Here is a 72,089-nt window from a genome sequence, read left to right as displayed (position 1 = left end):
TTTTCTGCTATGAAATATTTACACTCAATTGCTATCTAAATATGTTTTATGTTGCACCTTATACACATTTCCAATAAACTGTCTGTTTGATTGTGTAGACTACACCCATCAGCATGGGGTGTGAATGTTTAATGAGTTTCTAATGTCCACAAATCAACTGATCAAAGGAAAGAGCTAGAGAAGACACTATTTTAGCTCAAAATATAGTGATTATATTAGATAAAATAGAAAGAGATAAAATACAGAGCAGTACACTCAGTGCTTCAGCACAACAATATATAAGGGGACGTAGAAAAATGACAACTCAAGTACAAATGAATATTTCATGGATTGCCTGGAAGTTGTCTCTTGAAGCCTAATGCTCCAGAGGGTGCAAATGTCCTTTAGTGAAACCATTTTGCCTCAGTCTGTGTACATCCATATCTTGTTGGTTCTGATGTGTCAGACTCCACGGTTAGCAAAAAGAAGTCAGTGATGACTAGCTTTGCACATAACTCCTGGCACCAGGAACAGAAAAGTTTAAGTACAGGCATCAGGGATTGAATGATGTGCCATAATGAGCTAGCTGGCATGTTTAGCAACACTATGGAAGGAATATTTTTACAGCATCTGAGGCTCTGGAGTCTAGGGCCTGAAACCGCAGGAAGGCCATTACAGAAAAAAATGTAGCTATAATATCATTTAATGACTGGGTTGCTCAGGAAGGAGATAATAAAATAATTTACAAACTAGCTCATCAATGTGTTCCTTCAAAAAATAATCTTTTTTGGTTCTCAGAAGTACAGACAGACCTGTAAGGTCTGACAGACATCATTAGCTCTTCAAAATCAGTCAGGCAAGGTGGTCAGATGGGTAAGCAGTAAAGGCTGTTTGAAGAACTGATAAATGCCAGAAGGCAGGTACCAGTAGACAGCTAAAAGAGAGCTGCAAGGCATTGATGAGAAATTCTCTTTGCTCTTTTATCAGTGGCAAAGTTAGCACTGACATCTGATTACAGCGTGTGCACTCAGAAGGAATAATTGCTCCATAAACTCACCTTAAAGAAATCCAGTCAGGAACAGTACTAATGTGTAGTGAGTTTGTCTTTATGAGGTTATAAATACAGATATAATGGTTTTGAATATTGACACTGACTCTTTCACAACAAAACAAATACCTTATTAGATATGGGGATCTGAAAACATAGCTGGGAGGCAAGGTTCAATATAAGAAATAGCTTGTGGTTAATTAATGTCATTTTATACCTATTTGTTTCCTTCTCTTCAATCACAGGATTTGAACCTAAATAATTTATGTTGATGCATGCCTTTCACTTGGCAGAAGTCATTCTCATTCCCTTCTTTCAACTTAGGAAGCAAATATTCCTGAATAACTGTATTTTTGACTTTGACAAAATTAAATACCTTTTATTTGTGCCCCTAGGAGTGTTCTAAGACTGTAAAATTATTTGAGAACTGAAAGAGTATATTTTAACCTGCAATATATGTATTACTAAACTCGTGAGTCTAAAAAACCTTCTTGAAATAGGACTGTGAATTCAGATTTTAAACTTTGCCAAGAGACCTTTGGATTAAACCAGGCAAAATTAAAACCCCACATCAGATTGCAAAACTCCACTTCTTGTTGTTTCTGAAGACTCCATCTAAATGTCATGGTTTGAGGCCATGTCTTCTTTTCCTTTCATGGTTTAATACAGAGTAAATCTGATAACTCTAAATCATAACCCTTGGAGTTCAACTTCAGATGGACAATCCCTGTTTAAAACTTGCTGAAAATCAAACTGCTGTAGTGACCACACCAGTGACACTAAATCACAGAAAATATGCCCCGCAGGTCATAAACAGAAATTTGATTGAAAAGACTGTGTTACATTGATAAAAATAAAACATAAAAGCTAAAGATATCCGTGTCCTCAACTGTGTACCTCATGTAAAGTTATTTCAAAAAGCAATAATCCCACTCACATCTGATGCTCAAACCACTCAGCAGTGCCCTTAAAATACTTAATTGCTCTTTTTTGTTTGTTTATTTAAATACAATATTTTTATTGCATATTTATTTCGCTCAGGCATTCCTTTCTAAGTTTTAAGTTGATTTCTACAATATTTAGTTTACCAAAATTTGCATGTTTTTTGTGAAATGAGACTCCTTTTTTCAACAGGCCAAATTTTATGCCGAATTTAATAATATAATACCAAAAGCATTTTAAGATTTTCCCTGGCTTCAAATCAAAACGATATTAATCTTTGGAGGCAGAGGTCCAGACTCCTATTATGCTGAGCACGCAGCTGCAGTTTAACAAACACATAATAAATGGCTTTTTTTTCCCACCCAGCATAAACAAGGTCACTTCAAAATGAAATGTCTGAGGTAGATTTAACCACTACATAAAGTCATTCTAAAAAATATTTGCCTTTCTGTGACAGAAGGATAGCACTGCATTAAAGAAATTAAACTATAAAACATATACTCAATAGAATTAAGAGCGCAAGATAATTCAGGCTGCCCTTGAAGACTGTACACTAAATACAACAGAAGGTTTTGGCCTAATTGGGGCTGCAGTCAATCATTGTGAAGCTCAGAAATGGATAGTGTGTCTCATCCTAGTCCCTTAGGGATAAATTTACATCTGTCAATGGCATGCAGCTAATCAGAGTAAAAAAAAATCCTTGTTCTGACTAAAATTACTTCTGGAAAATCCGGTCTCTGACCATTGAAAATGGATGTGAAATGGCCATTGCCAGCAATCTAACAAGAACACTGGCCTAAGGAGGTAAACACAGGTGAGCCAAGTGCAGAGGATAAAGAACACAGAAGGATGGATTTAGGCTGCTAATTACAACTGGGAATTACAGCCCCAGTGCCCTTAGTGTACTCCTGAGGACTATCCCAGGGAAATCATCCCAGTCTAATAACTTCAAGCCCACAGCCCAGACCACTCTGATATCCTGTACACATGCCCTTCCCCCTGACAGCCTTCCACTTCTGCACTGGTGTCACTGCACTGTACGCAAAGTCAAGCTCATTAGCAAACTCCGCAGGGTGAGCAGGAACACCACCTTCTACGGAGGCCTCAGGGGGGAAAAGCTCCACTGCTGATGACAGGACCATGATGATCACTGCAGGAAAACCAGCTCTGAGCAGGGGGCTCAGAGGTGTATCAATATGCCTGCAGCTATAAGAGAACACAAGTGCATTGTTGGAGCTAAACGTTTGGTTTTGCCTTCTCAAACTCATTCTGAACGTACATCAGCAGCATCAGAAACTGCACTGCCCTCCAGAGGTTCAGGCCATGACTCTAGGTGTGAATGCTCTGTGCTTTTACGGGTTGAGGTGGTAGAATTAATAAAAATAAACATCAGAAAGTGTCCAAAGGGTGTTTTCTTCTGAATACAGTTTTTGATAAATAATAACATCTTTTCATAATACAGTAATGCTTTCAAAATGCAATGCTTTCCAAGGAGCAGTATCTCTTTGGACAAAAAGTTCATCAGTGGTTCTATATACTTTAGCATCTAGAATTTTAAATTACGTGTGCTATTCTTCAATCAACTCTGTTGAATTTCCATAAGTATTAGGAAAATGTGGTAAATTCTGAGACATAGTTTTTGGTAATTGTTTGACTGTTGTTTGCTAGGAGTTCAAAGCAATAATACAGTTTTTAGTAGAGAATGGTATTAATAATGGAAACACCAGTGTTCATTACCCTTCTCTAGAAAACAGACCTTGGCAAACCAATTTGTTTTGTTTTTTTTCCCTGACTATACTGGTTTAATAACAGTTTCCAAAATGAGTAGTTATTCTTTAAGGTATCCCAAAATTTTCTAGGAGGCTTCTTTTAACCTGAAAAGCAGATTAAGAACGTAAGACTGATAGAAGTGTTCATTGCTGAAGTAATTTCTGAGTTCTTCTGTGGACATGGGTTATTAAAAAGTGATGCTCAATCAACAGCAAATGGGCATTATAGATATAAACTAGATTAAAACTTGACTGACAGATTGGTTTCCAGATGCAAGTATAAAGGGAAATCTTAGAGAGTGAACATCCTGCTGGGTTCTGCAAGGCTGAGTTCTTGGCTGCATTCTGTGCAGTATTTTTTTGGTCAAATTTTGGGAGAAAACAGAAAATTCTAATTAATATTGTTTGCAGACGCCACAAAGACTGTAAAAAATGGAAAAATCTTGAACAGTATTAGAGGTGCATAACGAACATTAGTTCCTATTTCAAAAGAAACAATGCATTCTTCTACTGCATAAATATTATAAATTAGATCAGAAAGTTCATATTCCCTTTGCTCTTGGTAGCAAGATAAGATGAATTGCCTAGTAATGCACTTTTTTTTGGTGTCCTGAGTCACAAAACCATATTGATAAATTAAAGGATTCAGAGAAGATGTATGGAATAACTTGGATTTTGTGAAATAAATATAATAATAATTCTCTCCAAATTTATTATTATTCAAAGATGTTTAGCTTGATTAAAAAAGAGGACCAAGGGTTATATCAGTAGCTGCATGAAAAACAGGAAATGTATAAGGGCTATTTAGTCAGATTGACAAATGCCTAAAATCCAACCACTACCAAAAATGGAAAAAAAATCAGTCTAAAAATATAATTTGGAAGAATAGGATACATATTTCTAACAGAGAGACTTATCAGATCAAGCATCACTCAACCAAAGACTTTTGAATTTCTCTTGAACAGAAATGGACAATTCTCTTGAGTCTGAAATGGACAGTTAAAGAAAAAATGTCTGGGTTCTTTCTCAAACAAAGTAACTCATGGGCAACCTGTAACACGTGAGTTAGAGAGTACTGATTGATGCCAGGGTTTCTCAGGTAGCTTAGCAGAAATCTGCAGAGTACAGGTACTATGCAGGATAACTTACTGTGCCCTCAATAGTTATGCACCACTTTTAAATATTGATGCAAACACACGGCAAACGAGGACCTTCAGCAGTTACTTTCCAGGAAAGAAAATGTGATCCGAATTAGCATCTCTAGGAAATTCACTTTTGAGGACTTATTCTTTGTTCAGTAGGGTGAAGAGAAAATTTTTGCACTACTTCATTTGCCATTCAGGCAAGCCAAGTGCTGTTTAGCTGTTACAACACACAAAGCCATCTTTTCTAATACTTGGTGAAGAAAATTCCCTGGACCTAGAATGGAAAAAAGTCACGAAATGTTTTTGACACCTTTTGCACATCTGATGGTTTTTACATCTTTCCATTGCCTACTGAAGCACTCAAATTATTTTTGATCTTGGTGGAATCAAATGTAGAATTTGAGGGGGAAAGACTCTGCTGGAAATGAGCTCTGCAGTGGTTTTATTTTCCTCTCTACAGGGTCCACTGTCTCACTTGTTGGGCTCACAGCCTGTATTAACTGCCATCACATTCTTAGACCCCAGTTACTCATAATTCATAAAGTTTACTGGAGAAATAAAAGATTTGTGACTTTTTCTGTACTTTTCTCTAACCTGTCAAAACAAAAGGAAGTTTTAGATTGTTTTATCAGCTCTTCTTGAAATCAGCTTGAAACTATTCAGTCTTTGACTTAAAGGACTGATATAATCCCTTCAAGAACCACTGTCATAAGAGCAGCACCTCTGTAAGATTGCTACTTGTAATTTTTGATTAATTTAAAATGAAAATCAGGATTTTTAAAATTTTAAACAGAATAGGTATTGCAAGGAAGAATTTTTCTGCTCATGAACTGCCTCAATAAATGAATATGCAGAGCACTATTGGAAATTTAGCTTTGATCACAATTGAAATATATTTAATGATTAGTATTTAACAATAAAAAACCAAGTGTTTGGAGGGTATATTTACTCAGAAATTTATACAGCAGTATCTCAGCCTCTGCATGGAAAAACACTGAAGAATGATGAAGTCAAATTATGAGATTGGTTAGGAGAAAGTCAAGCTTGAAAAGGTTATCATTAACATAAATTCAAACAGCTTAAATTTCTGATAGGGATTGTATGAGTTTGTTTCTGTCAAAAAAAAAAAAAAATAGCTGGGTGACCCTGAACCCTTCCTCTCTTTCTTGTGGTATCTGGTGATTGTAGGGAAATTTTACTGTTCAATAAAGTAATCTCTTTCACTTCTCAGTTGCCAAGGAAAGACTTACTAGAGCTAACAGAGGAAAAAAGTCATTAAGTAGCTCAGTCTTTTCCTCATTCTTTGCTGATATGTTTCCTTCTGCATCTATTAAGGGAAGAGGAATCTCCTTAGCTGTCCTTTTGTTATTATTTCTTTTATGGAAAGGTTTTTCATTCTCTTTTATATCAGTAGTCAGATTAAGTTCTATTTGGGCTTTGTTTATGCTAATTTTCTCCCTGCATAACCTCAGGGCACCTTCCAAAGGTCATAAGCTCTCTTTTTTTCCCTGAGTTTCAGCCAAACATCCTAGACTGTTTCCTCTTTACTGTAATCTATTATCAGCAGTCATGTGGCAAGTTGAAGTCCTCCATGAAAACAAGAGCTGGTGATTTTGAGATTTCTCCCAGGTGTTACAGAAGATTTCATCTCCCAGGTGTTACAGAAGATTTCATCTCCCTCACCATCCTTATTGAGAGGTCCATAAAAGACTCCCACCTGCCTTGTTGGCCTTCCCCCTGACTCCTACCCATAAGCACTCAACTCTGCCATCACCACTGTTAATCTCTAGACAGCCAAAACACTCCCTGACACATGGGGCTAACCCATGACCCCTCCTTCCTCGCCTATCCTTCTGAAGAATTTATAGTCATCCATTGCAGCACTTCAGCTGTGCTGTCATCCCACCAAGTTTCCACAGTGGCAACATTATCCCACTTGCATAATGGCTTCCAGCTCCTCCTGTCTGTTACCCATCCCACGTGCATTGGTTAAATGTACTTCAGTAGGGCTGCTGAGCCTGCCACAGTTTTGGGAGGAGAAGCCCTGATTCCTATCTGACTGTGCTCAGATGCTCTGTGGTTTCTAACAGACCGATAACTCTCATGTTTTTGGTGTCCCTTTGGATCTTCATCCCTTACCTCCACTGAGACAGCAGACTGAAGGGCCTTGCTTTCACACAGTCCCTAAAATATTGTCATGCTGCAAATCAATCTTATCTCTAGCAAGCCTGGCTTTACCCCTTTCCCATTTCCAACCGAGTTTACAGTTCTTTCCATGAGCCCTGCTGACTCCTGCACAAAGATCCTTTTCCACCTTTGAGACAGGTGTTCCCTATCTGCCACCATCAGGTCTGCAGAGTAATTAATGATCAAACCCTCCAGTCTTCTGCTGGTGACACAAGGCTTGGAGCCAAGCTATCAATCTGATGAACCTTTCTGTTTCTTCCTGCATTCTTCCCTTACACTGAAAGCACAGAGGAGAGCAGCCCTTGAGCTCCTCTGCAGATTGTGCCAACATGGAAGCTGCTCACCTCGTCAGCCGAGCCACCTAATGAATCAGTCAGTCACTGCTATTTCTGTTAACAGCAACACATTAAAAAAAAAATCCTCCAAGATAATTATCTGTGAGATAATCCTTATGTTATCTCACAGATCTCTAGGCCCTGTCAGTGTAGAGGGTCAATTAGATCAATCATGAATTCATGGGAAGGTTCTCTTTTCATCTCATGACACCCCTCTGCTCAGGGCATGTCTGGCTAGATGAGATTATTCAGGGCAGTTCACATATGATTTTTAAAAGTTTTCAGGACAGGAAATCTTGTAACCTCTCTGGGCAACCTGTTCCAGTGTTTGCACATGGCCACAATGTTTTTTTCCCTTCTGTGAAGTCAAAGTTCCCCATATTTCAGTTTGTGCCCATTGCCTCTTGCCCTTCCATTGTGCGCCCTGTGAGAATCTCAGTCTGTGTGTCTTTCATCAGGTGAATGTAGACCACTACATAAGATGATTTTTTTTTTCCAGATGCAAGACTGCACTGCTAATCATGTGCAATTTTTGTCTCTCCCTTTCTTGTAAAATCACTTTTTAGCTGAACTGTTTTGCTGCACTGGATCCCAGGACAGAACTTTTCCTTGTGAAATTTTCTGAGGTTCAATTCACTCAATTTTTTACAGCTTGACCAGTTCCTTCTGAATATGAGCTCTGTCCTACAATCTAGTGACATCCTCAAATGTTCTGACCATCTGTCCCATCAATCACCCATGCCATTAACACAGACATAAGGCAGGACTGATGCCTGAGGAGCACCACTAGTCAATAGCTACCAGTCATTCCATATTTTAATTTTTAAATATATATTAACTATAATTTCCAAGAATGTACCAGCAAGATGAACTAAAATGTGGAACAAAATTTGTCTTAAAAGTGGAACAGCTGAAATCCCCGGTGTCCTCTTTCTTTTTAATATTTACACTGCTGTCAAATTGTTTTACCATTCCTGTATCTAAGAGCTGTCCCATCCCTTCTGGCATCCTCACCTTCCTCGGGCTCTGCAAGTGTGACTAATTGTTACAAAAGAGTGCTTGAAATTGCCTAAAAAAATCATGGTGAAATTTTTGGTGGAGAAACACCAGAACACTGGAGAGGAATTTGCAGAACTCTAATTTGTAAAAATTTTAGGAGTTTGCTAAGAAAATTATTTGTTTTGATTTTTGCCACTGTGGGGTCTTTTTTATTGCCTACTTAAACGGATACTTTTCTGAAAGACAGGCTTCATCTGTATTTGTTATTTTTCCTCATCACAATTACTTCTACTCTGGGGTTCTTAACTTACATCATTCCCTATTACATTATATGTTCACTTTGCCTGATATATTATTTGAAGTGTTACTTTTTTGTACTTTAAAATAAAGAGGGACTTAGTTTAATGGCAGTTTGACACCTTTTCCTCCAAGCAACAAACTAAAATTGATCAAGTCTACATTAAAACTTTTATCTGTGAGTTGTGTGGTATCCTGTAGGGAATGCAGCTGGAATAAATTATGCTATATGAAAAATGCTGCATTCATAACTTGATCATTCACACTAAACTTCCAGTTGGCTCCTTTTATCTGTTTGACTGCTTCACTGAGTTTAAAAGAGATGTCCAGGACATCTCCTGATCTCTGAAACCACCAAAGTTTCAGATCAAAATCCTTTAAGTGCTTTGGCACAGTTCTGTTGTGTAGTCAAAACCTAAGTACTATGGATCAGTTATTCAACTAGTACTGCTAAGGCAGCACTAGTAAAGGCCTGAATTTCTTGTATGTAAAGGGAGGAGGGGGATTTAAGCTGAAAATGGTATAGAAAAAACCCCAAAACATCAGAATGGGGTTTATTATTTGTTTGTTTAATAAAGCTGGGAATTATATTATATTAGTGTCAGTCATGGCATTGAAAAGTGAAAAAAATATTTTCTCTTTAAAATTATAACACCTGATTGATCCACTGCTTAGACTGACACTGACTGAGAGTCATCAAAGGACACATCAAATCATGTTCAGCAATGTATAATGTCATTAAAAAGTATTTTGTTATATTTTCTGATGCTGGTTGTAAATGCAATATAGCAAATGCTGGCATGCACCTTGACTAGGGAGGTGATTATAACAATGGTGAAGTACTAACAGCCATATATAAACTCTTTCCCTGAAGACTATCCAGTGAAATTACAAGGTGTGCTATAAATAATCACTCTAGATTGGCACCTATGTTCAGCAAATAGCCTTGTTCTAGAAATTCACAGATATTTCTATGCATAAAACATAAAATGTTAACAAATTGTTAACATATGACACTTCACAGGTCCTTTGAAAACTATGAAGTGTCATATGTTAACAATTCGACATATTATCTGTATTATCACATTATTTCTTTACTTCTCTGAATTTGAAACCTTCCTAATTTTTAGAGACGATGTTTTTTTCACAGTAGGAAATAAGAAAAAGTTTTATATCAACAAGGTGTGAATAAATAAAATAAGTTTATTTCTTGACAAATCAGTCCTTTTCTACAAGGTCCTCTGATATAGAATATGGTACTTCCATCTGCAGCTCTGACAGGGGCACTTTCCTGATATTTCAATGAATTATTACTTCTCTTTCACTGTAGAAATGTGAACATCTTCTTGACAGTTAAAACCTTATGGAGTATTTGATTTGAGACAGCTTTGAAGATGACACTACATCAGCTATCAGGGTTTTCCAGAAGAAAGTATTGTTCTCCTGCTACCTCACTTCTTTTTTAATCTCTCTGAAACAGTAGTACTGGGGGGTTATAATATTAAGGTAATTCTTATGCCTAATTCACTGTCTGGTGCAAGAAAGTTTCCTGCAATTGCAACCTGTGTAGATGCTTTGTAAATGTTCCTGTCTGCAAGTACTGGAAGCTTGCCTTCCTCTGTATCCAGGGATTGAGAATATGCCACTTGATCATGTGAAAAAGGACTGTCTCCTTGAGCAGATCAGGTGAAAAATTATTTACCTTAAAAAATCCTTCTCAAAAAAAGCAGAAACAGAAAGCTGCCAGAAAATGATGAATGCTAGGGGCACTGAAGGAAAACATCTGCGTTAAATCCAGTCTCTCTGGCTATTGGGTGCCTTAGCCACATGTCCCATCATTTTATGCTTAAACCCTTGTGCCCTTTACAAACTTTTCTTATAGGTCCTTCCTTTCAAGGCAAGACTTAATTGCAGAGGAAATGTGTATTAAAAAAATGTTTGGGATTTGTGGCATTTTCCAGGCGCTGACATACCTAAGTGAGCTACCTTCCATGAGAGTGATGGAAAGTTTAGCAACAACTAGGTGCTTATATCACTACTCTGAAATGTATTAGACTTGACTTTAAGTACAAGTGTGCAACTGCCAAATTTTGTACTCAAGGAAAACCAGTAACATATTGATCCTACAATAAGTCATGTATGGTTAAACAAAATCTGCATCTGAACTCAGCAGAGGTTTACACATGACTTTTTTTTCAAGGATTTGTGCTCTTTGTGTCATCTTCCAAGGTTTGTCACATACCAAAGGAAATTTCTTCTCCTCCGTGCTTTATCTTCTTTAATTTTCCAGGATGTGCATTTTTTAAGTCATGGATTGTCTCTCCTGGTTTTCCTGCCAGGCACCTATTAATACAGAGTCTTCATATTACACTGAGGTCTCCTGAGACTGGTGAATCATAAGATAAAGAATATCATGTAAGTGAAGGTAAATATAATACTTCCAGTGCTAATGTTCCTGGGTTTGGGGAAGAGTTTCCGTGTAGGTCTTTCTTAGTTGTTGTTTTGGGGTGGGGTTTTTTGGGGGGTTTGGTTATTTTGGGGTTCTTTTCTGATTGGTTGGTTGATTTTTTTTTTTTTTTTTTCAGTACTTGGGAAGATAGAAATTTGGTATCAGAAGCAAAAGGCTAAGCCTGATTTGAACGCAGGATGGAAACAAACTATCTTATAACTTACATATGCTGGTTTAATGCAAAATATTATTGCAGGTTTCCATGATGTATTATTTTATCTTCTGGTAGAATTTCTCATCTGAGTTTACTTTCAAGAAAAAAAATGCAAATTGCAATAAATCTTACCCTTTTGGTCCCTACCTGATATGAAGATGATGCAGTTATATTCTAATATACTATAACTTGTCAAGTAAAATTTAAATCCAATTAAATATATGTTTCAAAACACAAAACAAAAACACCAAACCCAAAAACTAGACTTCTTGAAAGACTTCTTGTGTTAGAATCTTAATAATTTCATTCTCTGATATAAAATAAATTAGTTATATTTTTAAACCCTATGGAAGCATCTACAATAATTTTTTTATCTCCTACTGCACATTTTTACATCTGCAGATGAATTAAAAGCCTGAAAGCATGTTTACAAAAATACATGAAACAAGTTTGTATGTTAAATCCATAGAAATAAGCTTTACTTGGTAATATTTCTGAGTTTTTCTGATGGGCCATAAATTCTCCTTTATTGACATGTTCTGATTAACATCTGTTCAGTTCTAGAGACAGCAAGGACATCAAGCAGTCAATCTGATTTAGCAATCACAAATCAAAATAAAAAAGAAAGAATGTGAACATGTGGAGTAGTGCATGTTCCAAGATTTCCAACAATGCTATGATTATTGAATTTAGCACTTGAAAATGTCTTAAGTGTATTAATGTTGCTCTTTCAACAGGTATTACTTGCTATAAAAAGTAATCTCATCAACGTGCATTGTAAACAATACCATTGAGACGAAAGAATAAATTAGTTTTTCCTTGTACATTCCAAGATACATGTACACTCATTCAATTTAGGATTTTAACTCCCTAGTTACCCATGTATCTGCAAAACCTTTGACATTAGGATCATATGGTTATTATATTTACTAATGGTTATCTATTTACTAGGCTAATTTTTCCATCCCACATTCCCTTTTATACACCTTTGCACTAGAAAAAGGTTTCTTTGTATGTTCTTGGCCACTGTTTTCCTTTTTCTTCTTCATTCTACTGATAATAACAGAACAGAGGCCTGAAGAATTTGGGTATATCACAGGTATGTCAACTAAGCATGGGAGACAGGGTATTAAAAACGCCTGTCACACAGACTTGTGTTCTTCAGTAGGTTGTAGATGCACTCCTTGCCTTAAGTGAAAAAGCTGAGCTTGCCTCAATGAAGTGTCAAAAGGAGCTTGACAAAAAGTAGAATGTGTCAGCAAGTAGAAGCAACTTGGCAAGGAACCATATGAAAACTAAAATATGGTTATCTTTTTCAATTGGTCTCCCTTTCAAAACAGTGGGATATAGAAAGATAGAAAAGTATTCAAGAGTTTGAAAGAGATATTAAAAATTTAATAGAAAAGAAACTAAATTTATTTTGATTCTAAAGATTTTGTTACTTAATAAAGAAAAATTTAATTTGACTTTATCAGATGAAGAAAATGATATGGTAGAGCTTGAGATTCAAATTTTAGGGAAAGGTTAAGGACTTAAAAATTTCATAGAAAAATAGCTGAGCTGTCAGTTAAAATTACTACTGTGGCCTTTCACTATAGAAGTCATCTATAGATATCAAGAATATGTCATTATGATTGGAGTGCTTTCACTAAAATCTGATGTATTCTGAACAGATGAACTGGATGCTGAATTCCTTGTTTGAAAACTGTCTTAACAATAGAAATTTCATCTGGATTTACAATTTGACTAAATTGTCCTCATATAACAAGGTTAAAAAAATTAAGAGTTCCATACAATATTTTATATTGGGGAGTAGCTCAAAAGATCATCTTCTCCAAGCACCAGTCCAGTAAAGGACCAAATTCAGTGCTAGGCTGGGGACATTATATGAATAAATTGTGAATATTTCCAATCAGGGAGACTTCAAAACCTATTTAGATTACTGGTTGAATTGCATTTCTCAATAATAAGTATTGCAAGATAACTTCTTGGGGGGTAGGTTATCAAGATTTTAAACTGTCTTTGCATTTATTTTGTCCACTCAATTCTGCACATGGTATTTAAAGCAATATTTTTCAACTGCCTGGAAAAAATTATAAGGCAAGTCAAAAGATTTTTTTAAAAAAGGTAGTAGCTTTTTAAAAATCTGCTCAATTTTTTATAGCAGTGTCGTTTAAGAACTGCAGGATAATCAAATCTAATTGCATATCAGGATTAAAAAACTCGTGATATGTGGCTCCTTCATTGAAGAGGAATAGACTGGCACAGTTTTCTCAGCAGAGAAAATGAAATTATGGTCAGTGGTCTGTCAAGAAATAGCAATACATCAGGAGAATGAGAAATGATTGTAAATACAGAAATCTAATAACCAGAGAAAGAAATTATCAGCCATTGGAACAAGATTGGCTCCTTGCCAAGTTTTACATAACTTAAAACAAATTATTCTGTGAAGGTTGAATTTACATACAAGATATAGTCAAGATTTTTTTTTACCCTTATTTTACCCTTACTGATTTCCCTCCCATAAGTGGTTTTAGCAACATCTGGAGATAACCTGGTGGAAGAATGTACTCTTCTAGCACAAGAAATTTTACTAGAAAACTGGCTGTTGGTGTCCTAGCAGTAATAGTAAGATTTTCATTGTGTACTAGCAGTACTTGTGAAGTATTTGTTGTGTATCACCTGTGGACAGTCTGAAGGCTGAGTCCAGCATGACTCACTTTGAACAGGAACTGTAGAAAATCTATGATGCAAATGACTTTTACTTCCTTTTGTTCAGTTAAGAAACTGAAATTCCATGCACAGTCTGAGAGCCAAATTCCCTTCCAATGTGCAGAGCAGTCTTCCACAGGGAAAAAAATTCCACCTCCAAATGAGAGAAAATTTTGTTAAGACTCCTAAAAAGGATACAAGCACAACACATAAAAGTTGAATTTTAAAGTTTGGAGTTTCAGAGCTTTGCAAAGCACAGACTGTGCATATATAATTTAATTCATTAATCGGTGCCTTGTTCCCATCTCTCACCTCCCTCTAAATCTGATGTCCTGAGTTACTGTATTTGTGTTTGGTTCAGTGTACATTACTTATTTCTTTATGTTTCACAAATCATCTACTAGCATGGAAGAGAAAGAAAGAATTCTGAGTAGGTGGAGCAGATATGAAACACCCATACAAATGGTGATGTTCTTGACCGGATAGGGAGTAACCTTAACAGCATCACATTATGTTGCTACCAGTCATACAGATGGGTATTTCAAAGGGAGAATTAAAAAAAACCAGCAACCTTTGATGGTGTTTGAAGACAATTTGAACCAGAAATTTCTATCAGAATGCAACTGCAAATAAAATTGATGAAGTGTGATAAAAATACTATAAACTCCAGCAGTTCATAAAAGTAGCAGAGATATCTTAGCTTTTTAGTCATGTACACCAGATCAGTAATGATCAGAAGTTGTGATGCTGGTTTCAGTCTCTGTCAGAGAGATACGGTGTTAGATTCAGTGTCCAAAGCCAAAGCATGTGGAGCAAAAGCCTGGTACTTCACTGTAATGCTGGTTTATGGAAGTTTTAGTTCAAATATTTGGAAATAACTAATAATAGAAACATAAATTCCAAGACAAGATTTAAATGCAATAATATAGTCAGGCAAAGTAAACCTGCACAGATTTGTCCTTAACTGCATTACACTTGTCTTCTGAAGTTTCTGTTCTTTATCATGGTTCACATGTATACTTATACACAAAAAGAAACACATTTTTTATCTTAACTAGAATTTGAGAATAAAATTATTAATAGGATTGTAAGTTTGATTAACTTTATAAGAAAACTACCCCTCACTACCCATCACTGATTTTTGATGACTTACAAGACACAGCTCCATTTTCTAAAATTCCTATATCTCATTAAATGGCAATAGCAGAGCATAAATGCATGCATAAGAGACAATATTGCTCTTCCTCTTTTGGGTATGGAATTGAGCAACTTATTTTCAGTCCAGGTTTAGCGATCCAAACAGATTGATTTTCTATAGCTTTAGAATTACTTATAGCAACATTTTCCTTAAGTCAATAAGCTTTCAATCAAACCTAAGATCATTTTCTTTCCTCATTATATTATTATTTCTTCAAAAAACAAGTACTGATTTGTGTTTTCAGCTTCAGTGGTGGTTTGTCATGGAATAAGAGAATCTTAGCCTTCTAAGACAGTCAGGTGTAAATATGTCATTAAGTAAGTTTTTCACTGAAAATAATACGATCAGATAATAGTATAAGTGGCCAGCTGTTATTTATTTCAGGAAAATACATGGCACAGCATAATTGCACACTACCCTCTATTTCCAGTCACATCTTGTATCAAATATTTGGTAACACTTCACATTTTGAAAAACATCAAAGTAAATAATTTGAAGTTATTCATATTACAGGGGAATACAGAAAAAAGCCAAACTTCTGCAACTATAAGGAAACTGAGCAAGAATTAATGAGCAGTTCACAGTACACTTCTGGCAGTCTCATTTATTCAGCAAACATTCAGGAGTAAATAAATACTGCTAAAATATGTTTTCTATCTCCTGTTCAGAAGATTGAAGTACTTGCATTTAGATATACTCTGCAAACACCTTCAAAAGATTCTTCAACACAATTCTGCTGTGGACTCTAGAAAAGACTTATTCAAGCAGAATATTCATAAGGCTTTTATTGACCTCTTCAAAGAACATCATTTTCGCATCATCTGACACAGCATAGTGGGTTGTGTGATATGGCAATGGCAGGGCAGATCTGTACCTCCTCTCTTCTGTTATTTCTTAATCCTTATTGCTTTTATGTCCAGCCCGTATGAATTTTTTAGAGACAGTTCTGTAGTTTGGGATCATGCAACCTGCAGTAAATGCAGTTCATTCAACAAACTGGTGTCAAAAGATTTCTTGAATCAGACAGGATTTTTTTTTTTTTAGCATGACTCTGAATTGTTGAGTCTTAAGTTTTATTTATTTATGTATTTATTTATTTATTTATTTATCTGCACCAAAGAGGTAGATTTGGCACTGCAACAATGACCACAGCTTAGCTATGGTCCAGTTGCCCTGTGGTAGTTGATGGAGACCTCGAGCTGCTTCTCTTTATTATGGCTGAACAAACTAGTATAATGACTAGCAGTGTCAATTCACTGAAATACAAAATTATAATCAAGTGAACTACAGATAGAAGTTAGTTTTCAAGAAAATATGGGGAAAAAAACCTTATGTGGGGAGATTGCAACCTCAGGCTGGACTAGGATGAAGAGACAAGTATATATGTTAGCTGAAAGCTCCTGATCACTGAACTGGTTTCAAAGTTCAATTCACTTAATTAGCATTTACCAACACATTTTAGCATAATGATGGACTTGCAAAGTACCTTTAGTCTAAAGGAGCATTAGATAAGAGCAGAGAAAATAAACAAGTCCTACTAGAAAAACTTCCAATGTCCTTTTCACCACTTGTGTGTGCTTTGTGCTCCCTACACTCTGACTAAGAAGCTGGATGTCCACAATGAATGTGAGAGATTATGGGCTCACTATGTTCATAGCATGTCACCAGTGTGGAAATTTTACTTCTGCATTACAGGCAGGAGAAACACTGATCATTTCTCACGCAGCATCATAAGCCATTACAATGTGCACTATTACTTTGATTTAAGCCGCCTAGGCTTTTAAGGGACATAATATTTATTATCATCTACCTGAGCTAAACCATGTTTAGTATTATTTTTGTGCTGCATTACAAAACAAGGATGAGGGGTTTTTGTTTGCTCCAATATTATCACTCTGCAATGTGATGAAATATCCCAGATAGAAATAGACCTTGGGTGTCTGAGTAACTCAGTATGGCAAAGCAGCATTAAACAAATTCAGGAATGCCCCTAGTCTTATCCTAAAGAGCCATGAGTGAGCTGCATGTCTCCATAAATTCCCAAATAACTCAAAGCAAGAAAATCACTAAATTATATTTGATCATAATCTAATTTTTTTCAAGTGTTTATTATTATTACCATTTTAAGGAGATTATTTCAAGATTAAAAAGGTCACCCTATCCCCTTTTCTGGAAGATAATATTTTCCCCATTTCTCTACTGAATTCTTTATGACTGAAGACTCAAAATTTTTTGTGCATGTGTGCTTCATTCTGCCTATATGTTCTCCTTAATTTTTAACCTGTTATCTAATTTTAGTTTTAATTAATAAAGAAACATAATTGCAAATAAAAACAATTATAATAAATATTTTATTTATTAATAATTATTTATTCATTTAAACCTTAAATTTTAACAGTATTATAATAAATAATAATTTATTTTAAAAATTCATGGAAACTTGTGGGCAGGAAGATGGTTCTATAAACATCCTTGTTGAGGAAGGAGCTGATAAATGAGTTCAAACCTTTTTAAACTACATAGGATCTCCCTGGGAGATGAAGACCTTTCAAATTGAATAAAATAGATCATGGAACATGATGAAGGGGAGGTACTGAAAGTACAATATGGAGAACTGAGTGACTATATTAAGTAGAACTAATGAAAAAGTGTCTGGAGACAAAAGTCTGTCAGTTGGACAAAATAATTAGTTCATATGGAAATAGAGTGCCTATACAGAATTCCCTTGGCTTTTCAAGAAGTCTAAAGACATAGCACAGCTTCAAATAAATCCTCTTTGCCTTCTCACTCTGTGGGGAGCAGAAGAGAGAATGGAGAATTGGGGAGTTCCTCAAATCTATTATTGAAGCAGCTGTTCCTTAATAGCTTGGGGTAAGAGAATTCACCCATCTTGCCACAAAAGTGCTGCTGAGGCATTTGAGCAGAACATGTTTTTTAAGAAAAGAAAGCTGTTGCAGATTTCTTACTGCTAAAATATTTGGATTATCCATGCTGGTTTTGAGAGCCCTGTGACACTCTCAGAAAAGACGTGGGTCACTGTGTCAATCTGCATCTTCAGAAAAGTACTTCTCCCCAAATGCACATTGTTGCTTTAGACAGCAGGATCTTTGGGATTAAATTCAAAGCATAATGCATTGCACTGGAGGCAAAAAAAAAAAAAAAAAAGAGTCCAAATCTGGGTGTACCAAAAAGCTTTTAATGTTTATAGTTTTCTTTTCATGCTGGGAGGAAACCAGTGGAGACAGCACTTTTAAAATACACGAGACAGCTGTTGTTTCAGTCTGTAGGCAGGCTGTACTAGCTCAAGGCATTCCAAATAATATTTTTTTTCAATGTCTTTAAAGATACTCAGACAGAGACACACTACAAAGCACCATGGCATCAACCACAGGCAGTCTCTTATCCACACTGTTAGAAAAGCAGCAACAAGGGAAGCTGATTGCTGAGCTGCATTTAGGGAGTTGCACCCAGTTGGGCTGGAGATGCCTCCCTGCACTATGTGTGTATCATAGCTTTTGTATTCATCAAATCTCATGCCTTTTTTTTTTTTTTTAAGATAAAACATATGAATGAATCTGAATGCTTCAAAAGCCTTAGTACAAATGTAAATAACTTGTTAAATACCTTTAGCTGGTTTCCAGAATAACTTGCTTTGGAAATGAATTTTTATTTATCTGTGCAGTTAAGTAGAAGATAAAGTTCTAAATTGTTCTAGGACAGCTGTTTCCATTTTGGCTGTTGTAAATGGATAATCATCCAATCTTGTGTACACTAACAGGTGGAAACATTAAATGCCTGCATTCTCTCTTCCAATGCCTCTGCTGCTCCCCATGAATATAGCCACTAAAATCTGTACAAACTTTCCTAATGAAATCTCTGGGAAACTGCTGGTCCATTTGGGATTTCAACACTAATTAAATTAGGAAGCCATGACTGGGCCCAGCTCCTTTGCACAAGTTGTTATAGAAGCTGAAGATAAGAGTAAACACACTTCCAAGCAAAAGTGGGAAAAGTTCTAGGAGGGGATGAGATTAGCCATTAGAGATGGCTTTGCCAACATTTTATATGATTCTTTGTTATCTTATCAGTGATTTCATTATACCAAGGTGATGGGAGTGGAATGGACCTCAATCCTTTCTGGGCAGCCCTTGCATAACCAAGGACCTCTATTCCATTTTGGTTTCAGATTTAGTTTTCCTCTGGGGTCCAAAACCAAGGAAATTAATTGACCATCAGGGCATGTTGAAGGCAGTAAAGGTGCAGATCAGTTTCTGGAGAGTTCAGCTGTTTACTTATAAATGTGGGCTTCACATAAAGACAGCTGAACCAATCAACTTCCATTGACTAAGAATATCATGCCTCAATGCTGTTTTCCAACAGCTTTGGAAAACCAACTGCATTTTCAGTGGGAACACTTTATTATTGTGACAGTGAAGTCTTATTAAAATATGCAATCAAACTGAAATACACAAAATACACAGAGTGTTAAAACTCACCTGATGTATTCAGTCAGCTAATACAGAAAGTAAGAGATAGCTCTGGTGGTTTTAAAAGTGTCTTCATATTCACCATGGTACTCCTTTGTGTCCTGGGACATAACGTAATAAGCTCCAAGGATTGCAAAGTTTTTTACCAGCAAGAAAAACATGGTCAGAAGTTTGTCTAGTTACTCAAAGTAGAAAAATCCCCCCCAAAATCCAGATGTGAAAATGCAACCATATTTAATCAGGTACATCCCTTGAACTCATGTTTTCTTCACAAGGGAATTAATTTTAGAAAGATGAGAATGACATGCATGCTCGCACAATGCTGACTCAGTTGGAAGTTGATAGATTCATGAATAAAAGCACCAAGTTTCATCTGCTGAGGTTTGTGGCAGGTTTTGCTTCTCACAATTTATTTTCTAGGTAGTTATTAAATTGTGTATACATTCCAGTGTTCAAGACAAATGATGATTTTCCTTTCATTTTTACTATTTACTATTTGACTGTGTTTTAAAATGATGAAATGCAATGATGGATCAAACCCAAAATTGAGGCAGCTATCTGTATAACCAAGGGGAACTTTTTGCTTATTTATTCATACGTTATCATTCTCTGTGGCTGGCATAATATCAGCTTGACAATTAAACTTTTTAATACAGTTAATAAATGATCTCAAAGGCTTCATCTGTTGGTATGGTGCTTATTTATGGCAACTTTTCAAAAACTGAGTCTGTAAAAGTCAAAGATCTGAAATTATATGTATTGAATCTTTCTTGTGATCTTGTATAATAGTAAACCAGTTATTTTTAAAGTAATCATAACACATAAGAGCTCCTAAGGCCTTGATAAATGAAGTGGGTGTGAACAAAATAAAGAAGAATTAATAATTAAAGATATCAATGAGGAAAACACAAGGAAAGCATGACTTAAAATAATGGAAACTCTGAGTAATTGAGTCCCAAAGCCAAGTAACAGATGTAGAACTTGGAAAACTTTTTAACAAATAGAGTCAGAGAATCATATATACCATTACCATCAGCCTGGTAAGTAGGTGAAAATAATTTCTATGGGCACATAGATGGAACATAGTATGGGAACCACTGCCATGAAATAAATTATTACAAGAAGTCTCAGTAAGAGTAAGGCTAGAAAAACTATATATATATATATATATATATACCCCCAAAAAAGGAGATGTGCGTGTGTGTTACATGTATTTCTATATATACTTTCGTCTCTGTGTCCTCCAAATGTCTGATTTTTTTTCATTTTGTTGGAAAAGCTTACTCATTTATTTTAAAAATCACCAGGCAATTACAATAGACATACAGGTTAAAGCAGTTAAAGAAAGAATCATTGAATCTGAATGAGCTAAGCACTTATCTAACCTATATAATCAGGTACTCATAATTGCTGATCCTGTCTGTGTCTTGTTCTGTATTCTAGCTGGTTCAAGGAAGTCTCTTTGCACCTCTGCCTCCCACTAATGTCAGTGAAAGATCTCATTTAAATTAAAAATGTGTCAGTAGTTGAGTCAGCAGGTGGTCAGAAAATAAAAAAAACTTATTTAAGTCATAAAAATGAAAGCTAAGAGGAATGAAGGGGACAGATAGGACAGATTGTAGCAGTTCTTCAGTAAACTTCAAATTCACATTTGATTAATATTTAAGTTTGCCCTGAATTAAATTTTTTCTTTTGTAAACCTGAAACATTTAAAACATAGGTTCTAAGTTAAGAACAAATACCAATCTGTTTAATGTCAATGAGCTTGAACTCCCTATGCCTAATTTTTAAAGCAATATTGTTAGGAGTAAAGTAAGGTAATGAAGTAGCATAATAGAGAAATAAAAGGCTGGAATCAGGGAATCTCTATGATATTCAGCAATTATGCATTTAGCCCACAGAGCCCAGCAGAGGAAGCTGGCTATTTAAAAAGAAATAGTACTATTTTCAAATTATTGATGCAGTAATACAATGATAAATTTTACATCATAATACTGTGATAAAGTTTACCAGCTATTCTGACTACATCCCAGCTGGAAGACATTCCCTTTATCACAGCATGGCACGTAAAAACTCATTTAAGTGTCTATGCATAATTTGCCATCTGAAAGTTTCAACCAGCTGCTCATAGATACACTTATATTCTCTTACTTCAGTAATGCAAATAGTATTTCTTCAGCTTTTCTGGCAGATATAATTAGGGAAATTATGTCTGTTTTCCCCTTCTGATGTGATTGTGTTAGTGTGAAAATGGCCATTAAATTTTCATTCAAAATACCCTCAGATATTTAAAGCACAGTTCTTTAAGGATGTTTTATCTGCAGCAGATGTGTTACTACAGACCTTTATCCTTCCAATCCACAGGCATTTAGGATGTCATTTCAACCAAACTGCAAAACCAGTCATTCACTCTGCAGTCCAGCTAATTGTTACATAGGTATGGAGTGGGTTTTTCCCCATTTAAAAATAGACTATTTTTGAAAGAACATTCGTAAAATTGAAGATCTACTGTTACTTCAATTAATTTGTAATTGCTGATTTTGTCAGGTTTTAGCCAAGAAGCAAAGTTCCTAAATAAAAATTCCTAGAATTTTTATTTAGAGACAGTGATGGAAGCCCAAGAAATGCCAGAGCTTTGAAAAAAGAGTAAGTATTGAGGCTATACATAACTTTGGATCAGGAAGGAGTACAAGGGAACATTTTTCTTCTGCTCCAAAGTCATCTAGAGCTTTAACATTCATATTATGCTTCAGCATGTAAATTAACATGTAAAAATGGGTTGCTTGTCTAAGGTGCTCCATCAAGAGCAATTTCTCTTGAAGTCTTGCCCCTGCAAAATATTCTGCAATCTGATTTCTTTTCGGCCATAGATCAAAACTTGCCACCATCTGACAAATATGCTTTATAATCTGGATATTGATGGAACACAGCATTCAGAACAGGCTTTCTACCCAAGGGTCTGAAAAGTGCCTTGGCAGCAGTAACTCAGCAAGCCTCCTAATTTGTGTTAGCTGGGAGAGTGTTTTGCCCCAGCTGGGAGAGAAACAGGGAGCAGCTTCATTGCTAGTGCAAACTAGCAAGCTACAATGGTGTCATAATCAGGGTCTCTGAATACCAGTCCTTGAGTCCAAATGGCTAATTTCCTGGTGCCTCTGAGCAGCTTTTCTTGTCATACAGATTACATGGTTTGCTTAATGTCATGTGGTGCAGAGGTAGATGGTCACTGGGATATAAAATATTTTTTGCAAAATACTGTGTAGAACTCAGAGCTTCAGAGTTGAACAAAAGGCCTGAGTTGGACTATGCAAGATATTATTTCAAACACACTAATGCTTCACCAGGAACTGTGCTTAAATTTTAGCTGGATTGTTTTTATGCCTTCACATTGTTTTTCTTCAGTATGCTCTACAGCCCAGTTATACTGAAAGCCAAGAAAGTCCAAATTCCCTCTCAACCTTTCTTGGGAAAAACATGTATCTTCAATAGATTTGTTTGTTTCCTTCCTTTCATTTTATTAAAAGGACTTGACTTTTTTTTTAATAGTTCTGTTGAAAAATTGAGTACTTGCTCACAAAACACTCAGATCAAACATACTAGTTTTATAAGTCAGTAAAATGTGAATCCATCAGCAGCTCTCAGATTACAATTCTGATTCTTATCCTTATCCTTCATTTTTGATGGGAAATTACCTAAGGTTCATGTCAAATCTGGATTTTAAATGAATATATATTGGTTGAGTCTAATTCTGGTATCCCTGGAGACTGCAAAAAACCAGTTGTTCATGACAATGTGATAGTCTGAACAACTCTGCATCTGAACTTTTGCCATTGTCATAAGTACTTTTAGGGATATGTTAAGCTAAGCAACCCCAATAAGGTCTCTTCTAAAACTAAGCAGTTATTTTCTGAAACCTTCATGTCAAATACATGCAGGATTCTGTTAAAGTCACTTATAAATCAGACATTTTTTATACTGCAACCTTGCTTAAAGCTAGAGACCATTTTTGAATACCTGAACGTACAAATACCACCTAAGAGAGGCTTTCATGTGGAGTTCAGCATCTAGTAGCTTTAGAAAGCCCTTCCTAGGACTTGTTTTCTTCTTTATTTGTGCTTAATTGCTTTGAAATACATACCCTTAATGCATTTCTTTAGAACTCATGTTTTTGACATGTCAAGCTTCACATATTAACTAGCTGAAAAAGTAAGTGGAAAGCCAAACCAGACATTTGGGGGAGTAGAGAGAATGGAAGCTGAGATGTGCATGTATTTTATACTGAAAAGTGCCTATAGGTAAAAAAAAAAATTACATTGTCTATGCTACCTAATTATGTGAAGGCTACTTTAGAATTAGCACAAACTAATCTTTTTATGGTCTTTGTGGAGCCATGGATAACCTGTATGATTGCTCCATCTTTTCCTTCTCCTACCGCTGTACAGCTCCAGTGCATGGATAAGCTTATGTAGCCAAGCTGGCTCAGGGTTTAGACTTCCATGACAGCTCAAACAAGGACCAATGCACACACTGTGTAAACCTTAGAGCCAGCCAGATACACCTTCAACCTCTGAGACTCAGACTGGCAGGAGAATAATGCGTGAAACAGTCTGAACTCCCATGATTTCAAAGTTGTCACCGACATGTTTTATGAAAAATACTTTCTTTAGGATTTTTCCTCCTGAGAAGCTGAGAGGCGTCAGGAACAAAATGTAAACAATGATTATCTGCTGATGTGGAATGCAACAGGTGGATCTGTGATTGGTCTCGTGTGGTTGTTTCTAATCAAAGGCCAATCACAGTCCAGCTGTCTCGGACTGTTTCAGTCAGTCTGAATCTGTTATTCATTCCTATTCTATTCTTAGCTGCCTTCTGATGAAATCCTTCCTTCTATTCTTTTAGTATAGTTTTTAATATAATATATATAATAAAATAATAAACCAAGCCTTCTGAACATGGAGTCAACTTCCTCGTCTCTTCCCTCATCCTGGGACCCCTGTGAACACGGTCACACAAAGTCACACGGTATTATCAGCTCCAGCATTCCTTGGACACAATTACAAAGATATAAGTTAGTCTTATGTCTGTGAGTTGTCAACAAGTCAAATTTCCTTCTAGCATTTCCTTCTCAGTCCATCTGGGGACTCAGGGAAGGATTTTTCTTGTCATATGTTTAATATATATAACATATTTTCCTGTGTGATTTGTCATATTCCTCATGACATCAAAAATGTGAAATTACATACTATAGAAATCCCTCTCAGGCCGGCTGACATGTCTTGGTCACAAAGCTTTGCTGATTGCTGGATTTGATGTATGGAGAAATTTTCCCTCTGAGGAGATTGACAAGGCCAAATAGACTGGTGCTGTGTCTGATTTCCCCTGCCTCATTCAGCAAAACTTACCTAATTAATTGTCTTCAAAATACTGCAAGGTAGTCTGATGCTGCAAACTTTTGGTCCGTCTGGTCTTTCCTCTTCCTTATCTTATACAATGGACTTGTTCTGACTTAATGCAAGGAGGCCCTTTTGGCCTTACTTCCTAAACTGTCTGAACCCTCTCAAATACAAGTAGCATGTCCTCTATAAAATGTGTCAGAGGAACTGGAGACAGAATTCCCTTAACAGGAAATCGGTGCATTCTTCAAAGAGACACAAAAATTAAAAAATAATTCAACCAAATGTATATGAGCAAACAGTCTTCTTGGAAGGAAACAATAATACACAAACATGAGTTTGTTCTCTTTTCCTTCATCCTACAAAATTGTGTTGCTGTTGTGTTCTTATTTTGAGTAATCTAAATCTATAAAACTGGACCTCTGTGGACAGAATATCGTGGGTGCTCTCAATTGTTTTCCCTTTGGAAATCAAACCTGATTCCACAAGAAGAACTTATCCTAATTCAGATTCTTGATTATCAGCATTGTTAATTTCATCTAAACACAAGAAAACCTCCTTTTACTGCAAGGGTGCTCGAATAGTAGAACAGGTTGGCCAGAAAAGTCATGGAATCTCCAGCTGTGGACATGTTCAAAGGCTGTACACTGTCCAAGGCAACCTGCTGCAGCTGACCCTGTTTAAACAGAACTTGGAATAGTTGACTTTCTCAAGATGTCAATAATTTTTTATCCCACTCTAGAAAGCTCCTATTTTCCTCTTCATCTGTCCCTCACTCTTGTAGTACACAAAAAAAAATGTGAGAAGATACCTTCAACCTCTCTAATGCGTCATTCTTCTACAACCTTTTGGTTCATTACATTCTAAGAGACAGAAAATATACACTGGATAGTTGGTTTTTTGAGATTTTGTTTTATTTTGTTTTTTGCTTTCTTTTATACAATAAACTGTATCTTGTCATCTTTAAATCTGTAAGGTTTCCTTTAATTTTTTTTCAATAATGTATATTCAATAATACAATGAGTGTTTCCATTTCTATTCAACTAAATAGGGTTTTTTTATTGGTTCTCATGTGTCTCCTCTCCACATCTGTTCACTTTTATCTGCTCTCAAGCCTGATATGAAAGTGGTTTTTCAATAAAAAATCATAGTCACACTGTATACCTTTTACAGATTACAGATATTTTAGATTAGTCTGCCATTTTAAGTGAAAGCCCAGTTTAGTGAGGTTTTTTAGGGTTGTTATTGTACACAATAGTGCATTGTCCTTTAAATTATTTACAATCTCATCCAGTTTCTGAACTACTCTTACACTGATACGTGTCAGCACTGAAATGAATTCATATCAAGACATACTAAACACCCCTCTTCCCACTGAATTTAAAATATCCTGCTGTAGCCTTTCTCTGAGAAATTCCCTAGTAGACCACCTCAAGCCAAAGCATTGATGCAGTTTGTCTCCTATTCCATTCTGTAGGTGATTTAGAAGTCGTGATAAAACAGAAGTATTCCTAAAAGCATCATCAATGAATCTGCGTAAGATATATAATCACAGCTCCCAGTGCAGTGTGTTTTTCTTGGCTGTCCTCCTTTGCCACTGCTGTCCTTTATTCCTATTATTCTTTGGAAGAAAATGTAAACAAGACTGACCTTCTTTTGCTCTGGGCTAGTCTCATGCCTAAAATATCTATATATGTCCATTTTTTTTCTGTCACATTGACTTCTTATTCAATCATTTGCTCCTAAATAATTTTTAAAAGAGTTTATACATTCTGACAGAGTGCATCTGAAATATGAAATTAATATAAAGGGGAAAGAGAGGTGGATAAAAGAATCAAAATAATAAATGCAAGTCATAAATCCATTGCACAGAGAAGCTGAATGGATTTTTAAAATAGCAGGAAATGTTTTTGAACTCGTACTTTAAAGTCTCTGCTATGACTACATGCCGTTTTATATAGGTAAAATTATTTCACTGGATGATGTTAGAAAAATATGAACCTTAGTGTACATCTGGTCATCTTTGGATAGGGATGTTTGGTGCATAGAGTATAAAAATATATGTAACATTTACATGGGTAGATTTCCTACTCTCAGGTATGAGTAAATATACAAGTATTCCTATAGAAATAGCATACAATGCTTCAACTGTTCTAGGCTAATTAAACCACTATTTTTCTGTGACTAAAAAAGTTCTGGTTGAGTATAATTTGTTCTAAATTTGTGATATTCTTTTGTATCTAAAATAATAACAGTCAATTTTAAATTTACTTTGTTTAAAAAGTGTTTGCAATAAAGACAGTTGCAATTTTTTTGTTCTTCTTTCTAAGCCCTTGTTTCCATCCTCTCATCCTTCTTGAGCAACAACTTGTCTGAATATTAGAACAGTGAAATTTTTGTTTCCAGAGAAAGTTAATTTGATGACAGTCCTGTATAATTTTAGAACAGAGCTGAGAACCTTAGTTTCATAGGTTAGGTCTGAGTGTGGATACTTTCTGGATAACTCATAATGATTTTAACCACAGAGAACTCTATGCTGTTAAATAGTTTTGGTCCCATTGCCAGCTGGCCGTGGTTGATGTTGTAAGGGACCTCTGGCAGTTGTCTGAAACATACTTCAGTTCTGACAAATTGAAAGGAAACTTTAACAGTTTTCTCAGTATACAGCATTGAAATTAAAATCATCATATTTACTGGATCATGAATGCAGGTTCTTTGTCCAAAAGGCCATTACGTTTTCATAACGAGAAAAGAGCTCGGGAGGGAGAGGAGAAGAGAGAATGAAGTGAGAAAATGCCTGATTGTCAGGAATCTGTGATGCCTGCTGCTCTCATTGAGTCCAGCAGAATCTGTAGATGCTTTACACTTCATAAAAATCAGGCCATTTGGCTATTAAAAGCCAAAAGACTCCAGGCACTTTCCTATTTTGCCTATACTAATCAAAATGACCTTTCAAAGCAGACCTGGAGGGTCAGGCTTATCACATTTGCAGGCTTGAATAAAATTTTCCTATTTGACAGGACAATTTGCTGAAAAATGCTGTCCTAAGAATTATGTCAATTCACTTTTCTATGTATAGTGTACAGGGCTTGATCAGAGGCGATATGAGAGGGCAGCAGCTCATCACCCATTGCAGTTATTAAAGCAAACCCCCTAACACTTGTTCATTCATTGCTCCCTTCTAAAATGTATTTGGGGGGAAAAAGAAGATCTCATATTTTTTTACATTACATAAATGTTTCAAGAAATTTAACAAAAGCTTTGGTGCCTACATGCCTGAGGGTAAGGGAAGGTGTAGTAAGATTTCTTCTGCTTTGCAGGGACAATTTTCTCTTTAAGGCCTTCTGCCTCTTAGAATTTTGATTAAGAAAGTAAGTTGAAATTAATGGCATATGAAGTCCAAGAATTCGCACAGCATTAAGGCAACACTGCTATGAAGAAATAAAATAGGCATGGGCAATTCCATCACATTCTCTTTTGCACTAGAAATCACATTACTTGGATATATCTCCAGAAATTTACAGAGCTGAACAATAGATTACAATTCAAACAGTGAAAAAAAGCATCCTGACATAAGAGATAGGTAGGGGAAATAGGTAACCACAGAAGAAACCATAAATGTATTATTTCTGAGAGCTGAAACATATGAACACCACCATAAATGTAATATTAATTTCTTTCTCAGAATAACCCTGCCTTCCTAAAATATTTCCATATATTTCCTGAACTTCAAGTGGGACTTTAACTTTCCAAGAAGCAAATATTAAAAAAAACCAAAGTTGCCTACAGAACAGATTGGGTCAACCTTGAAGATTCTTAATATGATTATGATATATTGAAATGAAAGTAGGAAACGTGAATAAAATTCAAGCGCTAGATATTTCAATTTGTAGAACAACATTCACAACTTCAGATCTTGTAGATGGAGAGATAGAGGCAAAAAATAAATTCTTTTGTGGACAAAGCTTAAAGTTACAATTTTGTGCAAGTTAGATTTTATACATCTGTTTTGCAGCGGACTGAGAGAAAGATGCCGCTGAGAAAGCTCCATGAGGAGTAACAGTGCAAGACTTCAGTACATTTTACCACCTGCTTCTGGGGACAAGAGAGATGATGTCCAAAATTGATTTCTTGGAATATATTGAAGGCTTGAATGCAAAATTCCATAATATCCAGTTTAGGTGTGGATTTTGGGGTCTCACTGGAGTCTGGTGTATATGAGACTTTTTCTGATCCTGAAAGGCAAATGGACATAGATAGTAAAATCAGGAGACCCCAAATCTGGGAATGATTGGTATCTGACTCCAAGGCTTCAGAATGCTGAACACTCGCTTTATTAAAACTATACTGTATTACATTACCACTATATTAAAGAGAGATACTATGCTATACTATAGCATACTTACTAATACTTACTACTAAGAGTATTAAGAATACTAAAGAAAACTTGTGGCAGTCAGAACAGAGCTTTGAGTGATTGGCTAAGGAAACAAAACAATCCTCAGCAGAATCCAGTTACCAGATTCCTTCAGGTAAATAATCTTCCAACACATTCCGCATGTGCAAAACAACAGGAGCAGCAAATGAGCTAAGAATTGTTTTGATCATTCTTTTGTCTGCTTCTCTCACAGCTTCTCTCTGTTCAGAGGGCCTGTGAACACCACAGACATATAGCATGGCTGCACACAAGCACTAGGAGGCTGAAGTGTCCATGAACTTCTTCCCAGTGGGCTTGACCTAGGGCAGAGAAATGGTTCAGGGAATGTCACACTTCTATGCTCAGAGAGCAAGGAGCAGATTGGGAAATTCTGATGTCTGTTCCCTCACATCACAGAGTTGGTGTGTCTATGGGAATGGACTCCATTCTCACAACACAGGCTACAGCTCTTAGGCCAACACTGACATCTTGTTTTCAGATGACTTATTTACTGGAGATTCCATTTATTGGGTAGCTGGCAGCCTGGTCTAACCCACAACATATTGGAAACATAGCCTGTAAGTCTTAGCAGTGGCAGCAGGTAAGTACTCTTCCACTTTAGAACACCTTAAAGATGAAAAGCAGAACATTTCTGTTAAAAAAATTTACAAATACTTACCTTTAATTATTACTACAGCAGCAGATAAGTATCCTACTCAAGCTATCACGCTAGGTGCTCAGAGAGTATCTAATGACCACAGAATCACAGAATAAGCTAGGTTTGAAGGGACTCACAAGGATCATTGACCCCAGCTCCCCATCCTGCACAGCACCATCCCCAACAGTCACACTGTGTTCCTGAGAGCATTGTCCAAATGCTTCCTTGAATTCTGTCAGGCTTGGTGCTGCAACCATTGCACTGGGGAGCTTGTCCCAGTGCCCAGCCAGCCTCTGGGTGAAGAAAATTTTCCTAATATCCAACCTAAACCTTCTCTGACACAGCTTCAGGCCATTCCCTTGGGTCCTGTCACTGCTCACCACAGAAAGGAGATCAGTGCCTTCCCCTCCTCTTTCCCTCACAAACAAGTCATAACTGCAATGAGGTCTCCCTTCTCCTCTTCTCCAGGCTGAACAGGTCAAGTGACTTCAGTCTCCCCCCCACACCAGAGGACCCTCTGGACCTTTTACCATCTTTGTTGCCTTCCTTTGAACACTCTCCAAGAGCTTAATGTCTTTTTTTATGTTGTGGCACCCAGAACTTTCCCCAGCACTCAAGGTGAGGCCACCCCAGCTCAGAGCAGAGTGGGACAATCCCCTCCCTTGCCTGGCTGGCCATGCTGTCCCTGATGCCCCCCAGGACACGCTTGGCCCTCCTGGCTGCCAGGGCACTGCTGACTCATGTTCCACTTGCCACTGACCAGGACCCCAGGTCCCTTTCTGTGGCAATGCTTTCCAGCTTCTCATTCCCCAGTCTATATGTATGTGCAGGGTTGCCCCAGCTCAGATGCAGAAATACGTAAAATATTTAATACAGAATATATAATTTATTATATATAATACATAAATGTCTAGGTGGTGCATTCTTTCCCACAGATTTTATAAAACAGTTTCCATGAACTAAATTATTTGCTTGATTTGATTAGCTGTAATCCTTCTAGAATAAAGCCTTGCCTTTCATTTCATCATGATTCCCCACCTTTATTGTCTTATTTGTATGAAAACTGACAGCACCCTTTCTGTATGGGAAAAAAAAAAGTCCTGGAGAGAGCAGTTATGACTTGGTGCATGGAAATGGAAGGGGAAAAAAGCAACTCAATTTTATATGAAAACAAGGAGATTAGATATTAGGAAATTGTTTGAATTTCTAAAGTTTGTGAGACGTTGCAAAGGTCTTCTGTATAGACTAATGGATCTCTTGCGTGTTGTATCACCAAAGCAGGCTAGTTAACATCTGCCAAAGAGAGCTTAATTATGGTAATTACTACTCAATATGAGGACACTGGGTGGGAAATCAGTTAGATGACCTCAAAAAAAATTAAATAAAGAAAATAAAAAAAGTCTGGCAATGCAAGAAAGAAAGTAATTTCTTCATTCATGCTGAATCAGATATTAAAATAGCCAAAGAGAAAGAGGGTAGATAAGATTTTCATAAGTTCCATACTTTTTCCACTACCACTTTGGAACACTGTGTTTGCAGTGAAGAAATGCCAAGCTGATGGGATTTTGTCTCTTGAGCATAAAGTGCAGCAAAGTGTTGAAAGAATAGTGATGGAAGAAGAAAGTCTACTAAAGAGAAATTATCTACTTAAATATTATCTCAGATGTTTAGGGAAGGATGAGAAGTTTTTATTTCTTTTAGTGTGTTTTCAAGAAATAAACACTTGCTAAATCAGCAAACTTAAAGCTAAATGAGGTAATATCCCTAAAAATTAGCTGGGAGATTTTTTTTAACATATCTTCCTTGGAAAGTTATATTTCCTGATTGCTGGGAAAATTCAGATGTAAATTTACTACAGTATCTTCTTAGGACAACTACTTAAATACAGTCTAACAAAATCACTCAGTTCTGGAGACAGAGACATAAAACTACTTATACAACAATATCAAACTTTATATGAAAGAGAAACATACATCAAATACTTTACTTGTAGCAAAGACTATGAGTTTATAGAAATATTGTAAGGAAGAAAAAGGATATTTGTCTTTATGTTCTTGGGTTTTTACCACTTCATTTATCTTGCTCTTGGAAATCCAATTTGCAACACTTTGAAAATTGCCCATGTTTTCTCGGAGGATCAGAGCTTCCTGAAGCAATTCTAAACAAAATACAGGGTTATGTTTTTGTCAGACTTGATAAATGTAGGTTGAATTTTGTAGCAGGAAGTTTCCTAAGATCAGCTTCATGAAAAATATCCTAGAAGTGCAGGTGACACCATTTAAAAATTTTATTTTATTATGGTTTAAGTCAGGTTGCCACAGCATTTCTAGGAATTTTAATTTCAAATAATAAAAAAGTGAAGATGGTTCCCCTCCTGTTAGTAAGGTGTGCTTTAAAAGGTCCAATAAGAAGGATATGGATCTTGAAAGGAAGAAAGTCATGCTTGCAAAACTAATAGAATGAATGGACTTAATGGAATGAATGGAAGAAGGTGCTATAATGCATGAAGATTATGAAGGGTTAAATAGGAAATAGCAGGGGAAGAGGATAGAAAAGCACAGAGAGAGGAGAAATAAGAAGAGCTGTAAACAAGGTGAAAGTTAGGGAGGTGATAACATATAATGAAGGAGACAGAAGGTGCAAAAAATAAACCAAAATCTTTATTAGATGTATGCATTTGTGGAAGGCAGGTGCCAGAAGATAAGATAATACAACTAGGAAAGCCATAAAAGACAGGGAAGTGGCTTTTTGTTTTTTCTTTATCAACAGTGGACTGAACTTGGTGGTCTGTCATAGAATCTTATAAGCATAAAATGGTCTGGGTTAGAAGGTATTTTAAACATAATTTAGTTCCATCCTCCCTGCCATGGACAGGGACACCTTCCACTACATCAGGGTGCTCAGGGTCTTATACAACCTCCCCTTGAACACTTCCAGGGATGGGGTATGCACAACATCTCTGGGCAACTTGTTCCAGTGTCCCACCACCCTTCCTAATATCTATTCTAATCCAAAGCCACCCTCTTTAAGCTTGAAAATACTCTGCTTAAGCTTGAAAATACTCTGCTTAGTCCTGTCACTTCCCACCCTTCTAAAAAGCCCCTCTCTGGAGGCCCCTTGTATGTATGGGAAGGCTGCTACAGGGTCTCTCAGAGCCTTCTCTTTTCCAGGCCAAATAACCTAAGTTCTCCTAGCCTGTCTTCACAGGAAACCTTCTCCAGCCCTCTGATCGTTGTCATGGCTCTCCTCTGGACTTGTTTCACCAGGCTCACATCCCTCCTATGCTGGGAGCCCCAGAGATGGACACAGCACTCCAGGTGGCATCTCATGAGAGTGGAACAGAGGAAGTGCCCTGCTGACCATGCTGCTTTTGATGCAGCCCAGGTCACAGCTGTCTTTCTGGTCGGCAAGGGCACATTGACAGCTCATGCTGAGCTTCTTCTCAACCAACACTCCTACGTTTTTCTCCTCAAAGCTGTTCTCAATCCACTTTCTGCTGAGCCTGTACTTGTGCTTGTGATTGCCCCCACCCAGGTGCAGGACATTGCTCTTGGTGTTGTTGAACTCCATGAGGTTTGCCCAGTCCCACCTCTCAAGCCTGCCAAGGTCCCTCAGGATGACATCCCTTCCCTTCCCTCCAGCGAGTCGACTGCGCCACACAGCTCGGTGTTGTCAGCAAACTCAGTGAGGGTGCAAGAAATCCCACTGTCCATCTTACCAGCAAAGATGGTAAACAGCACTGGTCCCAGCCCTGTGTGTGGAAAGGGCTGCTAAGCCATTTTGGGTGTCTTTTTCCCTGTCGTGTTTGTGAGATTTAGCAATTTTGTATCTAGTGATTATGTATTGAGTTTTTTGCCCATTGGTTTTTTGTTTATTAGTTAACTCTTATTTTTTCAATAATGTCTACTTGTATTCGTTCCTTGTTGGTGGAAAGGGGCTGGTTGAAAAGAAGGGAGGTAACTCATTTCAGGAGGTAACTCAGAGTTTGCACCTCTTAAATGGTCTTAAATTTAGACAACCTGTAACCCTTGTGGTTTATAGCCAGTGACTGAGTAGGTTAGAACTCAGGAGGTCAGGTTTCTGACACAGCCGCTCGTTTAGGGAGCCACGATTTTCCCACCACCAGAGGCCTAATTTTCAAATTTCCTTCTTTTAAAATACATTATAAAATAAAATAAGCAATACAGAAATGTTACTTCTTTATTATTTTGGGCAAAGCAGACCTAATAATCAGTGACAGAGGTAGAAGCAGAAAGATGGCTTTTGTTTATAAGCACATTTCTCAGAAGAGAAATTGGACTCAGAACATAAGCAAAGTAATTAATGCTAAATTAAAATAAATAACTGTTTTACCTAAGAAAGGGGGATATAAAGCATAAACAACTTGTTTCTGCCAGCAAATTTTTCTTGAGGGATTCTTAGTACAGATTTTGCATAATTAAGAATGCTTTATATGTACTGTAATGAGAGCTCAGAAGGCAACTGATGATGATGTTCTTTGGTTGTTGTTTTGCCTCAGACACGTTATAATGTTTTTTTTACTGTAAGTAATTATTCACAATTGTTTTGCTTATGTTGTGAGCAAAAATTTTTAAAACATTTTTCCCAAGTGCCCAAAGTCTGAACAAAGGGTTAAACTTACTATAACAAAAGCATGAAGTTCCTAACTTTTTTTTGTTTAAAATTCCAATAAAGGATGTAATACAGAATTCTTACAAACAAATTTTCCACTTCCTTCATTTTTACATTTCCTGTTCATGCTATTGCAAAAATAAAAATAAAAATAAATTGAAAATAAGAACTGAAAATATACAAGTATATAGCATGGAATTTATTTATTGTGATGTAAAGCTGAAATATCCAGCCTACTTTAGTTGTCTATCTGCCCTTTTGTAATCTTGGGATTATGAGACACTAGAACTTGTGGAGGGCAAGTCATGCCTCCTAAGGTATGTGCCTTAGGTGTATGAGTTAAAATAGAATACCATAGCAGAAAGAACAACAGAGCAGAATAGATCAGAATAGTTCAGTTGGAAAGGCCCTGCACAATCATCTAGCCCAACTATAACCATTTCAAAGTTGACCATATCCAAGGTTCTGGATAGTCTTTTTTCTTACCTTTAGGTATGTGGGGAAGATGGTGAACAAGCAAGATCAAACTCCCACTTAATGTTTATCTCACACCTTAGTGAGAAAATGCTAGCTGTTGGCACATTCTTTCCAGGGGTGGGAATAACTAAAACATTTGCAACTCGATCCAGTGAATCAAGCGAAAGGATTTTATTGGTTGGTTGGATCTTTCTACAAAATATCAGTCTCAAGTATTATATTTCTTAGCAACCTGTGAGTCATTATGCACATAACAACCTTAGGCAGAAAAGCACCATTACTAGACACAGAGGATTGTGACAAACTCAGCAACAAATGATTACTGGAAAAATGGAGAGCATGCTGGATTAACACTTTCCCCCACACTCTCTCTGCCCCAGGAAACCCATCTGTGTGACAGTCAAATGCATCAAAGCAGTTTCAGAGCCTGGACTTTCCCGGCATTAAATGATTGTTTTCCTACATGGAAATATTTTTCATATTTTCCATAACCAGATATGCTTAGTGGGAGAGTTTCTTCATTGTGTCAAAACAGTTTCTATCAATGTTAAGAAGGCAAGTTTTTAAAGTTCTAAGGCTTTGCAAAGTATTTTAAAGTCAGGGCAGGTATCAGAGTAGCTCACAACAATGAAGCAAAGGATCTCATTTCAAAGCCATCTCTTATGGACTCCCTTTTCGGGATTACAGTGCAAGAGTAACTACTGACATTACAAAGCCTGTCTTTTGGGGATAAAAGCAGATCTTTTGCATCAGGTAGTGATGAGCCTGAATCAGAATTTTCCTTATTCCTATTGCTCATTAGTTCATACAGTGCTACTCTCAGCAGGAAAAGATCAGTGCCTTTACTATTTCAGACAAGTACTACTAAAATTATACAGTACTGCTTGGTCATGATTGCCACATGTTCTCACTTCTTCTCCTATGTATATGCAAAATGCTGGTTTTGAAGTATAAAACATGCAGTCCATGTTTATACATAAATAAAAATGAATAAACATGATTCAAGTTTTGATTCTTCACAGACTAGCATGGGTAGGAAAAATATTTTAAATTATTTCTGAGACATTTTCTGGTCACTCATGCTCAAGAAAATTGAACTCAAGTCTGAAGAGATTCAGAAAGCAATATTAAATGTATAAGGGAACAGAGACTTTTTTTTTTTTGCCAAGGATGGTAGGAGTGACTGGTTTATTCAGGCCAGCAAAAGAAAAACCAAGTGGGGAAACAGACATGAAATGTATGTATTTATGTAGAAACACTAGGTGGAAGAAGAATTATATAAGTTCTCATAATAACATGTAAAAAAAGGTAATGAACCAATACCAAAGTCGAAATTAGAAAAGCACTGCTCTGCTGGAAACAGACTTGAAAAAGAGGAGAGGAAGTGAAAGAGGAAGATGCAGACGAGGATATGGGTTGAGACAAGGCTCACAACTGCAAATCCTTTTTTGTTTGCCTCAAAATGTCATGTCAATTTGAAATATCTTTGACCTGGAAAAAACCAAACCGATCCAGAGATAGAGTGTAGATGACATTGAACCAAGAAATAAATTATTGATTGGTAACTTTAAAAGAACTATGTAACTTTATGTTAATTTCTGGCCTTAATAAGTACATATTCAAAAAGTAGGAGCAGTTCACATTAACAAGAAGACTGATTTATGTATGTATCAGGCAAGGAACCTAAAAGCATTGTTTTGTTAAATTGTTGTATATGAATTCCTAGCAGTGCTCTGACCATCTGGGAGCCGTGGTTTTGAGGAAGGTAGAGAGGTATCTCATCGATCAGCTGGGGATCCATGGATCAAAGCACGCTGTCAGCAGAAGTGTGCATTCCTTCTTCTAAAATAATAATGGGAAATAATATTTTATTTGAGGTGCTTTAAAAAGGAAACCTGGCAAATAGCACAAGATATTATAGAGTGACTAGGACTTACGCTGTTTCTTTTCCATGAGAACTAAACTGGAACAAACATCGAAATATTTTTGTGGTATAGGAGCTAAGCTGCAAAAATAGTCCCCCTCATCCCTGTTCTGTACCTTTCCACCTCTGCTCTTTTCTCTTGCTAATCAGTTCATTGAGATTTTGTCCTGAGAGTAATGACACAGTCATTACAGAGTCATTCAGTACTTTCCTCCAGATTAAACAAGCAACTAAATCCTAAGCCTCACACACTTGTTTTTATTTTTAATTCCAAGTTAGTTAAGTGCATTATACAATCTAAGGCAAGGTGACTCTATCAGGATTTCCCACATGGGTCTTTGTTTTTATAGCAGAATCACTTAAAAAACAAAACACATATTCCATTACTGCTGACTGCTTTAATGAAGAAAGAGGTGTTTTCTATTTGGTACTTTAAAAAAAACACTCAAAAATCCAGTGAAAAAGATGTCTGTGTGTCAGATCAGATGAGTAGCATTATGTTAATGAAGATTCCATTTTGACCTTATTAATTTTTGCAATACTCATGCCTTTTATCAAAATAGAGATGAGAATCTGAAGAACAGTGAACAAACTGCACTTAGTGACTGTTTAAAAGTTTGTCTCCTACACAACCAAGCTAATGAAATTCTACAAATATAAGAGCAAAACAGTGATAGCATTGGTTTAGAACTCAGCTGATGAGATGAAAGGGTCTATTGTGTGTTGTCTAACCTTCAGATATTAAACTAGATACAGTCCCTCAAAGAAATTCTGGTGATAAGCCTTCAAGTGATTCGGACAATGCTGGAATAAAGATCAATATGCCTGAAAAGACTAGGACAGTATATGATGGCTGGAGACCTAAGAGCTAATGAAAGATAAATTCTCAACAGAGACACCATCAAAGAAAGTGAAAGGTCTAAAGATAAAATCCAGGAAGGAGCAATGCATATTCTGCACTAATTTTGAAGAAAAGATTGGAAGAACAGGGTTGTGAAATCCAGCCTGATCTGATTTCTAAACACGTCTCCTATAACCAGCCTTTAAAAACAAAACAATTTATTTCTGATTTGCAATTATGGAAAACCTTTAAAAGTAACTTTAATCCTTCACCATGGGTTTTTCATATATATTATTATTTAACCACTACATGCATCACAAACTATTCCTTTCTGAATTCACAGGATCATGGCTAATCCTCAGGACTTTTGGCTTTTGTGCCACATGCTACATTTAGGTGGATGTTGGCTGTGACCAGCCTCAGCCCTGGTCCTCACACAAAGAATAGCTAAACTCCCTACAACCAAATGAACCAACAAACCAGACCTAAACTGTAGTATTTTCAGTATATAGCCTCACAGGGAGAAGGCCTGATACATGTTCTTCTTTTTTGTGTCTAGAATGCTTGTAGTCATTATTCTTGCCACTGCATACTTTTCAGTATAAGCATACAGAAAAAAATAAAATAAATACTAAAATAATAAAAAAACTTTAAAAAAAAAAAAAAGAAAACAAAAAAACCACCAAAAAAACACGGAAAACTGCAGCTCAAGCACATATTCAAACAGCTCAGAAGACACTGGACCCTAATTTGGGCTTTGTGAATGCTCTTAGAAAATTCCCCAAGGTGACTAATACAATTACCCCATAAATTCAGAATAACTGGCATATCCAAAATTCCTTCATGCCAAGAGTCTCTGAAACATGCAAATACCACCACAGATACTACTCTGTGCCTAAGAGCATTTTGAAAAATCAGCCTATACAGCTAATTTTTTGCATTACCTTTTACTCGTGAATTCTACATTAAATATACATTAAATATTCTATTAAAAGTAAGCAAGAATTACAGACTTGGCTGGTATAAATCACCTCTTAAAAATTTGCATAAAAACAATCACTCCGCACTACATAAATTTATCCATTCTCTGCTTTCTCTATCAAACCAGACCAATTACTTTTTTTTTTTTTAAGAACATGGCTCTCACTTTTAAGAATCTCAAATAAGCATCTGGCAATCAGCAACCAGTAAGCTAGAAAGTTATTGTAGCAAAGTTAATTCAGAAATATCTGTAGAGATAAATATACCTTTCATCACTTCTATCACCTGCAATTGATTCTAATTCTCAGTTTGGTCAAAAATATATTAGCAGGACGGTCAAAGATTGCAGTAAGATACCCAACTGCTTCCAAAATAATGGGACACAGAGTAGAGCTGTAGGTGAAAACAGAAACAAACCAACTCTAGATTTAGCATTTACAGACTGAAGGAGAATTTAACTTTATTTTTAGTTCAGCTCTAATTTCACAGCAATATATTTGTTGAAAATATTTACTCTAAACCATATTTTCACAGTTCAGCAGACTATGGTGAAATAGCTGCACATTTTTACACTCTTAGCTGATAGTAAATGTCTAACTGTTGTTAACTGTAAATTAAAAATGAAAGCAATATGCTGATCACTGAGTATATGCAAGGAATTTGTTTCAAGGCAGAGCAAACATTCCTGTATGGGCCTAGTGACAGCAAAAGTCCTGGGCTTCTTTTATTTACTGGTAGAGATGATGATGGGCAGCCTGGGCCCTTCTCACATTCACTCCATTCAGACTTACAGGCAGCACTGACTCTCTCATCTGCCTGGCACTTTAATTTCTTCCAAAGAGCCTGCATCAGGAGGGCAGGGATGTGAGGGCTGAACCTATAGAGTACCTGAATATAGGATTTTTCTCCTCTTTGGTGGGGTAACCTGAGCATAGAGAGTTGCTCAATCCAAACTCGATGTTTTCCATCTCTTTCAGTGTCATATTTGTTTTACAAAAAATGCAATTAAGGACTCACAGAGAGGAGCAGAGACAGCTTTGGGATGGGCTGGCCAGGGTTTATTCTTTTTCCAATGCACACAAAGTCAGCTGGAAAGACATCTGAGCTCCTGGCAAATCACATCCTGAACCATCACCGTTTCCACAGGGCATTTTAACTGAATTGGTGACTGCTCAGTTTAAATATCTCTGCTAATGCTTGAGGAGCAACACTCAGCTGTTTCTGCCAGTAAAACTGGTTTCCTCCATCATACCATGGCGAAGCATGAAGACAAGCTAAACTCTCTCTACCAACCAGCAAAGTCTCTTGTTTGTTTTGGCCTTTTCCAGATGATTCTGTGATTCGCACTCCTATTTCTTTACACCTCTTACCACCTCTACAGCTATCTTCTTCAACATGCCATGGCTTTTCTCTCCAAGTCCTTGTGGCTTGAGAATGTTTTTCCCAACTTCATTTCATGTGAAGATTTAATTTCTCCCAGTGGTGTAAGAATATCTTGTTAACATATTTGTTTCAGATTAAACTAATTTTTAAGCTAAAAACTTTGATTTTTAGTAGAAGAAGAGAAAAAGGGAAGGGAAGGGAAGGGAAGGGAAGGGAAGGGAAGGGAAGGGAAGGGAAGGGAAGGGAAGGGAAGGGAAGGGAAGGGAAGGGAAGGGAAGGGAAGGGAAGGGAAGGGAAGGGAAGGGAAGGGAAGGGAAGGGAAGGGAAGGGAAGGGAAGGGAAGGGAAGGGAAGGGAAGGGAAGGGAAGGGAAGGGAAGGGAAGGGAAGGGAAGGGAAGGGAAGGGAAGGGAAGGGAAGGGAAGGGAAGGGAAGGGAAGGGAAGGGAAGGGAAGGGAAGGGATTTTTCTGTATGCTTAACTTTTTGATCATGCCTGGAATGTAGAAATTAGAACAGTTTATATGTATATCTATTAAATGAAAAATATAGATTAAATTGGCAGAAGAATTGCTAAATTCTATGTTATGGCTGCTGGTATATTGACAGCTAATGTTATATTTTAGTAAAACATGGCTTATTGTTAAAAATAAAGAGACAAGAGACCTTTTAATTTTTAACAAAGAAATAAGAATGTTTAAATGAGGCATGGCATTTTTCAGGTCAGTCTGTGATAGTGGATCCTTAGATTGCATTTGATTTTTCTTTCATGTGGTATATCAAAAGGGTAAGCAGTTACATGTTCTTTTATTCCAAGAATCTTTGCTTTGCATGTTAATGAGCTATCCAATAAAGGGCAGGGAAAAAGAGCAGCCTTTTCCACACAGAAAATGTAGTTTATAAAAATAATGTATTTTTGCACAAAATATGATTATATATATATATATGTTTTCTTTTATGGTGGATTATATAATGAAACAGCCACATTCATTGTCCCTGTAAATCAGAAGTGTTCTGAATATGCACTGAAATGATCCTTTAAGGCAAATATGCTATGGATGAGAAGGATAACAAAAAGATACAAAAAATAATACATATAAACAGACTGCAGAATCAGCTCTTGCTGCTCAGCAGCCTCTGAAAGTTAGATAGATGAAAGCATCAGTCAGCAGGAAACATGGTTACATAGAATTTCTTATTTTCCCTATCCATTGCTTGTAGAAAAGAACACTTTAGGAATTTAGAGCTTTCTGTAATTTGTGGTAGAGGTGTGTCCAAGAATGACAGTAATCTAGGCCTATGACCTGATAGATGCTAAAGAACAGAGGACAGAAAGGAATATTTCGAAGGGTTTCAAGAAGTTAAGTCTGTCTCTGTGCAGGTGTGAGAGAGAGAATGTTCATGAAACATGAGGAGAAAACCCAATAATCTCAAATTCTTGCTGACAGGCTACAAATTTCACTTTTAAAAGTGTCACCATAAATGGCATATTACATAAAAGGTTATTGTGTTTTCCATGTATCTATTTGTTAAAAGCAGCAAATATTTTTTTTACTCAGTTATCTATATTTCTAAAGCTGATTTATCATTTCCATTAAGATATTGGATCAATATCCAAGTATTATTAATTTTATAAATTAGAGGTTAAATTTTCTCTCCTTTGCATAGGATAGCACCTGTGTTCCATGAATAATCCTAAATGCAGAGCAATGGATTATTGGAGGATGAAGGCAGCAATTGACACAAATAACCAAGATAGTCTTTAGATCAAAGATTCAAGAGGTTTCCCAACACAAAGCAAGCAATTCCTGACATTCACATCCTCTCTTTTAAGTAAAACTTGCTCTTGTATTCCAGGGAAAATGTAGAAGACCAAAACCACCTTGGAAGTACAAGAACAGCTCCCATTCTGTGTTCTCCCACGGACAAAGTGAAATTCATCAGGGCACAACTGACTATGTGAGAAACTTGTTTTGATGAAGAGGGGAATGACATAGGGTGTTTAAATTAGAGTTAATTAGTTTGTCTGAGAAAAGATATTTTGACAAGTGAAAACAAATCTGATGGGCAGTTGTGATCTCTACTCATACCAAAGCAGCCTTAATGTTTTGGGGGTCAAAAGCATATAAAAATCATGACTATAACTCCTGTAAATCTTAATGATTGGCTTTGCAGAGAATAAAGCTTCAGCCTGGTAGTCCTAACGGCAGTCAACACCATGCTGTGTCTATTTTCAAACTGTCTAAACAACAAATTGTAGGGCAAAGAATGAGAAAATAAAGTTGAGTTTGTAATGAGAAAAACCTTCATCAGCCGCAAATGGAAATGTAAATTTCTACATGATGAAAACTGTTTTCATGATAACTGTACTATAGTTGTGACACACAGAAGTATTATAGGGAGCACTGAAAAGATGAAAAGTAGAGACAGCTGTAAAACCTTAGCCTGTACATTTCTGTTGAATTGAGATTCACAAATTGTTTTGGAATATTGGAGAAAGGCAGGTCTTTGGTTCGCTATAGCATGATACAGATGAGCAGCTGGGAAAGAGGGAGCAGCTTTTGTTTCCAATATCTCCTGTGGGTTTTTTTCAGCAAATTATCTTTTTTTACACTCCAGTCTGCAGGGTTTGTTTTGGCCACAAAGTGCAGTGTAAGTGGCTGGGAATTGAAAATTCTCACTAGACCATGCTGAGCACTCATTAGAAAAATCCACATTTTCTTGCAGGAGTGAAGCTGGTACAGCATAACCTTTATTTAACCCTCTAGTCACACACACCCTCTTCCCCCGCAAAGATACGTAATATTCAATTACATTTTTGCCTCCAGTTATGTCAAGTATAAAAAGGAAAATAAGATCTTAACAAGGCTGGTTTTAAAATAGCCGCAGGTTATAACTTTTAAATGTTGGAAATTACAGTGCAATGTTCCAGACATCTTAAGTGAATAGTCCAAATGACTCAAGACTAGGAATATTTCCAAAATAAACCTTCATTGTATTCTAGGTGAGATGACTTGCAGTTAAACCCCAAAGGATTCTATTCAAATTTTAAAGGAATCTCCTATTTTCTCTGGGAATTAGATTGACATATTTTTTTAATGGTTTCCAAGGCTTCAGTAATTGAATTTTCTCCTCTGCATTTTTAAAGTCTCAAATGATTATTCAAACATCTTAATTCCAAAAATCCTTTGTATTTTCTTGTTTAGAAAATTTGGCAAAAGAGTAGTCTTGAGAGTCTACTGTGCCTTACTGCACTGTAAATCCCTAGAAGTTTTGGTAGGATTTTTTGTTTATTTTGGGGTGTTTTGCTGTTTTGGTTTTTTTTCTTTTGAGCTATGGTTCTTGGTCTGTAGGTTGGTTAGATTTTGTTTGTTTGTTGGTTGGTTGGGTTTTTTTCTGTTGTTTTGTTCGGCTTTTTAATCTGGTTTGTTTTCTTTCCCATTTGTTTAGAAGTAGATGGTTAGATCCTTAAAATACAAGCTAAATTCAAGGCCAAGAATCATAAAATTACTCCTTTTCACCATAACTTCTACCAAAACCACAGCATGTCTTGTAGGCTCTCTATTGTCAGAAAGAATGTGTCTTCTACACTGAATCTTAATTTCCCTTTCCCCCCTGATTTTAAGTCAAACATCCCCTGGGGAAAAGAATTCAATATTTTTAGAAAAGCTCCCATATCTTAAGAAACCACTCTGTCCTGGTTCAACACTTCCAACATTCATTGTGTTAACACTATTTATATGCTATTACTTGCTTGTCACAATTGTGGAACCTTGGGTACTTTTACTGTCCACCTACAGGAGCTCATAATATACATGAGCAAGGGAAAAAAAAGGACACAGAGATTTCTCAAAGGCAGTTTTTTGCCCTGAAGCAGAAGACAAGGATACCCTTGGACTCTTGAAAATGGGAAAGCAAGGATCACTGTACTCTTACAACTTGGCTTTGCTTTGATCCCTGACATGTAGCAGTAGCACTCTGCAGTGGGGGGAGATGCAGTGAGCTGCACACATCTGCCAGGACCATGTACTCAGGGACCTTGTGCAACTGCTGACTCAATCTGATACACTCACAGTCCCTGGTAAAATGCTGCAGAGAGACAGCAGCACCTGAATAGCAAAACTCTTTTTTCTCACTCTGATATATCTCTCCTTATATGTTTAGGACTTCACAGTATTAATTTATTTTTCTGGGTTTTGGATGAGATCAATGACTTAATGACATAAACATATCAATTTTAATTATTGCTACCTTCAACATTACTGAAAAGCATAGACTTCTGTAAAATAATCTTGCTAATTTGATAAGATTCTGTACAGGCCTTAGCTCAGAACATCTGAAATGCAGCCCTGCTGCTTAATTGCAGCTCATGCTTCAGCAGTTATGTGGACTCTACGTTGGATTATACAGACAGGTTTGAAAATTACAAAGCAAAACGTGGAACAAGTTCAGTCCATTTCTATTGCTAGAACACCATTTAAATGAGGGTTGGGTGCATCCATCACACCTAAACAGGAAGAGAGGGGAACTGATTTCCAAGCAGATACTATCAAACACAACAGCTAGTCATTGACAAGGAAAAATTAGTTATTAGACTTACAGTCATTATCTTCATGTCTAAGCTGACAATATTTTTATACTGATACAACAGAATACAACTAGAAATGTAGTCATTTTTTCTGAGTTCTACAAACAAAGATGAAAACAGGATAAAATCTCATTATCCCTGTTCTCTTCCCTATCATATACACAGCAAACTCATAACAAAGCTAAAGCTAAATCCAGCCTTATGATCCAATTCCCATTCATTAGATTAACTGTCAAGCACGGCTGTCAAGACTGGCTTTTTTGTACATTGTGCATGAACATTTTTCTGAAGTCCACTGAAAAATTCACATTTCATCACTGTAGACTTGCTACGTTTTCTAATTACTGTAAAATTCCACTTGTTCTGCTCTGTTGACGCCTTGCCTGAAATATAGCCCTTGTGCAAATTAATATTTACTTTGCTATCACTGAATAATGTAATCTTGCATGCACTTAGCAGTGGCTCAAAGCATAAACTAGGCTCCTGATCTAGAAATGTGCATTTTTTCTGAAGACACAAGAAGAAGTAAACCTTAGACAACACCCAGGTCCCTGTTTGTTTAAAATTCATTCTTTCAGCTTCCACTTGCCTTTCCCCAAAAAGGAAATATGCTTCTCATGGTTAATTCTGCTCAGTATATCCTTGGATTCTTTGCATGATTTTTCTGCTTGTTTCCTCACTAGACTGACAAATTTTTGCTCTCATTTTTATAGAGATTATTGGAATACTGTGCAGAAGCTCCTCCATGAGGCTCACAAGTAGGAAACATTATCAGAGAATGAGTGCTTGAAAGCTTGAAAATTAGTCTCATGGCATTAATGTCTAAGTTATGCAAAGTCATTAAGAAATAATGCTTTCTATTATGAATAATAATGGTGTAATATACATCAAAGAACTCCTCTGAATGTTTGTCTGATAAAGACAACAATTTAAGGATTAAGCCCACATCACTAGTTTTCAAAGAAGTGTGATCACTGTGATCTCTTAGAAGATGATATATTCTACTAAACCACTCTATATACTCACATAAGTATGTATCTGCTTAAAAAATTACACAAAAAACCACAAACCTGAATTAATGTCAAGAAATGCTTTATTACTGCCATAATTAGAGTGGAAAATGGAAGTGGACAAAAAATCCATCCTTAACCTATGACAGGTAATAAATACAACAGTGCAGTCTGTCAAACTACCTATGAAACCCCACGATTAGATGTGCATGCAGCAAGCTCAGGGGCTAAGGAAGAAATTGGTTGTTGTTAACAAAAAGTGTTATCACTTTGTTATTGCTTCTGGAAAGAACAGAAGTCATTTGTCTTTGCAAACACAATCTCTATAAATAATGAAGGATGTTCTGTAACGGGGATAATAAAACGACAGTTGCATTTTTACAGCTGCAAGACATACCAGGATTTGCCTTGTGGAAATATAACTATGTAGAACAGCAATAAATATTGTTCCACAAGTTTTTGTGATATATTACTGTCAGTTTTAATTGTTACAAACAACTACAACACAGAACAGAAGGAGAACTTTGACATTCAAAGTGCTTCACAGAACTCTGTGCTTTCCAAGCATTAGGTTGCAGGATTTTTACAACCTTCTTCAAAAGCACTTTAGTTCTTTCTCAGGGACTGGTCCTTTCATTTTCCTGGGAAGCTGATTTTTTGTCTCCCTGTCCATACAAGTATTACCCTGCAGCCTTTGTCAGGCACTACTGCATTTCTTACTGTGGAGCCACATGAAGGCACTCATTCCCTGACATATAGTTTTGCAATTAAAGAATTTGCTTTCTCCACATAGGGATAGAACTGTTCAAAAAACTTTCTAAGTAGACTCTGAGACATGATGTAGACTTTCTGAGACAGCTGGTCCTTTATCTTGGTCATAATTAGAATCTCCACAATCAAAAAAGAGCAATTGTCAATTCCATTGACCTGTCCATGTGGACATGTATGTGTGTGTGTGTGTGTATATATATATATAATATAAATATAATTTAATTTTTCCCTCTCTGTCTTCAAGTACACCTTCTGTAGGTTTGTCAGGCAAACACAGACTACAGAACTGAAGCAGGCATTTAAATTACACCCAAAGCTCTGTAAGGTGAGCAAAAGAACTACTTATCAGATATGTTAATCTGATGGGAAGAAGCAGTAGCAAGCAGCTGAAAATAGACCCTTATATGAATATATCCCTTATGTCTACACTCTTGTGGTTTAAAACTGTGGCTCCTTGGCCAATCACAACAGATCCTGATAAGATGCTCGTCCCCACCATTTTAATAAGCCCCCTTAACTACTGAAAGCTGCTATAAAATCTCCCCAGAGCTTTCTCTTCTCTGGGCTGTAACCCCCCAAATCTTTCAGCCTGTCATCATAGGAGAGATGTTCCTGCCCTCTGATCACTCCAGCTTATCCATGGGTTTTTTGCACATAATAGATGCCAGAGGTGGATGCAGGATTTCTGATGGGGTCTCACCAGAGAGAAGCAGGGGAGCTAAATACTGACCTCCATAAAATTGAAAATTAAATATTGGTATAATTAATGGAAGATTATACCCATTATCTGTGTGGGGTAATTTAAACCAGGCTCTTATGCACATGTATTTTGGGAAATAATCAGCAAAAGAACTGATTTAAAATATTTTATCTTAGCATGGTACATAATACACAGAGAAAATTTATCTTGCCTAACAACTGTAGCAAAAAATTCCTAAGGAATCAGTGAATTATCTTCTTCTGTATCTATTTCCTATCTCTCAAATTAGACCTCTCTATTCCTCCCTAAGTCAGTTGCTGATGCTGTAACCTAACTCTGATAAATTCACTTCTCTTGGCCCAAACAATCTCCATTCTACCCTACATAATCAAGTTTTGCACATAGACATTGTGAAGAACATATATTCAGGCCACATCCCTGGGATAAAGTTAAGTTAAGCAGAGCAAGAAGGAAACAGCAGTAGGAAAACATTTCTTCTGATCCATTAGTTATATTTGAACCTTACTGTGGTGCCAGGACATGATCCTGAGCTCGTGATTCAAGGTCTGCTGGACAAATATCTTGAATCAAAACTACAGGGGTCCCCATTAAGATACTGAAATTTTACTGCTGCATGATTTTTTTTTTCTTCTGTTTTGCATCAACAGACTTGCCTTGTTAGAGTCTGTAATTAAAATGAAGGACAACCTGCTTATAGCAGAGAAACACACTCTTGTTTTAATTTGAGATATATTGTTCTCAAAGACTGGGAGAGAAGGGTGCCTCTTAACAGAGCAGACATCTTCAATGATGTCTAGCCCATCTCTCCACCCATCCAGCTTTTCCTACCAGGTGGAAAATACTCTAATTTCAAATGCTTCTCTGTGTTGCATTCAGACCTTTCACACTGAGAGGAATGCATGCTGTTTGCCTGTGGATGTTCCACCAAGGCTGCATCAATTGCTGGGTTACAGCGACGTATCCTTATATTGATTGACTGGCAGGTGGATCTTGCTGCACTCAAGGGGCTATTGCAGTTTGGTAGCTGAAATTTTCACCTTTGTTAAAAAAAAAAATCCAGGTTTTTGAGAGCTATGAAGAAATAACTTTTTACAAAAATGAGGTCATGAGAAAACAGACTCTGGAGTAAGCTTCTTTTTTTTAAAGGAGACTTCTATCAAGTCAGTGCTGCCACAAGGAATAGTGAGGCATGAGAAGTAGCTGGACTCTGCTGAAAGACCAAATTAAATCTCAGTTCATACTTGCATACTACTAAATATGAGAAGGCAATATGGGGAAAGGCTGGGAAAGACCCTGCATGTTCATCAGGACATTTATTAATTTGCCTCTGGAGACACACCTTATCTGACAAACAGTATGTATATTATTTGTTAAAACTCTGACCTGCTTTGTATAATGACTTTTCTAGGCCATCTTTTTCTTCTGATGCTAACCAGCTTTTATTTCTAATAATGTAATAAACTTCATCACAAATTGTCACTAATTTTGAATCATGGCACAAGTCTGTATGGTAAAGGTCCTTTTTTCATGCACATTAAGTGAAAAAAATGGCAGAGGAGTGGAACAAATTTTAAGGTTGCAAAATCAAGTGCTCAGATATTAAGAAATGACAGAATTAAAGCTGCTTGAGCAGGATTGCCTACAGTCCCTTGTATTTCTGCATCATTAAACAATCTGTAATTGCTTCATCATTTAACACATGTGATGCAACATTCACTTTGTTAACAGAGATTAATTATTTCTGTTTATCAACATTTTTCAATGAGGCTTTGTACATCTCTGTACATATCATTCAAATCATAAGTCAGGGACAACATGATTAATTTCCTTAGGGTTTTTCCTCAGGTAATGTCTTTGGAACATTTTTAGATTTTCTACAAATTAAAAAAAATGAAACTTCAGAAGGGAGGCTGAGGTAAGGTGTTTTTCTCTTAAGAGATACTTGTTGGCCTAGCCAGAGCCATCCCTGAAACTTATTTGTCCTATGCAAATATGGCTTTTTTCCTGTGTAGGGAAAAAAAAAAGTTCATAAATCTCATGATTCTATAATTAATGTCAGGAGAATTAATTAGATGTGCATAGGCTATAGTCAGAATGCTCGCATATCCTAAGTTTTAAGATTGTGATTTAATGAGACTAACACTTACTTTTGGAAGTAATTTCTTCCCTTTTTTTAATTAAAAATCTCAGAACTAATATCTTGTAGGCTTATATTTACTAATATATGAGTCATCCTCAGGAATGGGATCTTTAGATCTATAGCACAGCCCTCTAGTCATCTGAAAGCTAAATGATTAAAATATGGAAAAGGATTCAATTGCTGACAGCATTTTTCTTTTGAACTATTTTTAAATTATGAGGATTTGTCACTAAAGAGGGTAGAGATACTAGCTTCATCAGAATTTTAACAATTTGTAAATAAAAATGTTGAGACTAGATTCACAGTTTTCTCTGTAAAAGGTTACAAAGTTAAAAAATTCTGCCCACATCTGCTAGAGGATTTTGCTTTTACGCCACTTCTAATGGTTCTCTGTGTATCTGTGCATGTGTGCAAATAAATTTGTGATTTTCCACAGAAAAGATGTTATAAACAAAATAGTTTTGAAAATGGGAGAAGTCAAAGGCCTGACATCCTGAGTTCTATGACAATGGAGGAAGAGCTCTGCCAAGGTGAGCTGAGACAAAAGGACTGACAGTATCTTGAGTGAGTGGGAAAAATTAATAGGTAGAATGACTTTAGCTATTTCTTACTTTTGTTTCCTTCCCCCTACCTTGTGTTCCTTAACTTTTCCTTTTGCTCTTATTCTCATCCTGTCACTACAACATGACTTCTATCTTTGACAACTGCTGTCTATTGCCTCAAAAAACATTAAAGAATCTTAGCTAGATTATGAGAAATCCAGCAACTGTATCAACAAGAGTCAAAAGGAGATGCTCAGCTTCTGACATGGACATGCACACCAGGCCACTGTTGGGATCAGTGAGCTAGGTGGTCTCTAGTGTCACTTGATACCACACCTTTATGTCCTAATGAAATTTCTGCTCGCCTGTTTTAAGCACAGCAAAACAGATCCTTGCCCTCTGGATCTCAGAAGGCATTTTGAACCCTTGACCTCAATAATGCATTAAAATACTGTGACTTTGTATAGAGTCGAATAATCCCTTCATTACAGCTTTTCTGTGTCTGGTAGAGTCTACCACCTCTGACATCAGTTTGCCATTATAAATTAAAATCTTTCCAGTCCTAAAAACTTCTATTATTATTTCAAAGCTATCACTACCAGAGTAGCAGATGGCCAGTCTCAAGACTTCCCAGCCATGTCAACACTGAAATCTCTCTCCCTGTCTGAACTCAACAGCATATTTCATTACAGAAAGCTAAGGAGCAAGCATCTGTGTGGAATGCTTAGAAGAGTGGGCAAGTCCCACGGGTGCCCTGCAGGGTGGAGAGCAATCAGGCTAGAAGGTTATAAGATGTCAGGAGTCCTCTCAGGGGTTGGATCCCGAAAAGAATTGTCTCTGTCTTTAACTTGATGCTCTCTGAGTAGTTCCATCTGCTCAAAACAAAACATGCACAAGCCCGCAGCAGCAAACAGAGGCCTCAAGCTGCAAACAGGGCAAAAAACTAAAGGGTGTTATATATCTTAAGCCCCTTATTAGAAAAACTCTTTAAACTCCAGATTCAAACAGTGTTATGTTATTCAACAGGAAGATGACAGTCCTGCTGCCATGTCTTCACTGGGACAACAGCCACTTGTGGAATGGCAGTTTGTGCAGAAAAAATATAACACATTAATGGAAAGACCAGATTTCCTGGCTGTAGGAGGCATTAGGATGTGCAAACAATCTAATCTGCTGCACATTAAGTAGTTTCAAAGCTTCAAAGCTGCAGGAGTGTGATGAAGAGGCTTCCTAGTAAGCAAGAGAACAGTTTTCCAGATAGAAAAATAGGAAACGAATGGCTGCTTTTCACACTTACATCTTTATTAAATAGGCAAACACTGCAAATCAGCAATTATAGGCCCAGGCTCAAAACTGATTTCAATGCAGTGTGTGACCATACAATAATCTCAGTTAAACTTATATAAGTTTATGAAACAAATAGGTGGACCTGCCAGAGGCAAATACTGAAGGAAAGCCAGCCTGTGTGCTGAGAACTCCAGAAATATCCCTCTGGGTTAAAAGCCTGTTAAGGCTCATTTTTAGTGATGTGTGTCAGGGAGGCCTAAAATTTAGGTTAGGCATGTTGCTGATTAAGAGATGTAGCTGCACAAGTGCAGGCTGGGTAGAAAAAAGATTGAGAGCAGCCCTGAGGAGAAGGACTTGGGCTGTAGGTGGATGAGAAGCTCAACATGACAGTGTGCACTCACAGCCCAGAAAGCCAGTTGTGCCTTGGGCTGCACCAAAAGCAGCATGGCCAGCAGGGCAAGGGAGGGGATTCTGCCCCCCTACTCTGCTCTTGCTGTGTCCAGCCCTGGGTCCCCAACACAGGGACATGGACCTGTTGGAAAAAGTCCAGAGGAGGCCACAAAGAAGATCAGAGGGCTGGATCACCTCTCCTGTGCGGAGAGGCTGAGAGAAACGGGTTTATTCAGCCTGGAGAAGAGAAGGCTACAGGGAGAAGAACTTTGGAGCACCTGAAGGGGGCCTACAAGAGAGCTGGAGAGGGACTCTTTTTGAGGGCATGGAGTGATAGAACAAGTGGGAATATCTTTAAACCGAAAAGTTTAGATTAGGTATTAAGAAGATACTTCTTTCCTGTGAGAGTGGTGAGGCACTGGAATAGGTTGCCCAGAGCAGTTGTGGGAGTCCCACGCCCACCCCAGAAGTGCTCAAGGGGAGCTTGGATGGGGCTCTGAACAATTTGATCTACTAAAAGGTGTCCCTGTCCATAGCAGGGGGCTGGAACTGGATGATCTTTAAGATCTTTTTCAACTCAAATAATTCTATGATTCTATAGTTCTAAAAATTTATTTCTGAAGGTGCAGAAGATGGTACTGTTTACTGCCACAGAAGAAGCTGGATAAATCTCAAACTGGTGTAATGAAACCATTCAAACCAAAAAGCACTCTTAGGCCCCACTGGGAGTAAATAAACAAAGACAGCCAAATTATATCTCATATTCAATTTCACATTGCTAGACTTTGTATTAGTCATTTATTCAGCTCTAGTTATAATGGAAGTATTTTACTTCACATCTAAAATTTTGACCCTTCCATATCATCATTAAGAAAATAATATCTAATCTTATTCCATGACTACAGAAATATGATCACATTCATGTACTGACATCTGAATTTTTCTACACCAGATAGCTCACCTCAGGAAAAATAAACTGAAGAGAGATTGAAGAATTCCAGCTATATGGGAGAGAAAATATAGAGAACACAGATGACAGAGATACTGTTAGAGAAACAGCAGAGTAAAAAACAATAAAATTCTTTCAACATGAATATTTGATTAACAAAAAGATATTGTAGCTGAGTTGTGATAAAAATAAGTGCTTTATCGTGTTGCCAAAGCACTATCCAGGATTTGATTTTACCCATGGAAGAATTATAGGCTCAGATGTGAAACAGTGCAAATTTAGAATGTCTGCAAATATGAGATTTCAAACAGCCAATACCAAAAAGCGCATTGCTGTCACATAATACATATTTAACACTGTCTTAAATAGCAACTAAAAGAAAATATTTTACATCACTTATGGTATTTTTGTGATCTGAGTCCAAATGAATTTTCAGTATTTCTGAACAAAAAGAGTCAAAATGCTTTCCATTACAAATGTTCACAGCCCAGTCTAGGATCAACGAAATCTAGCTTTGAAATATTTTCATGAAACTTGACATTACAAAAGAAACTACTGAAAACATTTCCTCATATATTAAGCCACAAAATGTGATTACCATTTCAGTTTCAGTCTCTGTTGAGTATGATTCCAGTAGAAATACTGAGGTATCACACACAAGGTATTAGTCTTGTGGAATGCTTTGTAATTATTCTTTGAACTTTGAAAGTAAAAAATTTTCTTTCCAATAATGATTTTATGGATTTTTTTGCAATTGTTTTTAGATGTCAATGAAAATTTGAATTATTACATGATAAGCATATTTGTTCTAAAACCATGCTTGTCTAATATCAGAAAATAAATCAGTCAGATTGATGTGAGGATATGGCAAGTGTGATCTGATCAAGTCCTTTGAAACTTGAAGGATAAATAAAAGAGTGAGCTCACAAAATATTGGCAAGGATTCTCTCTAAGCTAAGTTAGAGCCACTTTGGTACTGAACACACCAAGGCCATCAATTCCCCAAGGAAATGTGAGCCCATGTATTTATGGATACAAATGATGAAATAAAAGGGTTGGCGCAATTGGAAATGCAAAAGCTGGTAAAGGTACTTACAACATGAATTTTAAATACTACAGCATGATATGTTATGTGTTTTGTAGGGGGTTTTTTTGGGTTTTTTATTGAAACTATTTATTTTATTTCTTTATTTTTCATTTTTATTTGTACTGAAAGGATGTTATAATTATGGGAAAATTATGTTCCAGCTTCTTAATAATAAAAATTTTGTATGTTTAGTTTTTAGGTTATTATTACTGTACATAAATGTTGATATTTTCTGTTCATTGGAAATTTGGAGTCCTGCTTTGAAAAACATAACTAGGAGGCCTTTCTACTATTAATAAGAATGCTTAAGAAACACTACTTTGGTGATTGATCAGTAGAACACTGAAAAGTATCTCAGTTGCAGAGACATGGTGGGATATTAGCAGGCAGAAAATGGCAGCTGAAATAATAGATTTATAATAGATTTATACTGTTGAATGCTCGCTCTGATTACAAAATAATGACCATATTATAAATAAAATACTATTATATGAAATAATTTATTCTGAATCTCTGGATGTCATAAATTATTTTCACTAAGTCACCCTTCTGCAGCTCACTTACTGGTGCTTAATAAAGAATTAGATGTCATTGACTAAAGCACAGATTTCAACATACATCCAGTCTCGAAGGGGGAAATGGGAAATGAGATGCTATGATGTCTCTTGACTTTTCTTTTTTTCTTTTACCATTGATCTAGTCCATCTAGCTGTTAAAAATGGGGGGGGGGGGGGGGGGGGGTTTAAGCTTTTGAATTTTTTTTGGCTCCAGTTTCATCTCTTCTATTTTTTTTCTCCCCTAGACTAAAGAACCCTTTCCTGATGGGAAAATAGCTAGAGAGGAGAATCTAGCAGAGCTGAAGGCTGTGAAGCACTTCCTCTATGATATTCAGAGCATAGAAAAAACACATTTAGAGAGAAAATTTTTTGAGCTTGCACAGGCAGGCAGCAGGAACAGCCACAGAAACCACAAATGAAGGGTAATTTTATTTTTGCTACCTTGTCATCGAGGGATCCCCAAATCAGCATCTGGACAGAGGCACACAAGGGGGAATGCTGACACTGAGAATCTCAGTCCATGCTGGAGGACCACTGAACCTGCAGGTTTTGCCTGTATATCAGAGATCTACTCAAGCACAGTTACTGCTGTGCTTTGATCTTTCTCACAGCAGGGCAGGAATCTTAAGCACATTCTGCAGAGGGTCTCTATCACGTGCCTACATTATTTAATCACAGATGTTCTATTTTTCCCACACACGAGGCTAAAGAACAATTAAAATTATAGGTGGGATTTTCTATACCGCAGCTTCATGTTACTTGACTGTATTTGCAAACAACATTGTCTATCTTCTATTATCTCCCCACAGCAATAACATATATATTTAATTATTTCATGCAAGTGTTCTCCAGTTCTTTAATAAATTCTGTAACTGTAGTATTTACTTTCCTTTTGAAAACTCTCAACCCTAACATTATAAAAAAATTCTAACAACTTCATAGTGTCTTATACTGAATGAAATCAACTCGGACTCCCACCTCCATTTTGATATAGTCATTTGCATCTTACTTGTGTTTCCCTAATAACATATTCAAGGTTCACGCTTTTTCTTTACATATTTTTAAGCCTATTTTTCTTTTCAAAGTCACTGGTACTGAGACAAAATACCGTTTTTTTAAGTTGTGGAATTAATATATTTTTTCTAGATGTATATATATTTGTTTAAACTGCAAGAATTCTAATATTAAAAAGGACCTAAACCAGCAAGTGATCAAGAGGACTAGATGACCCTTCCACACTGTTCATTTGCCAGTGTAGTAATGTCAGTGTCATCTTGAAAATTCATTTTAGTTTCATGATTCTTCTAGACCTTCGATGAAAATGTTGATTAGCATCAGATCTGATATCACATACAGTAATCAAATATCTCCATTGCCTGAAAATTCTGTGCGAATTTTGTGACGTATCAACCTGGTCTACTAACTCCTACTTAATAAGAATTTTTATTCTCAATGGCAGTGCTAATTTCATACACTCAGTGTTGTGTAGAACTCAGGTGCTTAAGAAAAAATCTACAAATGACTTCACGTACATAAGTGGGTTTTTCCAGGTAATAAATGACACGAAGCTTGTTTTGATCATAGAAATGCTCCCTGTTCCTTCATTTTGAATTTGACACCCCGTATCCACCCAGGTCCTTCAAACAAGAGTGGTCTCCAACTGGTTCCCAAGCAGCACTATTAAATGGCACTGTTCCTCACTTTGCATTTCTCCCTGCTGAAATTCATGACATTTCTCTTAGCCCAGAATTTTTCCTCTGGATGAGGTCTCTAGCACTCAGCATGCCAACTGCTCCCACTAAGTTTGTTTAAATCTGCCAGACTCCCACTTCTCTGAAGCTGAATTTATTCATTAGTCTTTTTATCATCTACAAGAAATACATTGTTAAAAAAGTCAAGGTTTGGGAATTAATTATTTCATTCTATTTACTAACCTTAACTCTAATAATGAGATAAAACCTTAAGGAAAAACAAGAAATTCTAGGAAGAACACAATAGCTGAAGAGAGAGCTTTTTGGGAATAAAAAAAAAAAAGTATTTAAAATACAATTTTTTAGGTAATGATGAAAAGTATTTATAGTTTAACTTTTTAGGTTATAATGCTTTAACACATTTCAAGATATTATCAGAGGGTCCCAAGTGAATAATACAGTTTTTTATAGTAGTTTAGATAATACAAAGATTACACATATTATATATTTATAATATATATTATGTATATTATAAATTATACAATACAAATTATATATTTTTGTGTGTGTGTGCCCAGGTCTGAAAGAGTCGGTTTAGATCAGATGTTAGGAAGAAATTTTTTACTTTGAGGGTGGTGAAGCACAGAAACAGGTTGCCCAGAGACATTGTGGATGCTCCATCTCTGGAAGTGTTAAAGACCATGTTGGATGGGACTCTGAGGAACTTGTTCTGGTAAATGGTCTCCCTGCCCACACCAGGGAGGTTGGAACTAGGTGGTCTTTAGGGTCCCTTCCAAATCAAACCAAACCAAACCAAAATCAAACCAAATAGTTCTTTGGTTCTATGATTCTGTGTTATGAAAACTTTTATAGAAATTACTGTTTCAGGTATTATTGAACTTTTCCAGTCAAAACAGGACTGAAGTTTCTTTACTTCATACTTTCTTGAGGAAAATCATAGTCTTTGTTTACTGCTGAAGGTACAAGTGAATTTCTTGTGTTACCCCTTCATATCATATTATTCAGACCTTGCTGACTGTCCAAGATAAAATTTTCTTAAAAATCATACTGTTTTGAAATGAAGTGTTTTATTCTATTCTTTCGCCTAGAGTGACTGTGGTTTACCGCACCCTCCAAAATGCACCCCAGCAATGGAATTTCCTACCTTTACATATTTATTAACTTGAAACAGTTGATAGGTTGGAGCAATCCCATTAAACTCAGTCTGAACTAAGCCATCCCATTCTAACAGCCATCAGCATATTTGAAGGAACACTAGTACAATGAAATAAAATTGCTTTAGTCCTTTCCATTTTTGGAGTTGCCATCCAGCTAAGTGTACTAGCATGCACTGAACATTAAGCACATGTTTCAATCTCTCCACAGCCATATAAGCATTTAAGAATGTGCAGGGTTTAAGTGCTACTTAAATCAGACTGGCAGCAATTTGACTTAAGCATATGCTTAACTGCTCTGCTGGATTGGGAAGGGATGGGATGACTAATGTGTTTAAGACTGGAAATGGGCTGCGTGTGGAGTGAAGGCAACATGATGTTATCACAGAAGGTTTGGATCTGCCTAGACTCCACCATGTGCTTCCATTTCCTCACTGGCACTGCCAGGAACACTCCAGCCCACCATAGCATCTAGGAAAATGCATTGCCATAAAACAGATGGTCCTTGAGGGAACAGGCTATATGCCTTCCATATTACTTCAAAAGCAGAGTAATGGTGAATCCGGGTCTTAACTCAGTCTCAAAACCTGGGTCCTGAAAGAAGATTTCCATAGAGAAGTCTTCCTTGGGAATGGAGAGGAAACAGCTACCATAGTGCAACTGGTAAAAAACTTACAGAGGTTGCTGAAACAGCTTTTTTGATGGAAAAGCTTATTCCTGCAGTAATACAACTGGGAAAATTTATTACCATTTTGAGGAATTACAACTTCATTTATTTTCTTTAATTTTTTATAAAAGCTGACATAATTACTTGGCTACCCCATCTTTTGAAGATCTGAGTCCTTTGTAGAAAAACAGAGGGCAGAAGAAGACTTTGAAACTCTATACCACATAAATAGAAAATGGCTTCAAGAACAGCTCTTCCAATGTTTTCTTAGATCAGCTGGGAGCCCAGAAGGAAACTCTCAGGTACAAAAAAGAATATTGCTACAGAACATATTGCTTTCTGACAAAGCAACATGTTTCATAGAAAAAGAAATTGTTGTAAGGCTTCCAGCAAGCTCTAATCCTCAGAAGAAAACCTCTGTTACTCTGAATGTAGGCAGCTGTCCAGGAGAAGAATAAGATCACGTTAGCAATGGGTTAAGATACAGTCATGTAAGTATAGCTATAATTCAGAGAACAAATCACTGGCAATAGAAAGCTCTAAATGACATAATCTTTAACCTAAACCAAAAGTGTTTGCACTGAGTGAAGGAGACAGTGCTGCTGTTCCTTATTCCTGAAGGAAAAGTCACCATGGCCCTATCTGTCACCCCAAATGCTTGAACTCCTCTGCCTTCTCTGGAGAGAATTATGGTTACAGCCCAGCTGCTTGTGCCAGCACCATAAATTCTGACAAGGTCGTGCACATCAGTAAATACTGTTTCTCATGAGGTAGGGATACAGAGAGTGACTGGACTCATTTACTTCAAAAGACACTCTGCACAATAAAGAACACAAGATAAAACACTTTCATGAAAAACAATGAAATAGAAACTCTGTCTAACACGGCAAGTTTTGGGGGATTTGATAATTTAATTTTAGCCTTCTGATTTTTGCTACCTTATGCAAAAGGTATATTCTACTGCACACACCCCACCATTTGCTTGGCAGTACTGGCACTTCTTCTGCCCTGGAAATATACTTCGAATTATACTGTTGTTTTAAAGCCAACTTTCACCATGTCTTCTGCAGGGATTAATATGAGAATGTCACAGAAAGATCATCAACAACCTTTGGTCCCGTGCTGGAAGCAAACACCTATATCAACTGCTGCTGCTAAGTGGACAAATACATTGCAAGGTCTACACGGCTTCAGGGTTGATAAAAGTTTATAGAGCCAGGGGTTGCAAGCAAATGTTTTACTACCATCATATGGTAGTAAATCAGGTGGAAGCATTTACTTTTTGTTAGCTCCTGCAGAATGACTCAGATCTTTGACTGCACTTACACAAAGCCGGAGCACACTCGTGCTCCTACCCCGGATACTCCATGGTCCCTTTCAGCAATAAAACCAGCTAGGCATCTGCCCAGGGCTGAGGTAGCCCTGCCAAAGAACCCAGCCATAGCTGTGCAGCGAGGTAGGAGAGCTGTCAGTGCACCAGAGTCACAGCAGAAGGGCACACATGGGGTCTGACACAGGGAGATGTGCCAGCTCTGCAGGCAGAGCATCGCAGCACAGGGCTCGGGAGCTCACGGGGAGCACGTTCAGTCAAATGCAAAGGGGGCAATAAACCCCCTGAGCCCAGCGTGGTTTCAAGTCAGGTCAGGTCAGGTAGAAACTGCCTCTCTGTGGCTGCTGCAGCTGCCTCTGCCCTCCCTGTGCTCCGGGCTGCCCCTCCACAGCCCCTGGCAGCTTCTCAGCTGCCTGGAGGCAAAGACAGCTCCTGATGGAGCAGCCTCAGCAATTCCACCAGCAGTCAGCGGGAGCAGCACCCCAAAACCCCTGCACTCTCCAGCAGCTCACAGTTTAATATCACTCAGAGTGGAGTGCCTTTTTCCTCTACTTGCCACTATTAGCACTGAAAAGTGCTCACCATTCCCTATTCAGCTCATACACCCTGCATCACCTTTCTCTGTTGATTGCCACTGGCAGGAGTGTGAAGATTAGGCAGCCTTTTAATCTTTTACTAGCCATGATTGCCATCAGTGGAGTAAAAGAGCGATTGCCTGGCAGCGCAAGTGGCACAGTTCAATAAAAGGTTCCCAGAGCAGAAAGTAGTCATACACCAAGTTCAACTTCCAGCCTGTTCAAGCCCACAGTGCCTCCCCTTAAAAACTGCAGAACTCACTGATTGTTTCCTGGAGGATTTTTCATGACCCTTTGTAACAAAGGCTCATATTTCTCATTAATAGCATTCCTTTAAAAAAAAAAAGAGGAAAAGGGAGATTTTCATACCCAAACACAATTATTTCTGTCTTAAATATTTTTTAAAATTTTTATCATAAGTATTTTTACTTCTCTGGAAGTCTTTAATTTGTAAGTATTTTTACTTCTCTGGAAGACTTTAATTTGTATTTGAACAGATTATGATACAATCTGAACAAAGAACAATGAATTTCCAGAAAACTGTAAAATCTCACTGGAATTCAGCAGCTACCTCAAACACTTTCAGCACTGGGAAAGCTCCCATGGAGACAAATGTACAGCTCTGCCAGTATATAAACTGAGACTATTTTGATTTTAGAATAAAAAAGTAATTCATTTCTCTTTTTCATAGGCATTGGGAATACTAATAGCACGGATGTTACAGCTCTGTTCAGACTGAAAACAGGCATATAATTCCAGATCATGGAATTTTGATTAGCACCAATTCCCACACCTGTTGCAATGGTAGGGTTTCTGTGTAGGTAAGTCCTTGCAGGTGTCCCCCACAGCTCTGTAAAGTCTTCATCACAAAATTAGCTGCCATGTGTTCTTCAGTGCTCTTGATATAAACAATTACTGAACTGAAACATCCTGACTGTGCTTCCACATTTTCTCCAACCTGTCTGACACAGCATGGGCATCACTGTCAGGATTGAAGAAGAAAACTGTTTTGAACAGATGTTTATAGATATTAAAATCGGATTTATAAAGCTAGCTTAACCCATTAGCAAAAGGCAAACACTCAGTAACAATGACTTAACTGTTAATGGTAATATTCAAGTAGGTGAAGTCTAGATTAAAATTTTAGTTATCTCATTGACATGCTCTGAGTCACCCACTCCATTCTCAGCCTCATGGGAGACATTATGTGAGTTAAAGTCAAAATGCCTTCTGAAGCAAACAGATCTGAAGTGATGTGGTTTTGCAGTTTGTGGGATTTTTTTTTGATATATTGATTTTGTTTAAGTATGCATTAGAAGTATCTTGATCATATAGATGGGCACTTGTCATATTACAAAACTAAATAAACACACAATCTCTAGTATAGAAAGAAAAATGGAGCTATTAATCTCAAAAGTGTATGTGACTACAACATTTTCACTCCAGCAGTCAAGAAATATGGGTAGTAAATAAATATTTGAGCCACAGACTTCGTCAGAGGTGAAGGAACAACTTGACCTTAGATGTGGAAATATGACAGATCATAATGTAGAAAAGTCTTAAAATTAATTTCACTTATAAATTCTCTCCTATTAATTTGGAATGATCCTTCACATAGATCTAAGGGGGGGAGATCACATAATATCATTGGTTACGTAATTTCTCTGGTATCTGAAATTTGAAATAAATAACCTGAAAAGAAAAAGGAAATACAAAAATAGCTAAATCATACACAATACAGAAAAGGAACAAGAAGGGAACAGGAATGATAAGGCAAGACTACTTACCAGAGCATGTAGTGACAGGAAAAATGAGAAGGGGATCAAATTGAAAGAGTAGGTTTAGATCAGATCTTAGGACAAATGGCTGACAAATCCTTTGATTGTGTTTTTATTGTAATGAAATAAAAATATTTATGAAATTTTTAAAATCTGGTTTTGACTCTGAATTTTTTAATTCACACCTTTCTAAAGTTGTCAAAAAGTTCTAGGAGGCATAAATGTATGAGTAAGTGAACAGTGCACTTTTCAGTATTCAGATATTGCATACTGATTTGATACTTCTCCCCAGCTCCTACAAACAGCTACAAAGCTGAACCATCGCTGGCAATGACTGACTAGTCTCATCTTTCACAACAAGCAAGAAAAAAACTCCATGCTTCTCCTGCCTACGTGAGCACCAGTTTCTTCCTCTTTCACCTACAAATTACTTCTGAAGAGCATCATGAAGTGTTCATCAAAGAAAGAGTTTAGCTAATTTTTTTTTTACACTGTGCTCATCTGGATAAACTTTTCGATTAGTGTATTTGGAAACCACAGCTTCATTTGCATAATAGAAGCTGCATGCACCATAAAAATGGAACTTGCAGAAATTTGTGAATTCTTCAATGTTATGAACGATTAAGCACAGTGACAGCACATTCTTCGTATAAGCACCAGTCAGGTTTTCTTCTCTTTGTACACAGGACTGAAGGACAACAGCAACCACATCAGACACAATATTAAAAAAGTATTAACTAAAAAAGTTACCTCTTTGACTTTCAGGATATATAATGATACACACACCTAAAAGCAGTGTAACCACATACAAGGACTCTTGGAATGACAGAAATGCATGGATATGCTTCTTTATGATCTCATCACCTTGGAACTAGAAGAAGCACAGAAGCTTTTGCTGTTGCTTGAATGTTTCCTTCTTCTATGCTGCTTCAAAATTGTTACAATAGTACACACTTAGGAAGGACATCTACTCAATCTAATGGCATTGTCAATCAGACTGGATAAATTAGGCAGCTGAGGACAGACTGCCACATGCCATCCCCAGTCAATTTTACAGTCCAACAGACAGGTTACATCTTTTTCAGTTTTCTCACGGTGTGATTTTCAGTGTATCCCTCTGGCTTCTAATTTCCATCTGCTCAGATCAGCTGCTGCCATAAAAACAGGTCCACAGGGGAAGTCTCCAATGCAAATGCCTATGTAATTGCCATTCCTGGCAGTTACATAATGTCTATCTATCCATCTGATACATCCACAGCCATAAAGATAACAGTCAAAATACAGGAAAAAACAATCCAATCAGGAAAAACAAAACACAAAAATTAAAAATGAATCACAAATTTATAGTAATTTCTGCTTTATTAATTTCTATTTTTTATGGCATGCCTGCCATGAAACTCACTTAGCAGGGTCACAATCCATTTCTTTTCAGGGTGAAATTTTACAGACCTAAACATATCCAGTTTAGACCCATAGTAACAAATCAAATCTGAGGCAAAAACTTCTGTTTTCAGCACTGGTGGTGTAAGAAAGCACCCTCTCAATGATTTCAAGCTGAAAGGATGGTTAGTTGTGTGGCAACCAAACAATATTTCAGCTAAACCTTTTCTTATGTCCAGACAGCAATGCAGAGCATATTGTACCAAAATATTTTAGGAAGTCTAACTAGAAGCAAATCTTTATTCTGTGTATCTGACTATTTTTCCCGTACCACTAAATTGTTTGTGCAGACATATATTAACATAAATATGAGATACTGCAAGCGTGAAATAAAATATGCAAAGCACCACTGAACAAAGCATTTGCAAGTAGAAGATGAGAGGGAAGACTGATAAAACCAGCAATTAGATATTGTGGAGATTTTCCTAAAATAGATATTCAGGTCAAACGCTTTCAATAATGTGGCCATTTGTGCATCCAAATGCAGAAATTTCACTGCTGGAATTTCAGCATTCAGATCAGACTGACTGCACGAGGTGTTTAGACATGGAAGAGCTATAGGTCAAAAAAGAAATTAATATCCTTGAGATCTCTGGACAATAATCAAAAAGATTCCTTCGCTCAGGAAGCTTATTCATGCCTATCCAGGAACAGTCAATGTGATCTATAGGTGAAAGGGTGAATTCAATATTATTTCATGCCAAACCATTATCTGAAGGCTCTGTAGGTTTCCTGAAATGGATATTTCAGGAGAAATACTGACCAGCTTCTGCCTCTATCAGCAGGGTATGTATATTTAATTTTGTTTTGCAGCAATTGCTGGAAGATACAATGGTCATAGAGTGTCTCTACACTTACCTGCAAGGCTTTTTTTCCCAGGACCCACTCCAGTGCCTTTAGAATCTACTCTATGCAACCCATAGAATGGTGAATCAGACTCTTGAATTGAAGCTAACTTAACATTGCCATTAGGCTTTCACCATAAAAGAAAATAAGATTTCCAGGCAGTTCTGCCTCTGAACACTTTAGCAGTGTATTCAACATCAACAGCTTGGAATCTTCACCATCCATCAGGTGGAGAGATAGTCCTTGAAGTCACTTTCCTGCTACCTGTCTTACATGTGTATTTGAGAAAAATACATAGTAAATTAATGCTCTTCTCTCCTGGAATCTCATTTCAAAATTCAAGGAACCTCAACACAGCATTTAATAAAACAGTTACTTGTGTCCACACTAGCATGTGAAATGAATATAAAAATGTGGACAAAATAACTTTCATTAAAGCCCCTCCATTTATTACATCCAAAATTTACACCAGGAATACTTGAATCTTACTAATCTCCATGTTCTTGTTGTAAATAGAAACTTTGGACCTTGCATGGAGGTTGTACATTTGGTAGCAAGAGTAATCAATAGCAGGTGTAGAGTCCCTTTGAGAGTAATATCTTGCCTTTCACTGGGAGTTCTGAAAATAAGAAAAGAACGTTAGCAGCATGAACTATATTTAATGGGCTCTGTGCAAGGATCCCTCTGTGAAATCTAAGGCTCATGTTACAGAGGAAATAAGGTTGCCTCTTTCTGACCTTAAAATGTACAAAACTCCAGAAAGTTACACTGGAGACCCTCCTTACAGTCATTGAGTTTTAACCTGATTAAAACTCCAGTTCTTCAGGAAAAATATTTCTGGACTTTCTGTTGAAAAGTTCACCTTTGTGTTAACTGACATTTAACTATTCTGACTGATGGTGTCAGTTGTCAGGTCATTTTTCCTGGTATGTCTGCACTGAAAAGGAAAAATAAGTTCAGAAGAAGCTTTTAGTACAGCAAGACCATGATCCATGCACTTAATATCTCTACTGTGTATATGTACATTAGCAGTTTATTTTGAACCAGAAGTGTGCTTTTAAAATGATGCTTCCAACCATTCCCATTTTACTTACTTGGCTCACATCTCAGAGCAGTCTTTGAGTACAAGCAGTAGATACCTTCTGGGTGAAATTAAACTGAAATACATGTCAGGAGCACCACAAATAACCAGGGACTTGACAAGAGTTAATGTAAAACTTGATGAATGACTGACCATGTATGTCAATTGGACACCACAGATTCACCCCGAGGAGCTAAATATTTTATTGTGTAGATAGAGTAATTCTGGGTACAAATTCTGTGATATGCCATCTGTAGGCCAGGATCTTAGGAAGGCTGCCTCTCAGACATGGTGATTCCTCTTCTCCCTTAAAGTTCTCCATGGCTGCCAACACACGGGATCAAATTTTCAGGACCTGTCCTATCTACTAATTACCTAATGAAGCATTCCTGCATCAAATATAATCTTGCTTTCAATTACTTCCAAAGCTCAGATCATGGCCTTCCAAAGCTCACATCTGAGGTCTCTTGGGCAGACTGTGTAGATGGTTAGCTGATTTATGGTTAGCTGATTTAGTGCATAGTGCAGAGCTCTACTCTGACATATTTTGCTACAACCCTCAAACCATGAACTGAATAGCAGCTTTCTAGAGCATGCTCATCAAAGCAAGCTGTACTTTAAAATGGTCAAAGATAATGGAGAAAAGGCAGGTGTATACATTGTCCAGTAAAGAGCAGAGGCTGGCTGAAGAAAACTGTGATTTTTTTTTTTTAAATGAATGTTTCTTTTCAACAGCAATGAAACATTTATCATAACTTCACTTATTAATCTGGGTTGGACTCACCCATCTCTAAGTGGGCAGTAGAAGCCAAGCAGAATCATTAAGAAGTTTAGTCTTTCAATAACAGATCTCCTTTTTTTTAGGTTTATTTGTAATTGTACAGTAATATCCAAAAATCTTACAATTTTTATGTTATTACTGGATGGGGGACAATCAAACTTCTTTTTTATCTTTCTGTCTTTCCAAGTAGGTAAGAGACAAATAAATGTCTTAAAATTTATGAAACACAAACTCCCCAGGCTCAGTCATGTGAAATAGCTACTGATCTAATGCTAATCTCTCCATTAGATATTTAATCACAAAACTACAGAGCACTTCCAGTGCCTCTGTGGAAGATGAAGTTATTCTTTGCTGTGCCTGTGATTTCACCTCCTTTTATACATACAGTGCAGGCATGAGGAAATAACAATTTTCTCCTTGAATGTCTAAAGGTGCACTCAGCTTACCAGATAAATAAATCCTTTCCCTGTTTACCCTCCACCTCCCAAATTACTGTGCATACATACAACTCCATGACTAGGAAGGGGAAACCTCAGACCTACCAATACCTCATAGCAAGAGAAGGAGAGGAGAATGCACCAAAAAGCAAATACTGTGTTCTGATAGAAGCCTAATATTTTCTAAACTCCAGTCCCAAGGCCCCACAGTTAATGCATATCATGTAGTATTATTTAGCTCTTATTACACATATGACCTGCTGATACCCTTTTTCCCTGGTGACACCAGACACATACTGCCTCTGACCTTCCTCCTCCCCACAAACATTTTCAAATAACTTCTCTAATGCTGAGGTCTTTATAAAAATATTATTTTTGTTTGTTTGCTTTTTATCAGGACACAGTCTTGGGGAAGGTTGTTCCTTCCCTCACAGACACAACATTTTTTTAAATTTTCATGTTAGAGAAGCCTCTCCACATTTCCTTTTTCACACTAGGTAAAAAATGTCCCTAGGCATCTGAAGGTGAGGTAAAAAAATTCATTTCTACCCACTCTGATTAACTTGTTTTGAAAAGCAGTTTTAGCAGATATGCCCTCTGGAAAAAAAATCTTAATTGCTTCCTGAAGGCAGAATGTCTGTGACTAGTTCTTGACATTATTAGGGAAATATTTTACTGTGATTTTTGGTGTTGTGCACACACTCTCTTACTTACAGAGAAACAAATCTCCATGCTCTTATTCATAATTTCCTGAAGTTTAATAATTAATATGGAAAGAAGCAGTTAATTGTCAATTAGCTGCATTTTCATGAGGTTCTTAAGTAATAAAAACTGTATTCTGGCACATATGTCTAAAAATCCCTCAATTATGCAGGCCTTCTATCTCCAGAAAATGAGAGATACTGTATTCACGAAGAATATTACATAGTGTGAAATGCAAATTTAGGGAAGAAAAGCCCCATCAACTGCTAGGAATTGAACAATATCAAGAGATTTCTAGGCACAGAGAGCAAGGAGGGGAGCATCAATAACAAGATTTCACTTTCTAAAGTCCCTAACTCCTGACCCACTTGCTGTTCCTAATAAATAGCAAAGTCAGCTCAAGAAAACAGACATCACCAGGTTTCTGTGTCCTACTGAGTACATTGCTTCTGCAAGTAAGAGTTAAACAGCAAAACTCAACACTTCACTGAACACCTTCAGATGTAACAATGATTTGCACTGGACTTTACAGTCATTTTCTTCTCTTTCTGATTTAGAAAAAGTCTATATATTTTTTTCCATCCATACAAGAACAACACAGAGTAAACTGCAACAACAACAAAAACAACAACAAAAACAACTTGGACTTTCAAGGTCAAAAGTAGCTCCAGTTATGTTTTTAGACAGTGCCTAGGTAGAAGGACATGCTGTGATCTAGTGGTTAATTGAACTGTGATTAACTAAACCCACTGGGTATCACCAGTGGGATGTAGTCTACACAGCAGATAAATACATTGTGCAGTAAAAGACTGCACTAATAATGGAACCATAGAATCATGAGAATGGATGGGTTGGAAGGGACCTTAAAGATCATCTAGTTCCAATCTCCCTGCTATGGACAGGGAAACCTTTCACTCTTTCAGAGAACTCTCACCTTGTGTTGGGGCTATTTGGTTTTCAGCAAGCATTTAAAGCAATGACTATGTGCCAGAGGTGTGCACTGTGCTCAGGTAGCCCAGAAGGTAAATGTCATCCTGGCCTGTATCAGCAACAGTGCAGCCAGTGAGAACAAGGAAGGGATTTTCCCCTGTGCTCAGCACTGGTGAGGCCACACTTCAAGTTCTGTGTCCAGTTCTGGGCCCCTCAATTCAGAAATGACATTGAGGTGCTGGAGTGTGCCCAGAGAAGGGCAATGGAGCTGGTGAAGGGTCTGCAGCACAAGTATTATGAGGAGCAGCTGAGGAAGCTGAGGTTGTCTAGCCTGAAGAAAAGGAAGCTTGGGGGGGACCTCACTGCTCTCTACAACTGCCTGAAAGTAGGTTGTAGCTTGGAAGGGGTCAGCTTCTCCTCCCAGGTAACCAGGGGCAGGATAATAGGACACAGTCTCAAGCTGCACCAGGGAAGGTTTAGGTTGCATATTAAGAGGAATTTCTTCCCAGAAAGCAGATTAGACATTGAAACGGGCTGATCAGGGAGGTGGTGGTGCCACCAACCCTGAAGGTATTTAAGGAAAGACTGGATGTGTGCCATGGTCTAGTTGACGTGGTTGTGTTCAGTCATAGGTTGGACCTGGTGATCTCAAAGGTCTTTTCCAACTCAAATGATTCTGTGATTCTGCATTCTGTCCTCCCTCACATTCATAATAAAAGATTACCTATCAGATTACAAGATGTTTCTCTTAAGGAAAAAACCACAGACCTATGTCTGTGAAGATATATCATTAAATCTGGTTTAAATAGGTAACTGTTATATCAGGGGAATATAGATCATTTTTGATTTATCAAAATACAGAGGATACATGTGCTCACTGCTCTTCTTCTGCTCTAGTCCTTTCCACTTGATGAAGCATTTTGATCCTCACACTGCCTACTTTCATGTTCCACCACCTACTGACAGATGAAAACCACACCAGACAAGAAGTGGATGAGCTGTGTTAGACACAAAGCAGAAAGAGTCGCCACACAAGAGGAAAAATCATATGTCTTTATAAGAACTGGTGATAATGACAAAGATAGATTGGAGAGAAAGCTTTATTCAGTTGGGCTTAAGTGTCTTGTGCAGTGAAAAAAGAGGCTTTCAACTCCCAGGATTTATCTTGCTACAGAACTTTTGTAGAAAGATTTTACAGACTTTCTTTTTCGTTGGAAAACCAGACTGTTCCCATCAGCTTCACAGTCAAAAATGCTGATCTAAATCCAGGTGTGGGGTGAGCATCCCACTTTTTCTCTGTTTCAGCTGTTTATACAATAAGGTCATCCTTAGAAAAAGCATCCAAGCTAAATAATTCATGTTTCAGAAACTTGCTAACAACTCAACATTTTGTATGTGGTGTACATATCAAGGCGTTGACTGGGAGGGTGTTGCTGCAGGAGTGGCCTCTGTGAGAAGACATCAGGAGCTGCCCCCACCACAGACAGAGACAGTTCCACGTGGCTTCAAACTGGACCTGCCACTGCCCAAACAGGAGCCCATCAGGGATGCTGGTGGCACCTCTGTGATAATGTGTTTAAGAAAGGGCAGAAGAACACTGCACTGAGACAGTGTGAAACAGCTGAGAATATGTGAGAGGAAAAGCTCCTCAGACATCAAGGTCTGTAAATAAGAAGAGAGAGGAAGTGCCGGAGCAGAGATTCCCCTGTGGCTCTTGCAGAAGATGACAATGGCTTGCCTTGTTGTCCTGCACCCCCTAGAGAACCAGGCTGAAGGAGATATCTACAGTGCAGTGAACGAAGGAACCTGCACAGAACAGGTGGATGTGCCCTGAAAAAAGTTGCAGAGCATGGAGAGCCCAGGCTGGATTCAGCTCCTGGCAGGCACTATGGCCCCTAAGGCATTCATGGTGGAGCAGTTTTTTCCCGAGGGATAATACCCCATGGGAAGAACTAACATTGGAGCAGCTCTTGAAGAACTTCAGTCAGTGGAAGGGGCCCATGCTGGATCAGTTTGTGAAGGGCTGTACCCCGTGGGAGGGACCCCTCACTGGACTAGCATAACAATGTGATAAGGAAGGAACAGGAAAGTGTTGTAGACTGATCACATTATTCCCAATCTCACTGACCTGGTGGGGGGAGATGGGAAAAGAATCAGGAGAGATGTGCCTGTGAAGAAGGGGGAGAAGTGGGGGAGGTTCTTTTAGTTTTATTTTTGTTTCTCACTATCCTACTCCTAATAATCCCAAGGCAAGTCTCTTTTGCCTGTGATGGTCTGTGGTGAGCAATCTTTCTGTCCTTGTCTTTACCCACGAGCCTTTCATCTTGTTTTCTATACCTGTTCTGCTGAGGAGGGGGAGTGAGAGCAGCTGGGTGGGCACCTGGCAGTCAGTCCATCAAGGTTAAAACACTGCACATTGTTTTGTGGCTTCTGAGGGATTGCAATACTGAGTAACATTATTGGAGAGTGACCGCACTGCTTATATCTCTTGCTGATAGGACTCAGTACAATAACAACTCTTCTTTTATTAGCCAGGCTAATATGACCAATGCACCATAACTGCAAAGCAGTGATTGTGTGTGTACTTTTTGTCCAGGGGGCAATGTAAGAGATACCTCCTTTCAAACATTTTCCTAATAAATAAAAGTGGGAGGTGGTGTCTATTGCCACAAATCAATTAAACTTAATATTCTGTTAGTTAGCACTTGTCAGTGCTCCCTCTCCTTTCTTTTTATTTTATTCCAGGGAGGCTTCTGTAGCAACTAGTTCATGTGCCCAGTTAATTTTCCAAATCTGGAACTTCACAGTGGATTCTTTTTGTAAATGAAAAAACAAAGGACACTTTTTTATTTGCAGCCCCTCGGACATAATGGTAATGGAGCTCTACAAAAGGATCCCTTGGAGCAAGGCATGTGAAAGTTCACCATTTTTCTCTGGTGGTGAACAACTAGTTATGGGCAGGAACATGAAGGCCTGGAAGCAACTCTTTTCTAGAACTGTTCCAATATGAAAACCAGTTCCACCCTAGACACCTCCTGGAGGTGATCAGCAGACCTGACACTAGTCCTTCATAACCCTTATCATCTTGGCAGTGTTGTCTTGTCACTGCTTATTTTTTCAAAAAGAGAGTTGATATCCTCGCACAGAGAACCTCAAAAGCTTGAGCAAAGCAAGTATTATTTGTTTTTCAGCAGTGTCCTTGATCCAAAACACCTACAGATGTCGAGGGTAAACAAGGTGAAAGGAGCCAAGCATTTTTCACTTTTAAATACAAGATTAGACTACAAGAGACAGCTGGTTTTATGGGATTTCTGGTCATAAAAGTTAATGTCTGAATATAAAATTGTCATGGTTTAACTCCAGATAACAACAAAGTTTCATACAGCCACTTGCTCACACAGTCCTCCCAGCCCCAGACAATGACATAGGGAATGGAATTGGAAAAATGCAAAACCTGTATGTTGAGATAAGAAAAAAGAAAAAAAAAACAAACAAGCAACAACAAAAAACCAGTGGTAATAGTGGTGGTGGTAGTAGTATAGCCATGAAAATGCAAAAGAGAAACAATTGGTGCACACTCAAATTGCTCACCACTCAACAATGCCCAGCCCATCCTGAGCAGCAATAAGCCCCTGCTGACCTAAATCCCCCATTTTAAATACTGAGCATGATGCACTGTGGTACGGAATATCCTTTTGCTCAGTTCATATCAGATGTCCTGGCTGTGCTCCCTCCCAGCTTCTTGTGCACCTGCTCACTGGCAGAGCTTGGGAAGCTGAAAAGTCCCTGTCATAAGGTAGGTGCCACATAGCAGCAACTGAAATGGTGTGTTATCAGCATTATACTCATCCTAAATTAAAACCAGCACACTGTATCAGCTGGTAGGAAGAAAATTATCTTTACCCCAGTTGAAACCAGAGGGTTTCTAACATGAGTTTTATATGGAAAACAACCAATGAGCACATTGACTCAAATGAGCATACTCCTTTCTATGCAGCCCTGTGCAAAGTAATAACAACATGAAAAAATTCAGAAAATTGCCATCTTATTCTCTTAAGCAGTCCAGCTTATATCATATGAGTGCCCTGATATCCTAAAGCACATCCTTCTGGCACCTGCAAGGTAAGAGACGAACCAAGAACTCTTGTTTTGTC

Source organism: Fringilla coelebs (genome assembly GCF_963513975.1).
Source record: "Fringilla coelebs genome assembly, chromosome: 3".
Lineage (NCBI taxonomy): Eukaryota > Metazoa > Chordata > Aves > Passeriformes > Fringillidae > Fringilla > Fringilla coelebs.
This window is presented reverse-complemented; position numbering follows the sequence as displayed.